General features: G+C 46.5%; 5 protein-coding genes across 8 annotated transcripts in view; all 5 read right to left on the reverse strand.

Annotated features, from left to right (window-relative positions):
• Positions 1–2,681, reverse strand: part of LOC120395324 (putative olfactory receptor 52P1) — a 3,421-nt gene extending 740 nt beyond the window's left edge. Inside the window, exons 1-2 of the mRNA XM_039519644.1 lie at positions 2,672–2,681; positions 1–473 (exon numbers count right to left, since the gene is read on the reverse strand). The exon at positions 1–473 is cut by the window's left edge and continues 289 nt beyond it. Of these exons, the coding sequence (XP_039375578.1) occupies positions 1–473; positions 2,672–2,681 (483 nt within the window). The remainder of the gene's footprint in view (positions 474–2,671) is intronic.
• Positions 2,682–17,877: 15,196 nt separating this feature from the next.
• Positions 17,878–18,825, reverse strand: LOC120395270 (olfactory receptor 52M1-like). The gene has a single exon (XM_039519511.1). The coding sequence runs from the start codon at positions 18,823–18,825 to the stop codon at positions 17,878–17,880; it is 948 nt and encodes a 315-aa protein (XP_039375445.1).
• Positions 18,826–35,653: 16,828 nt separating this feature from the next.
• Positions 35,654–36,607, reverse strand: LOC120395339 (olfactory receptor 52N4-like). The gene has a single exon (XM_039519660.1). The coding sequence runs from the start codon at positions 36,605–36,607 to the stop codon at positions 35,654–35,656; it is 954 nt and encodes a 317-aa protein (XP_039375594.1).
• Positions 36,608–45,391: 8,784 nt separating this feature from the next.
• On the reverse strand, positions 45,392–46,324 carry LOC120395351 (olfactory receptor 52D1-like). The gene has a single exon (XM_039519693.1). The coding sequence runs from the start codon at positions 46,322–46,324 to the stop codon at positions 45,392–45,394; it is 933 nt and encodes a 310-aa protein (XP_039375627.1).
• A 10,574-nt stretch (positions 46,325–56,898) lies between these two features.
• Positions 56,899–60,829, reverse strand: LOC120391159 (olfactory receptor 52N4-like). 4 transcript variants are annotated; one of them, XR_005591234.1, is made up of 3 exons: positions 60,175–60,829; positions 58,338–59,853; positions 56,899–57,169 (listed from the first exon to the last, which is right to left on the reverse strand). XR_005591234.1 is itself a non-coding variant. In XM_039514587.1 (2 exons), the coding sequence occupies exon 2, from the start codon at positions 59,807–59,809 to the stop codon at positions 58,871–58,873; it is 939 nt and encodes a 312-aa protein (XP_039370521.1). In that variant the 5' UTR covers positions 59,810–59,853; positions 60,666–60,829; the 3' UTR covers positions 56,899–58,870. The 4 variants fall into 4 exon arrangements, 2 of the variants coding, with proteins under 2 accessions (XP_039370521.1, XP_039370511.1); XR_005591233.1 differs by having other exon boundaries at positions 56,899–58,064; XM_039514587.1 differs by having other exon boundaries at positions 56,899–59,853; positions 60,666–60,829.
• Positions 60,830–71,415: the final 10,586 nt, after the last annotated feature.

Consider the following 71,415-nt stretch of genomic DNA (forward strand, 5'->3'; position numbering starts at 1 on the left):
CATGACTACAAATGCTATTATCAAGCCATACGTCCTGTTGGCCGTGATGTCACCACCTGACATCTTTGCCACAGCCACGTGCTCACAGTGCGTGTTGTGGATAATGCGGTTGGCACAGAATGGCTGCCTGATCAGGAGCAGCGTCTCGGGCAGAATGAAGAGAACAGCTCTTATCAAACCCACTAGCCCTAGCTTAGCTATTCGTGCGTTGGTGAGGATGGTGGTGTATCTGAGAGGGTTACATATGGCAACGTAGCGATCAAAAGCCATTGTCACAAGGACGGCTGAGTGCATAACAGAAGATGCATGAAGGAAGAACATCTGGGTGAGGCAACCACCCACAGTAATGTCTTTCAAATTGAACCAAAATATACACAGTGCCTTCGGCCCGACGAAGGTAGATGTGCTGATGTCTGTAAGCGCCAGCATGCAGATCAGCAGGTACATCGGCTTGTGCAGGGTCTGTTCTTTCCCTACAACATAGAGAACAGTGACATTTCCCAACAGGCCGATAATGTAGAACACAGAGAAAGGGATGGAAATCCAGACGTGGGCAGCTTCCAGGCCAGGGATGCCCATTAGGATGAATGTTGAAGGGTAGGAGGGGGTGAGGTTGAAAGATGCCATGAGGTAGTCGAAGAGTCGATCGGTGTCAGAAATGCTCAAGATGCCTGTGAGGGAGAGATGCACGGCAATGGCAATTACACACTTTATAACAAATAGTGCAGTAAATATTTGATGGCTATTAATAATCTAGCAAGGGGGGTGAGGAGTGAGGTGGCAACATTTACAGATTGCAGCAGATTATTTACATCATAGTCAAGTCCAGAGAAGACTCCAGAGGGAACTAACCAAGCCAGGTGAATGGGCAGCATGATGGTAGATGTGCTTTAAAGTCCATAACTGCAACGTGTTTGCCCATTGGAGGGAAAAACTTGAAGTCCTCAAACACCTTATAAAGTTCTAATTTTACTTTAGAAACTCAGAACAGGGACCTGGGTGTCATGGTTCAGAGCTCTGTGAAATCCTGCGCACAGTGCAAGCATTGACAGGAACTAAGCACAACATTGACATCCAGGAGGAGTGGGAGATGGAATAATATGGAAAATACAGTGCCAAGAAATCACTTAGTCAATGTTTCATTATCCTCTAGACTCAGCTATATGGAACTGGCACGGTTCTCATATAGGATATTGCAGAACTAGAGGGGTTCAAGGAAGGGCTATGAGCATGATCAAGGGCCTAGGGAAACTCTCTTACCAAGAAAGGTTAAAAACACTGGTATTGTTACCTTACAAAGGAGATGAATAAGAGAGAACATGAGTAAAATCTATAAAATACTGACTAGTAGAGAGTAGATGGAGAATGGGTTCTCCCTGTCTCATAATACAAGTTCAAGAGCATATTCAATTAAACTGAAATGTGGCAAAATAAAAACAGTTAAAAAAGAATGCTTTCTTCCTTAAATGCCTAATTAGACTGAAGAACTTGCTGCCACGAGAGTTAGTTGAGGCCATGCACTAAGCTTGGACATTTCCATGGATAGTGAAACTCTCCAGTTACAATAATTACAGCTAAATAAATATTTTGGAAATGCTATTCACCTCTGTGTTTCAGGGCAGAAGCCAGACTCTAGCTGTTAGGCATAAAGGTGATGCCCTCAAGATGGTAAGGTCACTCCCCTTCCCCCATCCACCTACTGCTGGGTTTCTTACACCTTCTACTGCAGGACCTGTGGCTGCCACTTTCAAAGAGAGGACACTGGACTTAATGGACCATAGATCTGATCCACAATGCAATTCCTATGTTAGAAAGGAGCCAAGTTCCCCCCCTGGAACTGTGGATACAGACATAATCATGCTGGGTGATGACTTTGTGCTCAACAGAATGGGCACTAGGGGCACAAGAGCTTGGTATTTAGGGCTACAGGCCTGCACCTCTCTTACTTCCCTTGTTTCTTTTGGTGAGACACTTTCTTGAAGTCACTGAGCTTTGCATGAGACATAAGTTACAGGTTTTATCTGACAAGTGTAAGTAGGGACACACGTCAGCAACTTCAGCTGCTAGCCCTTCTCATATCTGAATATTGATGAAGTTGCAGCTGACATAAAAAAATTGGGATGATAAATAATGACGAGGACAGGTCAGTGATTCAGAGCAATCTGGATTGGTTGGTAAACTGGGTCAAAGGAAACAATATGTGTTCTAACGTCGCTATGTAGATATCTACATCTAGGAACAAAGAATGGTTGCAGTGCTTACACGATGCGAGACTCTCATGGGATGCGCAATGACTCTGAACAAGATATGGGGGGCACTCGTGTGGCTGCCGCTGGAATCCTATGTCCAGTTCTGGTGTCCATGATTAAATATGGGTGTGGACACTCTGAAGAGTTCAGATAAGAATCACAAGAACTAGTAAAATATTATAAAACCTGCCTTATCCCGATAGGCTCAAAGATCACAATCTATTTAGTTTTTAAAAGATGGATAAGGGGTGACTTTAAGTACCTATACATGGAGCCAATATTTAATAGTCTGCTTTTCAGCCTAGCATACAGAAGTGTAACACGATCCAATGACTGGAAGTTGATGTTAAAGAAATTCTGACTGGAAATAAAGCATACATTTTTTTAAGGAAAAAGAGTACTTAACCATTGGAACAACTTACCAAGGGTCATGGTGGGTTATTCATTAGTGAGAATTTTGAAATCAAGGTTGGATGTTTCCCTAAAAGCTCTGCTCTAGGAATAATTTTGGGGAAAATCTCAGGCCTGTGTTATACAGATGAGATGATCACAATGGTCCCTTTTGGCCTTGGAATCTGCGAACATGTACCCAGGAGTTAGTTGGAGGCATTTTGCCTGTAAGCTCATGCAGGAGCTTACTGAAGGCTCCGCATGGGTGAATGTTTTAAGTGAGAGAAATAATGACTTGAGCCCATAAAATGCCTGTACTGAGGATAGAATGTACAACCCATCACCATTAATGACAAACAGATGGTCCCAGAGCATCCTGGGTTTAACATCTCGGTCCCAGTGGACCATTGCTTTAGTCACCTACCAGTGGTTCCTGCACATGGCGAGTGTATTTATCTAGGCTCTCACGTGTCGCAGAGTTGCTCACTTTAATTTTATAATGTGCATATTCTCAGCCTGTGAGTTGTTCCTGTGTAGCAGTCTCTGAAGCACCACGTGGTGTTTATGTGTGTAACAAGGGAATTCGCGCAGGTGCCAGCCTTGGCATTTACCACTCATGAGATTTCTCACTGCTGAGTCACAGTCACTGAGTAGTTGTGATGGGAGGCACCTCACCCCCTGCAGAGGAAGAGTTGTGGGGATCATGGGGCAGGTCAGAGGCTGTGGGAGCCAGGGATGACTGGGGAGCATGGAGAAGATACTGGCGACCAGAGTGCTGTTGTAATCAGGGCAGCCTGGGAGGGGAAGGAGAGTATGGGCAGGGGGTCAGAGTATGATGGGTGATTGAAGCAGATGAGGAGCAAAGTGTGGTGGGTTTCCTCTGAGGTACCACCTGTAACTGGCTTACCAATGAGCTCTCTGACTCACCAGCCTGGGCCTCCCAGGGACACACCCAGTTGCAGTTATATGCAGGTTTTCTGATCAGCCGCTACCTGAAACAAAAATAGAGAAGCTACAGCCAAAATAATCACCAGCTACATAACCTAGGACCTCAGAGTTGTACCGTCCTGCCCTGGATCAATCTCTGACCAGTATGAATTTGTTAACCAGTTAGTTCTCCTAGTTGTGGAGAGGAGAATGCACAGTTGTGGTATCCAAGCTGAGATTTTTCTCTAAGACACTTCACTTAAAGGCATACTGGGTTTAGATTAAAAGATAAAAGATGTTTATTAATTACAACAGAGAGATTTTAAGTGATTATAGGGGATAGCAAACCGTTCAAAGCAGATGACCTAGCAAATAATCAAACATGCAAACTAAGCTTAACACACTAGTTTGATTGACTACGAATTAGCACTTTCTTAACATGCTTGAGGATACAAGCTGTCTGGCAGAGTCTCAAGGCACAAGCTACATTTACTTTCCAGCCTGGGTTTCTCAGGTGTCCCTGCACAGCCTAACAATCCCTTTAGCCTGGTTCCAGCACCTCCCCCAGTTCTTTCTTTGTTTCCGGGAGTCCCCTTGTGTGGGGAATTAGGAATCACCACCACCCACCCCACATAGAACAAGTACCTACCTTGTTCCTGGTCCTAATCCACCCCCACCCCCTACTGAAGAGCAGCTGAACTAGCTGAGCGTCAGGCAGGGACTCTGTCCCCTCCGCTCCACTCCATTGTGGGTGACCGGTTGACAGTCCATGGCTTCGGGCTTCCTGACCCCAGGGAAGCCCGACGTGGCAGACTGTCTGTCACCGGCAGCCTGGAGGAGTGGCAAAGCAGTGGCTGAGGGCTCCTTTCTGCCCACTCCCCCCGCCCCACAGGCTGCTTGCCAGTGACGGAGAGTAGAGTGGTGGAGAAGAAGGGAGCCCTCAGCCACCCAGCTGAGAGCAGGAGCAAGTGGGGGGTGGGGGAAGAAGAGAAACCCAGGATCCGAGTCGTAGGAGAATGGGCTGCAGAGCCATTATAAATCTGGTACTGCCCAGGACAAAACAAGCTCACAGAAATACCTCCTCAGTCTAGGATAAACTCAGTGTCTGCCTGCACTGGGGCAAAAGGGGAGATCAGCCTGAACTGCCTTTCTGGGGGTGAAGGGAACCCCAGCAGCAGCTCAACCTGTGTAGGGAAGGAGAGATGGACAGACCTGGCAGGAGGGAGCAGGGACTTGGAGACTAAAAGGAGCCAGTATGAATAACTCTTCCTCAAAATGACACAAATATTTAATGTATTGCAGCCCATTAGAAACACACGCGTTCCTGAGGCTACTGCTGACATTGCAACGAGGCTGTAGTGGGGTTGCTTATGGGAGGAGGGACTGTCTGGAAGGAGGAAGGTGTCAGAGACAACCTGCTACAATGTAGTCCATGTTACATTACAGTCTGAGATACCCTGCGACCCAGGAGACCTCATTACACCTCTTTGGTCTGTGCATTAGCAGGATGTCCATTCCCTGTTTCATCCAGTTTCAGGACTCCGTGCCACTGTGCTCTGAGTACTGAATGTCCCAGCCTCCCCCGTCCACATATTCTGTGCATTCCTGGACCTCCCCCAGTGAGATTTCCAACACCACCTGATTTCCTCTAAGTGAGAAACATGTTTTTATTTTTACTGCCTTCCTGTGTTTCTCTTCCTCTTCATAGAATCATAGAATCATAGAATCTCAGGGTTGGAAGGGACCTCAGGAGGTATCTAGTCCAACCCCCTGCTCAAAGCAGGACCAAACCCAACTAAATCATCCCAGCCAGGGCTTTGTCAAGCCTGACCTTAAGGCTCTTCCTCTTCCTCTTCCTCTTCCTCTTCCTCTTCCTCTTCCTTGCCAACCAGAAATGCAAGGGCACACAGAGAGAAGACCCCTCTCCCTTCATGAAAAAAATGTTATCCTATTTGTTTTAAACCTCTAAGCCTGAGTGTGAGATTTCAGCAACTCTCCTGTCAGTTCTTCATTGGTCCAAACGAGCTCACCCATCTTTAGAGGCCACTGGATGACTCCAGTTGAAGTCAGTGGAGGCTCATAGCGGGTGTAAGTCAGGCCATTTATTTAACTCCCTACATGTGGATTCAGGATGAAATCCTGGCTGAGTTTGGAGATTTTCCTTTGATCTTAATGGGACCATGATTTCACCCTTAGTGTTTAAATTTCAGTTCCAAGCTGTGAAAATCACGGTTTCGGGTCCTGCGACAGAGAGCGCTATTCTGTTAGGGTGCTGAAAGAGTTTGTAAGAAACACCCAGTTTATGATGCACTATCAGACTGGATATGAAGAACAGTTCAAACTACTGTGCTGGTGAATTCCTGCCCAGGTGGTTCTTGACTTGAACCCTGGAACCCTTCATGAGCCCTCAGCACTAACTTTAATGCAGAAACAGGCAACTCACCATAATTCTGCTGAGGAAATCTCCTTACTGGAACAGGAAAGCATAACCTTGATAATCAGTGTACTGATCTCACATATCTGACACTCACTGTGCTGGAAAGCAACCTTTATGATTCCTCTGTACCATCCCTGCAGACTCTCAGGTTGGCAGGACTCCCAGACAATTCCCTCAGTTCTTTGAGCAGCAGGAAGAGCAGAAAATAGACCCTGGAGAACTTCAGCTTGAGAGACTCCCTGAGGAGTGAAGAAATGATTCTCTGATACCAGGGGCTAGATTGTCAGGGCAAACTGAGTATTGCAGTATGATCAGCCTAGCAATTGACAATGGCTTTCTTTTCTTACCCACCTGCTGAAGTGAAGAAACAGATTTACAGAGCCAGAAGAATTTCCAGAAGTCACCTACTGCAGGATAGGCCCAACAAAGAAAGAAACAGAACGCCACTAGCCATCACCTACAGCCCCCAACTAAAACCTCTCCAGTGCATCATCAAGGATCTACAACCTATCCTGTAGGACGATCTCTCACTCTCACAGATCTTGGGATACAGGCCAGTCCTCGCTTACAGGCAGCCCCCCAACCTGAAGCAAATACTCACCAGCAACTACCCAATAAAAACATTAACAGAGGAACCTATCCTGGCAACAAAGCCCATTGCCAACTCTGTCCACATATCTATTCAAGGGACACTACCATAGGATCTAATCACATCAGCCACATCATCAGAGGCTCGTTCATCTGCACATCTTCCAATGTGTTATATGCCATCATGTGCCAGCAATGCCTCTCTGCCATGTACATTGGCCAAACTGGACAGTCTCTACGCAAAAGAATAAATGGACACAAATCAGACGTCAAGCATTATAACATTCAAAAACCAGTCAGAGAACACTTCAACCTCCCTGGTCACTCAGTTATAGACTTCAAAGTCACAATATTCCAACAAAAGAACTTCAAAAACAGACTCCAATGAGAAACTGCAGAATTGGAATTAATTTGTAAACAGGACACCATTAAATTAGGCTTGTATAAAGACTGGGAGTGGATGGGTCATTACGCAAAGTAAAAACTATTTCCCCATGCTAATTTTTCCCCTACTGTTACTCACACCTTCTTGTCAGCTGTTGGAAAAGGGCCATCCTGATTATCACTACAAAAGTTTTTTTTCTCCTGCTGATAATAGCTCACCTTAATTGATTACTGTCATTATAGTTGGTATGGCAACACTCATTTTTTCATGTTCTCTGTGTATATATATCTTCCTACTGTATTTTCCACTGCATGCATCCGTGAAGGGAGTTTTAGCCAATGAAAGCTTATACCCACATAAATGTGTTGGTCTCGAAGGTGCCACAAGTACTCCCCATTCTTTTTTTCTTTTCTGTGTGTAATGTGCTGCCATCTGCACTATGTGTGGGAATGCTGCCATGAGATACGGGACCAAAAACCATTTTAAATTAATCGTAGTAGTGTATCACTTCATACTCGCATTTGTATTATCCAGTCCATTAGCCTCTGAAAAGTCACTGCCACCCTGTGGCGGTCAAATGATGTGATCCTTAATTAATGAAGGTCAAAGGGTGTGGAAATGTCTTTCTTCTCCCAGGATTCTGGCATCAAAGGTATTTGCCATTATCCCTTTGCAAGGTCTAAAGTGGATATATATCTGGCAGGTCTCAATTGTTCTAATAGTTCTTCAACTCTGCATTGGGTAAGCATCAAATTTCAATTCTGTGCTGATCTTTCAGAAATCAATGAAGAAACGGGTTGTGTCATCCTGCCTCAGAACTAGTACCAAGGGACTTCTCCACTCACTGTGCCATTCCCTCACCATTTCCAGGGACAAAATGACCTGGAGTTCATCTCAGATGGTATTCCACATTTTCTGAGGGAACAGCCATGGATTTTCCCTGATCTGTTGCCCTGTGGCCATTTCAGTATGGGGTTATTTCAGCCTACTGGGGTAAGAACACAATGGCAAAGAAAACAAACAACTGCTACATCTGGATCTTTTGTTTGGGCTGCAGTCCCTCAACCATGCTGGCGTCACAAGTATTTGGGGGCCTAATTTGGGTTCCAGGGGTGTGTGAGTGTGCTGGGTTGTCACCCCGGGGTGCAGTCTGGGAGCCATGAGACCAGCTGCCCCCATCTAGCCACCCAGCTGGGCTGGCCCTTTTTCACACTGCTTTGCTGTTTATTAGGCCTCTTCAGGCCCTGTTATAAACCAACATGACAGCAGATGGCACCACACACACCACAAACTGAGCTACCTGAGGGCTTACCTAAGCCAGCCAAGCACAAGCAGGAGACACCCGGCAATTTCCCAGCTCCCTTGCACTTCACCATGGTCTGTTCAATGTAAGTTCATTAATAGAGTTCACCAGGTAGAAAGTAGACTGAGAATGTGTTCTCCCTGTCTCATAACACAAGATCAAGAGGATATTCAATTCATAGTGCCTGAGTGCACATCATATGGTTGCAATTGGCTTGATCACATTCTGGGGTACACACCCCTCAAATCCAGGGTAACACAGTCCAGGTCTCAAAAATGCACAGTTATACAACTATCTAGTAGAATGGCCTCAATTCCAGCACCGGTGTCCTGTATTAGCACTTTCCAGAGGAAACATATGGTTTATACTCCAGGCTTCCTGAAGGATTGGAAGTAGAAAAATCAGGTAGATTTTGCTCATCAGATCACTGTGTATATGATAAAGAAGTTCAGCATTGTAGTTGCTTAATTTGTCTTTGTCAATCAAAAAGTGTAGCTTCAGTTCATCAAACTGATCAAGAACCCTGTTAACACTTCCAAAAACTGCAGTATCTCCTTGTGGTCTGGAAGGCATGGAAAAGCCAAGTGTCAGAGTGTGTGGAGGTGGAGGCTGATGGGTGATGTTGAAAGAGATCAGATGATGGACAGAAAGGGAACTAAGCAACTGAGAGAACAGTGCTTGGAGATGGAAACATAAGATGTCAGGTGTGAGGAGCGTCTCAGACTCTTAACTTCCTCAATGCTGAGCTCAGCCAAACTGGAACAGAGCACCCTTGAGTCACGAGGAGATATACTTTCCCCCTCTTGTCACACAGGTTTAAAGTCAGTGGTGCCAGGTGATCACCATCTGCAGGTGTATTGGCCCGCTTTGTCATGAAGGTCTTTGGTTTTGACCCCATAAATGATAGGGTTGAGCATGGGGAGGATGAGGAAATATAGGGTGGCCCAGATTATGTGAATGTGGGAAGCGATGCCCTGATGACGTACCAATTTCTGTGAGTACCAGCATGCTAAGCAGCAAGTAGATAGGTTTGTGCAGGGTCTGCTCTTTGCTTTCAACAAACAGAACTGTGAAATTTCACAACAGGTCCATGACATAGAAAGCAGAGAAAGAAATGGAAATCCAGATGTAAGCAGTTTCCAGGAAAGGGATGCCCGTGAGGAGGAAAGTTGAAGGGTCAGAGGACGTGAAGTTGAAAGATGCCATGAGGTAGTCGATGTGTCGATCAGACTCAGAAATGCTCAAGCTGCCTGTGAAGGGAGAGAAGCACAGTGAGGGGGGTGGATTAAACACATTATAACAAATAGTACAGTAAATATTTTATAGTTACTAACAATCTAGAAAGGAGGGTGAGCTGTGAGGTGGAACATTTACAAATGCCAACAGATTATTTAGGTCACAGTCAAGTCGACAGAAGTCCTCAGAGGGAACTAACCTAGCTAGGTGAATGGGCAGCATGATGGCAGATGATTTTTTATGTCAATCACTACAATATCTATGCCCATTGGAGGAAAAAGCTTGAACTCCTCAAACACCTAGCAAAGTTCTAACTTAACTGTATAAACTCAGGACAGGTACCTGGGAGTCATGGTACACAGCTCTTTGAAACACTGCTCACAGTGCAAGCATGGACAGAAACCAAGCAAAACATTGGGATTCAGGAGGATTGGGATGGGGAATCATACAGAAAATACCATGTCATGAGATCAGATAATGTTTCAGCTTCCTCTGGATACTTCTGTGTAGTACTGGGACCCCTTCTCACATAGGATAATGCAGAACTAGAGGGGTGCAGTCAAGGGCAACGAGAATGATCAAGGGTCATACAGAGAGAGGTTGAAAAGACTGGGATTGTTACCTTACAATGGAGATGAATTAGAGGGGACATGAGAAAAGTCAGTACAATGCTGACTGGTAGAGAGTAGATTGATTACTTCTCCCTGTCCCATAACACAACATCAAGAGGATATTCAATTAAACTGAAGTGTGGTAAATTCAAAACAGACCAAAAAAAATGAATGCTATCTTCACTCATGCCTAATTAGACTGAGGAACTTGTTTCTACATGAGGTAGTTGAGCCCATAAGCTAAGTCAGAATCAGGAAGTGTTTGGACATTTAAATGGATAGTGAGACTATCCAGTTATAATAGTTACAGTGAAATAAATATGTGGAAAGCCTAAACTCCCATGTGTTTCAGGGCACAAGCTAATCTCTAGCTATTATGTGTAGGGAGTGATACCCTCAGGATGGTTAGGTCATTTCCCCCCGTCCACCTATTGCTGGGTTTCTTACACCTTCTACTGCAGAACCTGGGGCTGTTGTGATAGATTTTTGCTACCAATTTACCTGAGGCATCAGGTGATAAGGCTGAAGCCACAGGATTTTTTTAGGGGAGGAGATGACGAAATACACCAAGTGTTTATGTTGTAAAGCTTTATTATCAAAATAACAGTGGAGAGTGATGGGCACTCCCCACGTTACTTAGAGGAAGGAAGAAAGCGTTAGTGCCCCAAGCCCTAACTCACTTTCAGACTCACACACGCTCTACCCACAGCAGGCCAAGCCTGGGTGTAATGTAAGAAGAAGAGGCAGTAGGGTGGACAGGAGTTCTGTCCTGGGCTCAGGCCAGTCAAGGTCTGCTGTTGATCTCTGACTTGCTTTGGCTTTTTGGAAGGTTTTTAAGTCCTGGGTTCTTTTGGGGGTGTTTTCATTCAGGGCTCTCTGTGCCTGGTGCTTTTTGTACCAGTCCAAACTGCTTTTTGTGGCCTTCTTATCTTTCCCCAAAACACATCAGCTCCAGGGACGCACAGCTCTGCTTCCCACCTCCTCCCCCCCTCCCCCGGTCATTTCACTTGTGTTTTCCATCTTTGCATCCCTGGTTTAATGTACTTTTTTTCTTTTCTTATGGCTGTCCATGGCTGAGTGAGAGATAAACACCGCTGCTGATTTCCATGACCTTGGACTGGGGCCAGCGTAGCATCTTATCATAGGACTGAGCTAGTTAGCTACAGTGTTGAGTTAACCCGTTTTTTGCTCTCTTCCTTCTTTCCCTTCTTGGCCTCTTGCTACCTGTAAAGGAATCTTCCATTCCACATTCACACCTTTGACCTTCCCTTCCCAACCCCCATAATGCCTTGCAATGCTTATAACCATAATAGCAACATACAATGCTGATCTGCCTTCCCATGGGACCCCCTGAGGGAGGGAGTCCTTGGGCCTGTGACACTGTCACTTTCATAGAAAGGACACTGGACTAGATGGGCTATAGGTTTGATCCATGTTTCTATTCCTGTTTTGGAAAGGAGGCAAGTTTCCCCCATGGAAACAGAGATTATCATGCTGGGGGATGGCTTTGTCCTCAACAGAATGGGCATGAAGGGCCCAAAAGCCTTGGTATTTAGGGCTACAGGCCTGCACCTCTGTAATTTCCCTTGTTTCTTTTGATGGGGCACTTTCTTGAAGCCACCCAGCTTTTTTTGAGACATAAGTTACAGGTGTTAACAGACAAGTGTAAGCAGAGACATGTGTCCGCAACTCAGCTGCTAATCATTTTCATACATGAATTTCAATGAATTTTGCAGATGACACAGAAATTGGGGCATGGTAAATAATGAAGAGGACAGGTCACTGTTTCAGAGCAGTCTGGATTGGTTGGTAAACTGGGTCAAAGCCACCAATATGTGTTCTAATATAGCTATGTTGATATCTAAGGATATGTCCAGACTACCTGCCGTATCGGTGGGTAGCGTCTCATCTAGACGCGATATATTGATCCCCGAACGCGCTCCCATTGACTCCGGAACTCCACCGGAGCGAGCGGCGGTAACGGAGTTGACATGGGGAGCCGTGGACGTCAATACTGTGCCATGAGGACACTAGGTAAATCGATCTAAGACACTTCGACTTCAGCTACGCTATACACGTAGCTGAAGTTGAGTATCTTAGATCGATAGTCCTCTCCCAGTGTAGACCAGCCCTAAATCTAGGAACAAAGAATGAAGGTGATGCTTACATGATGGGGGACTATCATGGGAAGCACAATGACTCTGAATAAGATTTGGAGGCATGAAGGATAATTAGCTAAATATGAGCTCCCAATGTGACTATGTGGCCGAAAAGAGAAATATTGATCCTTGGATGAAAACCAGGGGAATCTCAAGTAGAGGTGGAGACGTTATTTTACTCCTGTGTTTGACACTAGTGAAACTGTTGCTGGAGTCCTGTGTCCAGTTCTGGTGTCCACGATTAAAGATGGATGTTGATACACTGAAATGGGTTCAGAGTAGAATCACAGGAATAAAAAAAAACACTGCCTTATAATGATAGACTCAAAGATCTCAATCTTTTCATTTAACAAATGTTGTTAAGGAGTAACTTGATCACAGTCTGTAAGTACCTACATGGGAAACAAATATTTATTAATAGACCTTTCAGCCTGTCGTACAGAGGTGAAACATGGCCCAATGGCTGCAAGTTCAAGTTAAGGAAATTCTGACTGGAAATGAGGCATAATTTTTTTAAACGGTGGGAGTAATTAATCTTTGGAACAATTTAGCAAGGGTCTTTGCACATTCTTCATCACTGAGAATGTTTAAATCAAGGTTGGATGTTTCTCTAAAAGATCTGCTCTAGGAATAATGGTGGGGAAATTCTCAGGCCGGTGCTATACAGACTACCTTATCACAATGGACTCTTCTGATGGTGGAATCTACGAACATGTCCCCAGGAGTGAGCTGGAGGCATTTTGCCTGCAAGCTCATGCCTGAGCCTAATGAAGGCTTTTTTTCTATTCATGACCATGGTAAAATTTGCCCTATGTGGAGAAATTCTCATGTGATTGAGGCGCCTTGGAAACACTACACTAGGGTGTATATTTCACAAGGCTTAGGGATCCCGTGAGGCACTGCCTGGATGAACATTTTAGATGAGAAACATAAAGACTTGAGTCCATAAAGTATCCGCACTGAGGAATGAATGTACAACCCTCGCCACGAGTGGCTAATTGAGCTGGCAAGGAAATGGTCACAGAGCATCCTGGTTTTAATGTCTGTGTCACAGTGGCCCACTGTTTCATTCAGCTATCAGTGGTTTCTGCACATCTAGGCTCTCACATGTCCCAGAGTTGCCAGCTCTCATTACATAATGTGCATACTTCTCCACCTGTGAATTGTTCTGTGGAGAAGTCCTTGAAGCACCAGGCAGTGTCTATAGGTTTAACAAGAGAAGCCTCGGAAGTGTCTGTCTTGGCATTTGCCACTCGTGAGATTTCTCACTGGTGCGACACAGTCACTGATTATCCCCCAGCTGATGGAGCAGTTGTGATGGGAGTCACCTAACCCCGTGCAGAGGAAGAGTTTGGGGGTCTAGGGGCAGCTCGGAAATTGAGGGAGCCAGGCATGACTGTGGAACATGGAGAGGACATTGATGACCAGCATGCTGTTGTAATCGGGGCAGCTTGGGAGGGGAAGGACAGTACAGAGAGGGTCAAAATACGATGGGAAATTGAAACCTCTGAGGAGCAAAGTGTGACGTGTTCCCCCACGATGTGCTACCTAGAACTCCATTACCACTGAGCCCTCTGACTCACCAGCCTGGGTTCTCTCTCTCAATGTGCTGCTGGGACAAGCTGCAGACCCGCTCCTGGTCCTCCGCCAGCATTATAAGCAGGCTCTCTGACCAGCCACTGCATGAACCAACAATAGAGAGACTACAGCCAAATCCCACCAGCTCCCCAGAGCTCGACCATCCTACTCTGGTCTAAACTCAAAGCAGTATGACTTTGTTACCCAGTTTGTCCCCCCAGCTTCCCCCTGAATGTGGGGAGGACAATACACACTGGTGTAACCAAGCTGAGATTTCTCCCTCAGACACATCACTTGAAAGCACCCTGATCTCAGATTTAAAAATAAAACAAGTTCTTAGCTACAACAGTGATCATAAGGGACAGCAAACAGATCAAAGTAGATTACCTAGGAAATAAACAAAAACACAAACTATGCTTGATACACTAGTTAGACTGACTATTAATCCATCGTTTCTCACCCTGATTGATGCTACAAACCAGCTGGGGGATTCTGAAGGCACAAGCTGCATTTGCTTTGCAGCCTGGATTTCTGAGGTTTCCAAACACAGGCTCGAAATTTCTTTAGCCTGGATCCAGCATTGCTCCCACTTCAGTCTGTGTTCCTCAGGTGTTTGCAGGATTCCTCTTGTGCGGGGAGTGAAGAACCACTGATGATGTCACTACCAGCCTTATATAGCATTAGCATATGGTGAGAACCTTTGTTTCAAGACTTGGTTCCCAGACCAGTTTGTGAGAAAATTACAGTCTCCCAAAGGTGGAGTCCAGAGTTATGCGGCCTGGTCACAGGCCCTTGTAGAGTCATAGTATCCATTACTTACCGGCTGACTGGAGCATTCTCAGGAAGGCTCACCAGGTGGGAGAAAAGTTTCTTCTACTCCTATTGTTTTCCCTAATGGCTCAGTGCTCTGAATAGGCCCTTCCCACCAGCTATCTAGCCTGAAAGCATCTTGCCTACTGGGTATTACTCCCAGTGTAACTACATTTGAAATACAGATATGTAATCAATATTCATAAGTTCAGATACAAAAATGTTGCCAGTATATATATAGGATAATCCTTTTCAGGAAATCAAAACTTTTCCAATGACACCTGAAAAGACATATATTGTACAAAATGTATTATACTTATGTCATAATTATATCGTAACCATGCAACTATTAAGAATATGTGGCACAGTGTCCCAGACACTGATTCCAAGTTCTGAAGAGCAGGACTTCAATTGGGCCCATTTGGCGTCCATCAGTGAGCTGGTCTGATTTTCTGGAAGTTGCATTTTGTGCGTCACAATCACAACTTTAATTTAAAAGGAGAAAAAAACCCTATAAACTCTTTAGCGCTTCTGTTTGCAAAAGGACTTTCCCCATCACGAGCCAGATAGAACAGGTGCAACATTGTATTGACCAGCACCTAACGCACATCCCACTATTTATATAATTTCTGCATTTGGCCTTCAGTCTTCTGCAGACATTCTGAGACAATTGCTGTGACTCTTTGCATCCTAACAGGGTGTTACCACGGAAGCCCAGCAATGATCATTGAAACAGTGACCTTGTGAGCTATTCCACTGCTAAATATGGCAGGGGTGGAGGAGTTTGTACAATGAAGATATCCACAAGCTACGGCAAGCAGCACCCAAGTCCTCCAGAGGGGCAGGAGAGTCCACAGAGCTCAGAGGCAGCATCTGATCCCTCTCAAGCATCTGGTGCTGTTCACTGTCAGAGACAGGCTACTGGGCTAGACAGACTCTGATCTGATCCACTAGGGCAGGGTTATGAAGGGAACATTTCTAAAACCCTTTGAAGGTGGGAAGTGCTCTCTGCAGGAAGTATGTTGTGTAATAAGCAGTTACAATCCCTGAACTCATCTGATTCCTTGCAGCACATTGTTGGGCTTTATGCACTCTATGTGGTCCATGGTAAACAAGCAAGACAAGGCTGAAGAGTGAGCTATGTGGAAACCTGGTTTTGTGGCTGTAGTTTTAGCTGTTTGTTTAATAAATTCCTCCTGTTTAAGTAAGGTTGCATTTCCACAGGTCATGACACACAAATAGCCTCACTGCAGCTAATACCACCGAGAGGATCAATATCAGCCTTGGGTAAATCACTTTATCACTGCGTGGCACAGTCCGTCCATGACATGGGGATCATACTGCCTAGCAACATAGCTAAAGATCTTCAAAATGTAGTGATCCAAATCACCATGCTGAGTGTACGTTAGACTCAGTTTTACTGGCTAGCTTCAGCCCCTGGACAATCCCAGATTCATCCCCTGGGCAATAGATGCCCTGTAGCTCCAGATAAGGTGCTGTGTACATGTATAAAAAGCTGCCCAATTGAAGGTGTGTTGCTTATCTTCCTCCCTGTGAAATAAAAATGCCACCCCTGCCTCTGCCCAACTAGTGCAGGGGCTTATCCTTCCAGGTTACTCAGCTGTTGTCCGAGCTTCAAAGCTGATCCCTTGCCCTGCCCCCAAGTCCTGGCTCAGGACAAAGGGTTCCCATTGCAGGGACCCTGCCTCCTTCCATCCCCCAGCCAAGAGAAAGAAAAGGGAACTGAAAGCTAAAGAAATAAGCTATACAATTATCTATTCCTTCAGGACTTTGTAGCCTCGCTTTATGGCCCACAAGTTGTATGATACACAATCTTGCCCACTTGCCACACAGCCCTGCTCCCAACCCTCAGCTGCTTTTATATGGTTTCCTGGCTTCCCTTTCTGTTCCTCATTGGCCTGCCCACCCCAGTGCTGCATCCTCACTACAATTATTGCAAGCTCTTTGTCAGGCTGCAGCAGCTCCTGACTCAGCTGGGGTGGAGGAGGTGGAGATGACCAGCAAGTGACAGGCGGAGGAGAAGAGAGGAGCTAGAAGCAAGGTCAAGGACTCCTTATAGGTTTTTACGGTCAGGCTTGACAAAGCGCTGGCTGGGATAATTTAGTTGGGGTTGGTCCTGCTTTGAGCAGGGGTTGGACTAGATACCTTCTGAGGTCTCTTCCAACCCTGATAGTCTATGATTCTATGATTCTATGACTTGGGGGAAGAGGCACAGAAGGGACCTGGGCATAGAGGTAAGAGGTGGAGCAGGGGCTGGCCCTTGGGGGAATAGGTGGGGCAGGGAGAGGTCCTTGGGGGAAGGGGTTGGGTATGGGGTGTGGCCTCAAGGGTCATTGTGGATAATTCTCTGAAAACATCCAGTCAATGAATAGTGACAGTCAAAAAAGCTAATAGAATATTGGAAATAATTAAGATATGGATGTATAGATAATAAGACAAAGTGTATCATATTCCCTCTATGTAAATCCGTAGTATGCCAATATCTGGTTGCCCCATCTCAATAAAGATATAATGGAATTGGAAAAGGTTCATAAAAGGGCAATAAAAATGATTAGGGGTATGGGACAGCTTCCATATGAGGAGAGATTAATAAGATTGGGAGTTTTCAGTTTGGAAAAGAGATGACTAAGGGGGGATATGATTGAGCTCTATAAAATCATGACTGGTGTAAATAAAGTAAATAAGGAAATGTTATTTAATCCTTCTTATCACATATCACATAAGAGCTAAGGGTCGCCAAACAAAATTAATAGGCAGCAGGGTTAAAGCAAACAAAAGGAACTATTTCTTCATACAGCACACCGTCAACCTGTGGAACTCTTCGCCAGTGGATGTTTTGAAGGTCAAGACTATAACAAGGTTAAAAAAAGAACTGGAGGATCAATGGCCAGGATGGGCAGGGATGGTGTCCCTATCCTCTATTTGATGGAAGCTGGGAATGGGTGTCAGGGGATGGATCACTTGATGATTCCAGTGACCAGCAATTAAAAAACTGGAACCCAATGAGTTCTACACAGACCGATTCCCCAGTTTGGCATGCTAACACAGCACAGTAAGGTCAGGAAAGGCTTTAATGTCTCTTTGACTGTACAGTAAGTGATTCAGGGAAGAGGACCCAGCATCATGTTACCAGCCAACTCTGCACGGAGCTTGGTCTGAGAGTCAGAGCACCAGGAGAAAACTTTAGGTCCCTTTATGAGTAACAAGATGGAGCAGCCTGTCCCGGATCTGCTTGGTTCTCACCCCATAGATGATGGGGTTGAGCATGGGGGGCACCAGGAGGTACACATTGGCCATGAGAACGTGGAAATGCAGGGCCACATTGTATCCATACCGGTGCGTGAGAGAGGAGAAAAGAGATGAGATGTAAAAGGTGAAGATGGCACAGAGGTGGGAGCCGCAGGTCCCAAAAGTCTTGAGCCGGGCGTCCTTTGTGGGGAGGCTGAAGATGCTCCTGAGGATCTGGATATAGGACACGACGATAAAAATTACATCCAGATCCTTCACACAGAATAGCACAAAGAGGCCGTAGTAATTACTGATGCGGGTGTCGGCACAGGCCAACTTCACCACGGCCATGTGCTCGCAGTGCGTGTGGGGAATGATGTTGGTTCTGCAATATGGCCATTGCCTTGCTAGGAAGAGATAGGGTAATATGAGCATGCCACCTCGCAACAACACGGCCAGGCCAATCTTGGCCACCACAGGGTTTGTGAGGGTGGTAGAATGTCTCAGGGGATTGCAGATGGCCACGTAGCGATCAAAAGCCATGGCCATGAAGATCCCAGACTCCACCACTAAGAAGCAGTGAATGAAGTACATCTGGGTGAGGCAGGCACTGAAATCGATCTCCCTGGAATTAAACCAGAAGATGCTCAGTGTTTTGGGCAGGATGGACGTAGACAGGACCAGGTCAGTGACGGACAGCATGCAGAGGAAATAGTACATGGGCCCATGGAGGCTTGGCTCCCTCTTCACGACGAACAGGATGGTGAAGTTCCCCAAGATGGCTATGATGTACATGGTGCAGAAGGGGATGGAGATCCACACATGGGCCCTCTTCAAGCCTGGAATGCCGAGCAGGATGAAGGTGGAGGGGTTGGTGAAGTTGGTTGTGTTGGAGTCTGACATGAAGTAGAGGAGAAGGTGTGTAACTCTGAGATAGAATGGTGTCTCCTACATGTACCATACATTCCCCTGACTTTCTGTATGTACCCAAGGTTCCAGGGTGATGGCAGCAGTCCAAATGCCTGGTTGGAGAGACAATGTTAATATGAGACACTACGTACACTCCTGGAGGCTGTTTTCATGGGTGAAGCAGATTGGTCCCTCTTGACACACTGAAAAATGACATTTTCATTGTTCAGAGAAATGAATTATGAACAATTGACACTACTAATGCCAATTCCATATTTGATGGTGATTCATGCATTTATAATTCCTACATGTTGGTGTGTGGAAAACCTTAACATGCACCAGCAGGAAACATGCTTGTGAATACTGGCTATCCATCATTAACATAAAATTTGCCATACTGGATCAGGCCAAAGTCCATCTAGCCCAGTATCCTGTCTTCCGACAGTGGCCAATCCCAGGTGCCCCAGAGGGAATGAACAGAACAGGCACTCATCAAGTGATCCATCCATCCCCTGTCACCCATTCACAGCTTCTGGCAAACAGAGGTTAGGGACATCATCGCTGCCCGCCCTGGTTAATATCCATTGATGGACTTATCCACAATGCACTTATCTAGTTCTTTTTTGAATCCTGTTATAGCCTTGGCTTTCACAACATACAACTTACTTTGCTTAAGAGCCTTTGGTGAGGGACCTTGTCATAAAATCATAGAAGATTAGTGTTGGAAGAGACCTCAGGAGGTCATCTAGTCCAACCCTCTGCTCAGAGCAGTATTGTACCTGACTAAATCATCCCAGCCAGGGCTTTCTCAAGCCAGCCATAAAAACCTCTAATGATGGAGATTCCACCACCTCCATAGGTAACCCATTCCAGTGCTTCACCACCCCCTGAGTGAAATAGTTTTTCCTAATATTCAACTTAAACTTCCCCCATTTGAAACATGAGAACATTACTCCTTGATCTATCATTGGCCACCACTGAGAACAGCCAAGCTCCATTGTCTTTAGAACCCCGCTTCAGGTAATTAAAGGTTGTTATCACTATGTTGCCATAAAAAGAATGGCTCAGGTTTGGGAATCTCCATCACATCTTCAGCTGTGAAGACTGGTGCAAATAACCCATTTAGTTTCACTGCAATGATCTAATGGTCCTTGAGTGCTCCTTTAGCGTCTTGATCATCCAGTGGCCTGACTGGATGTTTAGCAGGCTTCCTGCTTCTGATGTATTTTAAAAAATTGCTGTTACTTTTTGAGTCTTTGGCTAGTTCTTCAAATTCTTTTTTGGCCTTCCTAAATCTTTTCTTTTTTATACTTCATTTGCCAGATTTTATGCTCCTTTCTATTTTCCTCACTAGGATTTAACGTCCACTTTTTAAAGGATCCCTTTTAGCCTCTCACTGCTTCTCTTACTTCGTTGTTTAGCCACGATGGCCCTTATTTGATTCTCTTTTATGTTTATTAATTTGGGGTATATATTTAAGTTGAACCTCTATTATGGTGTCTTTAAACAATTTCCATGCAGCTTGCAGGGAATTTACTTTTGGTGCTGTACCTTTTAATTTCTGTTTAACCAAGCTCCTCATTTGTGTGTAGTTCCCCTTTCTGAAATTAAATGCTTTAGTGTTGGGGCACTGTGGTGTTTTCTCTGCCACAGGGATGTTACATTTAATTATATTATGATCACTATTACCAAGCTGTCCAGCTATATTAACCTCTTGGTCCTGATCCTGTGCTCCACTTAAGAGTGAATCAAGAATTGCCTCTCCTTTGTGGGATATATAAAATCCCCCATTATTACTGAGCTTTTTTATGATTTTATTTTAATAGCCTCTCTAATCACTTCACAGTTACTCTCACCCTCATGGAATATCAGGGTTGGAAGGGACCTCAGGAGGTCATCTAGTCCAACCCCCTGCTCAAAGCAGGACTAACTCCCAGACAGATTTTTGCCCCAGATCCCTAAATGGCCCCCTCAAGGATTGAACTCTCAATCTGGGGTTTAGGAGGCCAATGCTCAAACCACTGAGCTATCCCTCCCCCTACTGTAGTCAGCTGGTCAGTAATATATCCCTACTGCTATATTTTTATTATTTGTGCATGGAATTACTATCCATAGAGATTATATGGTACAGTTTGGTTCATTTAAGATTTTTACTTCATTTGATTCTTCATTTTCTTTCACATAAAGTGCCACTCCCCCACCAGCATGACCTGTTCTATCCTTCCGATATAGTTTGTACCCTGGTATTACTGTGGCCCACTGATTATCCTCATTCCACCAAGTTTCTGTGATGCCTATTATGGAAACATCTTCATTTAATATGAGGCACTCTAGTTCACTCATCTTATTATTTAGACTTCTAAAATTGGTACATAAGCACTTTAAAAACTTATCACTTTTTAGCTCTCTCCCATTACATAATGTAATTGAATGAGACTTTTTTTTTTCATTTGACTGTTTCTCATCAGCTCTTACCTGCAGTTTATTATCTTCCATCCTTTCCTCCCTACTTGGACATAGAGATTCTCCATTAGTAGATCCTCCCCTAAGGGATGTTTCTGTCCAAACCACGTTCTCCTCCTTACCTGTAGGTTTTCCACCAGCCCTTAGTTTAAAAAACTGCTCTGCAACCTTTTTAATTTTAAGTGCCAGCAATCTTGTTTCATTTTGTCTTAGTTAGAACCCATCTTTCCTGTATAGGCTCTCCCTTTCCCAAAAGCTTCCCCAGTTCCTAATGAATCTAAACCCCTCCTCCCTACACCATCATCTCATCCACACATTAAGACCCTGCAGTTCTGCCTGTCTAAGTGGCCCTGCACATGGAACTGGAAGCATTTCAGAGAATGTGACCATGGAGGTCCTGGACTTCTATCTCTTACCTGCAGCCTAAATTTGGCCTATCCCTCCCCATGTCATTGGTACCTCCATGTGCCATGACCACCAGCTTCTCGCCAGCATTACACATAAGTCTATCTAGATGTCTTGAGAGACCTGCAAGCTTCGCACCAGACAGGCAAGTCCTCATGCAAACCCAGCTATCTATGTTTCTCATGATTGAATCACCCATTACTAATACCTGTTTTTTCCTAATAATCAGAGTTCCCTCCCCTGGAGAGGTATCCTCAGTGTGAGAGGATACCACTACATCATCTGGGAGGAGGGCCCCAACTATGGGATTGTTTCCCTTTGCTCCAGTTGTATGTTCTCCTTCCCTGAGACGTTCATCCTCCTCAACAGCACAGAGGCTGTTACACCGGGGGTGGGACTGTTCTGCTGTGTCCTGCCAAGTCATATCTATGTACCTCTCTGTCTCCCTTAGATCTTCCAGTTCAGCCAATCTGGTTTCCAAAGCCCGCATGTAGTCTCTGAGGGCCAGGAGTTCCTTGCACCGAATGCACATATACACCACCTGACCATAGGGCAGGTAAGCATACATGCTGCTTTGGATGCAATAAACTGGATAGCCCCCTCTGTGTGGCTGGACTTATGCCTGCATTCTCTTTTTACTCCTGAAGTTAGGTCCTTTTTTGAATATTTTTTTTAATCAGGGGGTGTTTTAGGCTTAAGTTTAAAGAAGTCTAAGAAATGGTAAGTGTATCTAGCCCCCTTTCATATTCCCCCTGTAAACTCCCCCACAAAACTCCCCTGTTAGCAGCTTCTGTTTGCTACATTCTCTGAGTGCTTAGGAGAGGGCTTTTTCAAGCCTTGGTATTCCCGGGTAGCCCCACCCCCTGGTTAAGGGTTGATGGGTGTTAAAGGCCTTAGGGATCAAAGCCTCATTCAGAAGCTCTCCGCCTTGCCTAGCAGGCCACTAGGTTCAGCACCCACATGGTCAGCACATGGTCCCCCAAACAGACTACACAGTACATTTCAGTCCAACAGCAAACACACACACACCAGACAACAAACTTACCCCAAGAGTCACATAATCGTGCCGACTTCACCTGGAGAGTCAATACTATAAAGTGTTCCCCATTTACCCAGTTGCTCAAAATCTGATGGTGGAAAATTCCCAAACTGTTGCCAAGACAAGAGCCACGGAGAAACATCCCAATTAGAACAAACCTTAGGGAAGGCATCAGTGAGAGCAGCTCAACGGAAACACCTGCTCATCTGCCGCAGTGGCCAAAACAAAAACAAAGTCCAGATGCCTAAGGAATGGGCTGGAAAATAGGCTGTAGATAGAAAGGGGGTTTCAGAGGCAGGCTATGAGAAAGGGGGAGGCTTCCATATGCAGACAGAATGAAAAGTCAGGGATGGTTTAGTTTAGAGAAGAGACAAATAAGGGGGCATATGATTGAGGAGAGCAAAATAAAGAATGGAACTGATGACATTCAAATGGGCAGAGAACAGTTCCCAGCCAGTAATATCTATAGATACTTAGTGCATCAAAAGGGCTAATTCCCCAAAGCTGAGGAAAATTATCAGCAAAACTGATTTAGAGGAAAAATTTAGACAGAAAAATGGGAATGAAACTCGGGAGTTCTTTCAGAAGAGTTAATTAGAGAGCTAAAAAGCCACAATTCCACAGTCAAGAAAGTGGTGAACTTTGGCTAAAAACCCCATTCAGTGGCAAAGTGGAGGAAGGAATTAGGGAGGGGAAAATAGACAGCAAGGAATACAATCAGAAGTTATGAAAATTGATAGGTGATGTTAAAGACGTCAGGAAAAATCCATGCTTGGCAGGACTAAGGGTCACAAAAAAGGATGTTATTAAGTATATTAAGAACAAAAGAAATCCTAGAAAAGGTGTAGACTGATTCCTAGAGAGTGAAAGGAAACTTGTTAATGTACCTGAAATGGTAGACGTGTTCAAGCAATAGTTTAGTTCTGCATTTGGAAGAAAACAGCATGCTGTATGCATAGGGGATAGCTCAGTGGTTGTAGTATTGGCTTGCTAAACCTAGGGTTGTGAGTTTAATCCTTAAGAAGGCTATTTATGAGTCTGGGGATTGGTCCTGCTTTGAGCAGGGGGTTGAACTAGATGACCTTCTGAGGTCTCTTCTAGCCCTGATATTCTATGATATCATATGAAATGGTTAAATACTTTCCAGTCCATTAGCAATCAAGGAGGCTGTTAAACAGCATCCACAGTAGAACCTTAGAGTTACAAACTGACCAATCAACCATCCATCTCATTTAGAACCAGAAGTATGCAACCAGGCAGCAGCAGAGCCCCAAAATGATAATACAGGACAGTTCTGTTAAACATAAACTATTAAAAAATAAAACAAAAGCTATAAAAGGATATTTGAGAAGGTTCATAAAAATGGAAAAGCTGGTATGAGTTTAGTTAAAAAATAAGTCTAGGAATATAATTAATGCCAGTCAGCAACATGGTTTATGGAAACAGGCTTTGTCAACTAAACCTGATTTCATCCTTTAATGCGAGTACACGTTTGGATGATCAAGGGAACCATGCAGATTCAATAAACTTCTATTTCTCTGAAGCATTTGATTTAGTAGGGTAAAACATTAAGATAAAAAATAAACACTATACAATATCAGTATAGCACACATTAAATGGACTAAAAACTGACTAACTAGAGATCGCAGAAAGCAGTTTTCAGTGGGCCATTGTCAGGGAATGGGAGTGTTTCTAGTGGGGTTCTGCAGGGATCAATTCCAGACCTGATTCTATTAAATATTTTCATCAGTGATCTGGAAGCAAACAGAAAATCACTGCAGATAAAATTTGTGGATGACCCAAAGATTGGCAGAGTGTTTACAATGAGGTAGCCAGGGCAGACATAATAATTAATCTGGAGCATTTGGTGAGCTGGTCCTATGCAAACAATATGTTTTAGTACAGTCGAATGCAAAGTTATCCTTCCGAATAGACAGTGCAGGCTGGACACACAGACTAGGGCACTGTATTATGGAACGCAGGGACCCTGAAAAGGATTTAGGACTATAGTGGACACCCAGCTCATCATGAGCTCCCAGTGTGATGCTGTGGCCAAAAGGGCTGATGCGATCCTTGGATGCAAAAGGGGAGTGATAAATTGGAGCAGGGGAAGGATTTTATCTCTGCACATGGCATTGGTGAAACCGACTGTGTCCAGTCCCAGGGTCCACATTTCAAAAAAGATACTGAAAAATTGGAGAGGGTGCAGAAAAGAGCCACAAAAATGATTCAAGGCTGGAGAAAATGAATGACAGAGAGATACTTAAAGAGCTTTGCCTACTTATCTTATAAAAAAGATGATCAAGCGAGACGTTCATTGGTAATAACTGGCTGTTTAATCTGGCGGAGAAAGGCAGAGCAAGACCCAATGGCTGGAAGTTGAAGCCAGACAAATTCCAGCTGGAAATAAGGGCCAAATTCTTAACGTTGAGGGTGATTAACCATTGGGAAAGACTGCAAAGGGAAGTGGTAGAGTCTCAAACTCCTCATGTCTGTAGATACAGACTGGATGCTAGTCTTGGAGATCTGCTTGAGGGCTTGTCTACACTTAAAATGTTACAGTGTCATTGCCCTAGTGCTTCAGTGTAGACACTACTTACAATGATCACACTGGTTCTCCCATCAGCATAGGTAATCCACCTCTCCGAGAGGTGGTACCTAGGTCAATGGAAGAATATTTCTATCAACCTCATGCTGTTTACACTGGGTTTAGGTTGATATAGCTACATCTCTCAGGACCATGGATTATTTTGTTATTGAAAAAAAAAAGAAAATGCAGTTTTGGTTTGCATTAACAGAGGCAGAGCCTGCAAGTCACAGGAGGTGATTGTACTACTCTACTTGGCACTGGCTAGGCCACAGCTGGAGTATTGTGTCCAGTTTGGGTCACCAAAGCACAGGAAGGATGTAGAGAAACTGGAAAGGATCAGAAGCAAGAGACAAAGATGATCGAAGGGAAGGAATACAAGACACATGAGCAAAGGCTGAAGGAAGTGGGTATGTTGAGTTTGGAAAAGAGGAGATCGAGGGGGGATGTGACAGCAGTCTTCAGATACTTCAAAGGCTGCCATAAAAAGATGAAAAAAAGTTGTTCTCTCTGGCCACAGAAGGTAGGATAAGAGCCAATGGGTTCAAACCGCATCATAGCAGATTTAGATGAAATCTAAGGAAAATCTTCCTAACTGTAAGAACAGGAGGACAATGGAACAAATGCCTTGGGAGGTCTTGGAAGCTTCTTCGCTTGATGTTTTCCAAAGGAGGCAGGATAGTCATCTGTCTGGGATGATTTACATGCAACAAATCTTGCATCTTGGCAGAGGGTTAGACTAGATGGCCCTTGCGGTCCCTTCCCGCCCATGGCTCTATGATTCTATCATGTACAATCCTACTTTAGTATCAGAGGGGTAGCCGTGTTAGTCTGGATCTGTAAAAGCAGCAAAGAGTCCTGTGGCACCTTATAGACTAACAGACGTTTTGGAGCATGAGCTTTTGTGGGTGAATACCCACTTCGTCGGATGCATGTAGTGGAAATACACCTGCCCCTAGAAATTTCCACTACATGCATCCGACGAAGTGGGTATTCACCCATGAAAGCTCATGCTCCAAAACGTCTGTTAGTCTATAAGGTGCCACAGGACCCTTTGCTAATCCTACTTTAAATCAGGTCTTAGTCAAACACCAGTTATGGAGCTCAATACGGGAGTAGTTATGTGAAATTTAACGACCTGTGTTATACAGGATTTCAGACTGGTCTTAAACCCTATGAATCTATCAATAAAAGAAATAGAACAGGCATTTATATTTACTCTGTCTCATAACACATAAACAAGGGAACATTCAATTACATTTAAAATCTGAACATATAATACTGATACAAGAAAATTATTTACATAATACATAATTGGCCCGTGGAACTCCTTGCTACAGATATTACTGGAGCAAAGAGTTTAGCTGAATGGGATTCACAAATAGATTGGCCATTCTAGGTGGTGCTAGTGGCACCACCATTAGTTAAGGGTGCCTGATGCCTTGAGTTAGAAAATATCAGGAGAGGCTGGATAGCTCAGTGGGTTTGAGGATTAGCCTGTTAACCCCAGGGTTGTGAGTTCAATCCCTGAGGAGCCCACTTAGGTATCTGGGGCAAAATCAATACTCAGTACAGGTCTAGGAGATAGGTGTAAGTATTTTCAGTTGCTTATAAGTTTGCCAAACTTTAAGCCTTTGGACTGAAATTACCCAGGCTGGATATCTGCTGCCAGCTGAATTCTTTTTTGAAAGTTTAATGCATAACAGTTCAGTTGACTTCTCAAATGAAGCTAGGAGAAAATATGCCTTGCCCAGTGTGAAAAATTCTTATAATTGTTCCAGTGTGGAATCCTAGCACCTCCATGCTTTCCAGCAGGCACAATTTCAGTAACAACCCCCAATTAAGACACAGCTGGTTTCTGAGGTCCTTACTCAGTTCTCACACCAACGGGAGTTTTGCCTCAGTGAGGCCTGACCAAAGTACAGGCTAACAGCCCCAGAATTTGCCCTTGTATTGTACATCTGCTAACACCTTTCATCTTGAAGGATTCACTGTGCCACTGATATGCAACCACCTTGGGGCTGAGGCCATCAGCTGCGGGCACAGCAAAGAGGGACATTTTGGCCCATGATATTGGAACAAACTCATCCCCTGTGGCAAGGGTCCTGAGATATTTAATGGCTGTGCAGAGCGGAAAGGACCACAGACTTATTGTCCTGTGGCACCTTATAGACTAACAGACATTTTGGAGCATGAGCTTTCGTGGGTGAATACCCTCTTCATCAGATCTCTATTCCATCACGCCCACATTGCCCAGGGTTTGTGAAGCAGGTGAGCTCCTCAGCAAGAGATGTGTACCTGTGAATTCTGAGATGGAAGTGTCTTCCCTGGGAATCCCCCTCAGGTAGCCATGTCCCTCACCTCTCTCACCCCAGCATCTGCAGCAACATCCCACGTTGAGAGCTGACACAGGTGTGCACCATTTATAATAGAGCTCTGTGCAATCCCAGGGGGGGTCATGAGAGAAGCGGCATCGGAATGTAAACAGGCAGGAGACTGGAGACACTTTAGCCAATGTCTCTCTTTCTATATCTGCACTTCTGCGCTCTTTATGCAGCTTTAGGAGTAAACAGTAATTAAGGGACCTTCCCAAAGGGAGATGAGAACTCCTGGGCTCTGTGCTGAGTTAGAGAGGAATTAGCTGCTCTGTGTATTTGTGTATATTTAAAATTATAGTTGATTACCAAGAAAACTAGGGATAATGCCTAAGTTTATATATTTCAGAGTAGCAGCCGTGTTAGTCTGTATCCACAAAAAGAACAGGAGTCCTTGTGGCACCTTAGAGACTAACAAATGTATTTGAGCATAAGCTTTTGTGGGCTACAGCCTACTTCTTCAGATGCATAGAATGGAACATATAATAAGGATATATATACGTACAGAACATTATGCTCAAATAAATTTGTCAGTCTCTAAGGTGCCAAAAGTACTCCTGTTTTATTTAGGTTTACAGAGGGTCTGATACCCTGTTAATGCCCAGGAGGGATGGGTAGGTAGTGGACAGACATACCTGGAGAAAGATGAGTGATGGAAGACACGAGCTGTTTGTGTAGACACTTTCTCTCAGGGTTTCCCCTCTCCAGGAAACCCCCACCCACTATCCCCACCTCACCTCAGGATAAGGCTACTGCCAGCCTCACACCCTGGGGCAGACTGCAGTATCAGCCACTCATCACTGGCAAGGAGGGTTTGGACCTGCTGCCTTGGCCTACCCCTGGGCTGCCCTCTGCAACCCCCAGTACCTGTTGGCCTTGTGCTAGGCCGCAGCCTGGGGCTTTCCTGGATAGAGCTCCCCAGCTCCTCTGCCTTTCCCCAGCCCTGCTCCACTCAGGTACCCTGTGTCTAGCCCCCTGCAGCCAGGCCCTTCTCCCTCTACAGGCAGAGGGGGAGTGAGCACCTGGCGCCCAGCCTCTTTATACAGGCCAGCTGTGGCCTGATTGGGGCACGGCCCAGCTGCAACCACTTCCCAATCAGCCCAGCTTAGCAGCTCCCAGCCACAACCTTCCCCCAGGGCTGTTTCCAGCCCTTCAGGGCAGGAGCAGGGTAACCACCCTGCTACAGGTGGCTAGCCCCCAGCACCACCCCGTCATTCTGCACCCTCCACACAGCCGGAGCCCCGGGACTCTCTCCCCCCCGCAACCGGAGCAACAACCCCCCCCCACACACACACACAGAGTGCTGCCTACCCCGGCCACAGGAGCCCCAGGCTGGCCTCAGACCAGAGCACCCCCGCTCTCAGCTGGAGAAGTGTCAGGCTGCCTGAATACCTCCCCTGCCCCCAAGGAGCCTGGGGCTGGCCAAAACCGCGCCGTGCCTCCCCTCCCCAGACTTAACTCACCCAGGGAAAAAGCTTCTGTTACTTAGAAGACAATTTTGATATGTCCCATGCAGGTTCCGTGGCAGCCGAGGAGGCGGTATGTGCCTCCTCAGCCGGGTTGGAACCAACATGGGGTATAATAAAACAAAAACTTAACCACCATACCCCACAACTGGCAGTCCAACGACCACGGCAGAGCTGGGGGAGACAGAGCCTCCCCTGGCCTATTATACTCACCGCCCATGTTCTTATGAGTTCCCAAGACAACCCCTGATACCAGAGGTGAAACCAGAGGAGAGGGCAGAGAAAAGAGGGCTGTGGTGAAGGAAGGAAGGAAGGAAGGAGCCATCCTGGAGATGGAACAGCTGAAAGCCCCCAAGAAGTTGAAACTCTCAGATAATGCAGCCGACATTCAGAGAGAGTTTAGAGATATATCTGTGCAAGCAGCTGGAGAAGTGGACATCTTTACTGTCATGAAACTCAGGATTTGTCTATACTAGCACTTTTGTTGGTAAAAAAAATTCGGTCATGAGTATGAAAAAACACTTCCCTGACCAACCAAAGGGCTGTTGTGCACAGACCTGTGTCAGTGGGAGGGGCTCGTTGGGGGTGGTTTAATTGTGCCAGCAGGAGAGCTCTCTCCCATCAGCAAAGAGCAGCTACACAGGAGACCTTATAGCGGTGCAGCTGGAATGGTACAGCTGTGCCATTGTAAGGTGTGTAGTGTAGACATGGCCTCAGTCAGGCAGAGGGAGCCGGTTATTACACTTTTTTTAGAAATTTGAAGAGCCTTGGGTGGCGCAAAATTGCAAAATATTCAAAGGGGGAAAGTTTCACCTTAGAAAAGAAAAGTAAGGGGAGTCCTTTGAAGAATTCCTAACAGATGGAAGTGGGAGAACTCTCTTGTGGGAAACTTTTCTGGCTTATACACCACTCCGGTGGAATGGGCTAGTGAAAAGATCTGAGTCCTCGCTCCCACGTCCTTTACCCAGAGGCCTGCCTGACCTCTAGGACTTCCCTTCCACTCCCCTGTACAGCAGAATCCTCGTGACCCCAACAAGGGGGGGCTCAACCGCCGACATTCTCATGGTCACTTAGGACAGAAATTAGGGTGTCCCAGCCCTGGGGTGCTATCTCTGCTTTGGGAATTTCTCTGACCCACTGATCATTAGGTAAATTTCCAGCAAATACAATTTATTAAACAGCAATAAATTTAAAAAAAAAGGAGAAAATGGGAAATGTTAAAGGAAAACTCATCACCCCTTCTGTTGCAACAGGGGCACCACGAACAGCTGTCATTGGAAAGGAAGGGCAGCTCACAGTCTGTCCCTCACATGTCCCAGGCCCCTTCCCATGCCCTGTCTGTGCTGCAAGGATGCCGCGGGTCGGACCCTTGCTCTGGCAGTGGTCGCATGCCCTCAGGCTCTAGGTGGCAGGGGCCTTCTGCCCAGCATCGGCTCCCCCATCAGGGTTACAATTCCCCTTCCAGTGCAGCCTGAAAAGCCTCTTGGATGGGGGCATCTCCCTGGCTGGGCCCTGTGCCCAGGGTCCCCCCCTCGCTCTTCCCAGGTACTCACCACACCAGGCAATGGACTGCTCCAGCCCCCGTCCCAGCCCCAGCTCCAGCTTAGGGTCAGGGCTGGGGGGCAGGGATGAGGGGGTGGCAGGGGGTGTCCGGCTCAGAGGGGCTTGGCTTGGAGCTGGGGGTCAGGGCTGAGGGGGTGGCAGGGGGTGTCCAGCTCAGAGGGGCTGGGTTCGGAGCTGGGGGTCAGGGCTGAGGGGGTGGCAGGGGGTGTCTGGCTCAGAGGGGCTTGGCTTGGAGCTGGGGGTCAGGGCTGAGGGGGTGGCAGGGGGTGTCCAGCTCAGAGGGGCTTGGCTTGGAGCTGGGGGTCAGGGCTGAGGGGGTGGCAGGGGGCGTCCAGCTCAGAGGGGCTTACCATGCTGCTTACTCCTGCCTCCCCCCTGTCCCAGAGCCTCAGCACCCTGGACAGCGCTGCATCGGAGGATGGAGGAATGCGGAGGCGGGGTGGAGCCTCCGACATTCTCGTGGGGGCCCCTGTGGGGCCTGGGGCAAATTGCCCCACTTCCCCCCCACTGGGTGCCCCTGGACTCAAGGAGCTTTATCTGTTTTTTTTAAACAAAGATGGTTATGGGGTGCCTTGATAACAGTCTCTAAGTATCTACCTGGGGAACAACTAGTTAATTATAGGCTTTTCAGACTGGCATACAGAGGTGGAGCATGATACAATGGCTGAAAGTTGAAGTTAAACAAATTTTGACTGGCTATAAGGTGTAGATTTTTTAAACGGTGAGAGTAATTAACCACTGGAACAATTTACAAAGGGTCATGACAGATTCTCCATCACTGAGAATTTTTAAATCAAGGTTTGATGTTTCTCTACAAGCTCTGCTCCAGGAATTATTTTAGGGAAACGTTCGGGTGTGTGCTCTACAGCAGTGGTTTTCAAACTTTTTTTCTGGGGACCCAGTTGAAGAAAATAGTTGATGCCCACGACCCAACGGAGCTGGGGATGAGGGGCTTGGGGTGTGGGAGGGGCTCAGGACTGGGGCAGAGGGTTGGGGGAGAGGGTGTGAGGGTTGTGGGGTGGGGCTGGGAATGAGGGGTTCAGGGTATGGGAGGGGGCTCTGAGCTGGGGCAGGGTGTGGCGGTGCAGGAGAGGGTAAGGCTCTGGGCTGGGGGTGCAGGATGGGGTTCTGGGTTGGGGGATGCTCAGGGCTGGGGATTGGGGCGCAGACTTACCTCCGGTGTCTCCCAGTCAGTGGCGCAGCCGGGGTGCAGAGGCAGCCTTTCTGCCTTCCTGGCACCGCAAACCATCCTGTGCCTGAAGTGACCAGCATCAGATCCGGATCCTAGGCTGCCAGTGGGCGTGTGGAGCCGGTGCTCGGGATGGGAGCAGCATATGGAGCCCCATTGCCCCCTGCCTGGAAGCCAGACCCACTGAGAGGAGACAGAGCGGGGAGTCAAAGTATGTCAAAGTATTGAACCAACTGAGGAGCAAAGATCAATGGTTCTTTTCACTGGTGAAATGCCAATAATCATAAAGAAAAATTGAATGTCAGTAGCTCTTCCCACCTGTCCATTTCCACCCCATTCCCTGCCCCCATGACCTCCAGCGCTGTCCACGTCTCTGTGTACACACCCCTGCCTGCCCCACAACCCTCTGCACTGCCCACTTCTCTGTGTACACAACCCTGCCTGCCCCCCAATCCTCTGCACTGCCCACTTCTCTGTGTACACAACCCTGCCTGACCCCGACGCTCTGCACTGCCCACTTCTCTGTGTACACACCCCTGCCTGCCCCCCAACCCTCTGCACTGCCCACTTCTCTGTGTACACAACCCTGCCTGCCCCCCAACCCTCTGCACTGCCCACTTCTCTGTGTACACAACCCTGCCTGCCCCCCGACCCTCTGCACTGCCCACTTCTCTGTGTACACAACCCTGCCTGCCCCCCAACCCTCTGCACTGCCCACTTCTCTGTGTACACAACCCTGCCTGCCCCGCGACCCTCTGCACTGCCCACTTCTCTGTGTACACAACCCTGCCTGCCCCCCGACCCTCTGCACTGCCCACTTCTCTGTGTACACAACCCTGCCTGCCCCCCGACCCTCTGCACTGCCCACTTCTCTGCGTACCCACCCCTGCCTGACCCCGACCCTCTGCACTGCCCACTTCTCTGTGTACACACCCCTGCCTGCCCCCCAACCCTCTGCCAGGATTGGGGCAGAGGGTTTGGGGATGGGGCTGGGAATGAGGGGTTCAGGGTATGGGAGGGGGCTCTGGGCTGGGGCAGGGGGTGGCGGTGCAGGAGAGGGTAAGGCTCTGGGCTGGGGGTGCAGGATGGGGTTCTGGGTGGGGGGATGCTCAGGGCTGGGGATTGGGGTGCAGACTTACTTCTGGTGTCTCCCAGTCAGTGGTGCAGCCGGGGTGCAGAGGCAGCCTTTCCGCCTTTCCTGGCACCACAAACCATCCTGTGCCTGAAGTGACCAGCATCAGATCCGGCTCCTAGGCTGCCAGTGGGCGTGTGGAGCCGGTGCTCGGGATGGGAGCAGCATATGGAGCCCCATTGCCCCCTGCCTGGAAGCCAGACCCACTGAGAGGAGACAGAGCGGGGAGTCAAAGTATGTCAAAGTATTGAACCAACTGAGGAGCAAAGATCAATGGTTCTTTTCACTGGTGAAATGCCAATGATCATAAAGAAAAATTGAATGTCAGTAGCTCTTCCCACCTGTCCATTTCCACCCCATTCCTGCCCCCATGACCTCCAGCGCTGCCCACTTCTCTGTGTACACAACCCTGCCTGCCCCCCAACCCTCTGCACTGCCCACTTCTCTGTGTACACAACCCTGCCTGCTCCCCAACCCTCTGCACTGCCCACTTCTCTGTGTACACAACCCTGCCTGCCCCCCAACCCTCTGCACTGCCCACTTCTCTGTGTACACACCCCTGCCTGCCCCCCAACCCTCTGCACTGCCCACTTCTCTGTGTACACACCCCTGCCTGTCCCCCAACCCTCTGCACTGCCCACTTCTCTGTGTAAACCCCTCTGCCTGCCCCCATTACTGCCTGCTTCTTTGTGTACACCACGTGTCTGCCTGCACAACCTCCACTGCTCCCTGACTGTCCAAGTACACACCCTGAATGCTCCCTCAACCTCCAGAGCTGCTCACCTGTCCATGTATGTTCCCTGATCGCACAGCCCCAACCCCAGCCACACAGTGATACCTCTCACCCAGGATCAAAACCAGGTGCCAGACCCTACAGCAAGAGCTCACAGAAATATCTCCTCAGACTAGGTTAAACTCAGTGTCTGCCTGCACCGGGGAAAAGGAGGAGATCCACCTGAACTGCCTTTCTGGGGGCAAAGGGAACCCAGCAGCAGCTCTGCCTCTACAGGAAGAAAGAGACAGACCCAGCAGGAGGGAGAGAGGACGTAGAGACAATAAGGAGCCAGTGTGAGTAACTTTGTCTCAAAATGACACAAAGCTTTAACGTATTGCAGCCCTCTAGAAACCCAGACACCCCTTCCCGAGGCTTCTTTTTTGTGTTGGCAATTGCTGACTGTGCCACAAGGCTGTAGTGGGGCTGCTCACAGGAGGATGGAGGATGGTGTCAAAGATGTTACATTAGAGTCTGAGACACCCCCCTCCGGACCCAGGAGGGCTCGTTACGCCTCTTTGGTCTGTGCATTAGGCAGGATGTCCAGTCCCTATTTCGCCCCCATCATTTTAGAAGTATAGTTGGGATTATGTTTTCCAATGTGCATTACTTTGCACTTATCAACACTGAATTTCATCTGCCATTTTGTTGCACAGTCAGCCACTTTTGTGAGCTCCTGTCGAAGATCTTCACAGTCTGCTTGGGACTTAAGAATCTTAAATAGTTTTGTATCACAAGGGAGTGAAGTTGCTGAATTGGAAAACTTGAGCTAACTATAGAAAAAACACACCTCCCAAAAAAAGGGAAAAGGAAGCTACTGAGACAGATAGAAGGACACAGTAAGAGACTAGGAACAGGTCTTAAAAACAAATATTTCTCTAAACTATTCCCTATACATTTGTAGTTCCAATTTAGTCAGGTAGACCCCTTATTTTTATTTTGTTCAGCACCCCAGGCCTCCTTCCCATGCCCTGGCTGCGCTGTGCTGATACCTGGAGTCAGAAACCTGGTAGGGTGGTGGCCACCTGCTCCCCCAAGATCTAGGTGACAAGACACTTCTCCCTAGCATCTGTCCTTCCATCGGTTCACTTCCTCCTTTCAATGCCCTCCCCTATGGTGTCTCCCTGCACTGCCCATGGCCCCACACTGCTCTTCACAGCTGCTCATCATTCTTGGCTGCCATTGCAAATGAGGATGTTAAAAATAGCCCCAAGTAGCCCAAACCATATATAGTGTAAAAGCAACAATAACTTTATTATATTACTAATTTCTAAGTGCATTCAATGATGGTATTCAATGTCCACATTTTGTGTTGAATTGTTTTGTCAGTGTTAGTCTTTATTTGGTTATCCTCCAGGTTTCCTGAAGGATTGGACGTAAAAAATAAGGTAAATTTTGCTCACCAGATCACTGTGCATATGATAAAAAAGTTCAGCATTGTAGATTCTTACTTTCCCCTCTGGCTGTCTGAAAGCTTAGCTTCCGTTCATCAAACTGAGCACGAACCCTGTTCACAAAGGGACTAATGCAAAGCCCCTTGCTTCAAAAAGCTGCATTACTTCTCGTAGGCTGGAACTCATGGAAAGGCCGAGTGACAGGGGGTCTTGGGCTGGGGACTGACTGGTGACAATGAAAGAAGTCAGGTGATGATCAAAGAGAGGGAGCTCCGCAATGGAGAGGGCAGTGTTTGGCGATGGAGTGATAAGACATTAGGTGTGAGGAAGTTCTCAGACTCTGAACTTCCACAATGCTGAGCTCAGCCAAACTGGGACAGAGCACACATGGTTAATGAGGAGAAATCCTTTCCCCCTCTTGTCACAGAGGATCAAAGTCAGTGGTCCGAAAAGCACATTCTGCTGGTGTATTTCACCACTTTGTCACGAAGCTCTTTGGTTTTGACCCCATAAATTATAGGATTGAGCATGGGGGGGATGAGGAGATAGAGGTTGGACAAGATAATGTGAACATGGGGCTCTATACCCTGACCAAACCGGTGTGTCAGGCTGGTGAAGAGGCCAGGACTATAAGTTGTCAGCATCACACAGATGTGGGCTGTGCAGGTGTTGAGGGCTTTCTGGTGGGATTTCTTTGAGGACATTTTTAGGATGGCCCTGATGATCAGACCATAGGAGATGGCAATGAGCATCAGGTCTATCCCGCTGACTACAAATGCTATAACCAAGCTGTACATCCTGCTGACTGTGATGTCCCCACAGGATATCTTTGCCACAGCCATGTGCTCGCAGTGCGTTTGGTGGATAATGCGGTTGGCACAGAATGGCAACCTACTCAAGATCAGGGGCAGAGGCAGGATGAAGAGAGCAGACCGTATCAAACCTACAAGCCCTAACGTAGCGACTCGTGCGTTGGTGAGGATGGTGGTGTATCTCAGAGGGTTACATATGGCAACGTAGCGATCGAAGGCCATTGTCACGAGGATGGCTGACTGCGTAAAAGAAACTGTGTGAAGGAAGAACATCTGGGTGAGACACCAAGCCACTGTAATATTTTTGAAATTGAACCAAAATATACACAGTGCCTTTGGCACAACCAAGGTACATGTGGCGATGTCTGTGAGCGCCAGCATGCAGATCAGCAGGTACATTGGCTTGTGCAGTGTCTGTTCCTTGCCTACGATAAACAGAAGCATGGCATTTCCCAACAGGCTGATAATGTAGGACATAGAGACAGGAATGGAAATCCAGATGTGGACAGCTTCCAAGCCAAGGATCCCCGATAGGCTGAATGTTGAAGGGTTAGAGGGGGTGAGGTTGAAAGTTGCCATGATAGGGTGCTAAATGTGTCAATCAGGCTCGGAAGTCCGCAAGGTTCCTGTGCAGAGAGAGAAGCACAGCAAGGGGGTTACACGCTTTATACAATAAATAGTACGGTAAATATTTTATCTTTATTAACAACCTAGAAAGGGGGGTCAGCAGTGAGGTGGCACCAGATTATTTACAGATGGCACCAGATTATTTAACTCATAGTCAAGTCCAGAGAAGTCCTCAAAGCCAGGTGAATGGGCAGTATGATAGCAGATGCACTTAGGTGTCAATATCGTCAATGTGTATTTCCACTGGAGGGAAAAGCTTGAACTCCTTAAACACCTTATAAGGTTCTAATTTAACTGTACGAACCCCAGACAGGGATCTGGGCATCATGGTACACATCTCTGTGAAACCCTGTTCAAAGTGAAAGCATGGACAGAAACTGAGCAAAGCACTGGGTTCCAGTAGGAGGGAGATGAAGAATCATAGAGAAAATACAATGCCATGAGATCTATTGGTCAATGTTTCACCCTCCTCTAGAGTCCTTTGTGTAGTATTGGACTCCCATCTCCCCCAGGATATTGCAGAAGTAGAGAGGCCAGGGCAGTGAGAATGAGCAAGGGCCTGCAGAACCTCTCATATGGGAGAGATTGAGAAGACTAGGATTGTTACCTTAGAAAGGAGATGAATAAGAGGCGACATGAGAAAAACCTATAAAATATTGACTAGCAGAGAGTAGATCGAGATGTGTTCTCCCTCACTCATAATACAAGATCAACAAGACAGTCACCAAGAGGTAGTTGACACCACAAGATAAGAAAGAACCAGGAAGGATTTGTAGATTAACATGGATAATGAGACAGTCCAGTTATAATAGTTATAGCTAAATAAATATTTTGGAAAGCCCATACAACCACCTGTTTCAGGTCACAAGCTAATCTCTAGCTTTTAGGCATTAAGGTGACACCCTCTTGATGGTCATCACCCCACCATCCCCCTAGTGCTGTGTTTCTTACACCTTCTTCTGCAGCACCTGACGCTGGATGGACATAGCTCTTATCCACGATGCAATTGCTATATTGGAAAGAAACCAAGTTTCCCAAATGGAAACAGGTGTTATCATGCTGGGCTCTGACTTTGTGCTCAATTGAATGGGCACAAAGGGCACAAAAGGCACAAAGATCTTGGCATTTAGAGCTACAGGCCAGCACCTCTGTTACTTCCCTTGTTTCTTTTGGTGAGACTTTCTTGCAGACACCCAGCTTTATCTGAGGCCTGGTCTACACTAGGCGTTTAAACCGGTTTTAGGAGCGTAAAACCGATTTAACGCCACACCCGTCCACACTGAGAGGCCCTTTATATCGGTATAAAGGGCTCTTTAAACTGGTTTCTGTACTCCTCCCTAATGAGAGGAGTAGCGCTAGTATCGGAATTACCATATCGGATTAGGGTTAGTGTGGCCGCAGATCGACGGTATTGGCCTCCGGCCGGTATCCCACAGTGCACCACTGACCGCTCTGGACAGCAATCTGAACTCGGATGCAGTGGCCAGGTAGACAGGAAAAGCCCCGCGAACTTTTGAATATTTCCTGTTTGCCTAGCGTGGAGCTCAGATCAGCACATGTGGCGATGCAGTTAAAAATCAAAATAAAGAAAGAGCTCCCGCATGGACCATGCGGATGTGATCGCTGTAAGGGCAGGCAAATCTGTTCTATCAGCGCTCCGTTACAGAAGACGAAATTCAAAATCATTTTTAAAAAATCTCCAGACAGACGCCATAGCAGGGGCTCAGCGCACTGCTGCGTGACAAACGTAACGGAAAGCCCAAGAATCAAATGGACGCTCATGGACTCGAGGACTCAAGCTATCCCACAGTTCCTGCAGTCTCCGAAAAGTATTTGCATTCTTGGCTGAGCTCCAAATGCTTCTAAGGTCAAACACAGTGTCCGCGGTGGGTCAGGGCATAGCTAGGCAATTTACGCACCCCCCCACCCACCCCCAGAAGTGAAAGGGAAAACAATCCTCTCTTGACTCTTTAACATGTCACCCTATCTTTACTGAATGCTGCAGATAGACCCGATGCTGCAGCACTCAACACCAACATCCTTGCTCCCCGCTGCCATGGGTGGCTGATGGTGCAATACGACTGGTATCCGTCCTCGTCATCAGCCTATTGGCACATGGGGCAGTGCAAAAGGACTGGTAACCATGCAGACTAGCATGGTCTATCAAGGGTGCCTGGCCCTAATTTTTCCTGGTAGATGGTACAGTATGGCTGATAACCATCGTCGTCATAGCAACAGGCGGCTGAGCTCTCTCAGCCCCCACCCTTCATGTGTAAAAAAAAGATTCAATTGCCCCTGGACTAGCAGAGGGATGCTGGGCTCCTCTGCTCCACACTCCTTACTGTCCTGTCTGGACTATCATAGCAGCTGGAGGCTGCCTTCCACTCATTTCTCACTAACAAGTCAGTGTGTCTTATTCCTGCATTCTTTATTACTTCATCACACAAGTGGGGGGACAATGCTACAGTAGCCCAGGAAGGCTGGGGGAAGAACAGAATCAACAGGTGGGGTTGTTGCAGGAGCACCCCCTGTGAATAGCATACAGCTCATAATTTCTGCAGGATCTGACACAGAGCAGCTGTGCTCTCTGATACAGTGGTTCTCTAGTACACTTGCCCATATTCTAGGCAGGACTGATTCTATTTTTAGATACCAAAAGGAGGGATTGACTCAGGAGTCATTCCCAATTTTAACTTTGCGCCCCTGGCTAAGAGCAGCCAGGGGCACTTATGACAGCAGCAAATGGTGCAAAACGACTGGTAGCCACGCTCATCTTTTTACCAATTTATGGATTGGTAGATGGTGCAGTATGGCTGGTAACCATCTCTGCTGTCATGCAAAAGCAAAAGCATGCTGCTGTGTAGCGCTGCTGAATCGCCTCTGTCAGCGGCATCTAGTACACATACGGTGACAGTCACAAAAGGCAAAACAGGCTCCATGATTGCCATGCTATGGCATCTGCCATGGCAATCCAGGGAAAAAAGGCGTGAAATGCTTGTCTGCCGTTGCTTTCCCAGAGGAAGGAGTGACTGACGACATTTACCCAGAACCACCCGCGACAATGATTTTTGCCCCATCAGGCACTGGGATCTCAACCCGGAAATTCCAAGGGGCGGGGGAGGCTGCGGGAACTATGGGATAGCTACGGAATAGCTACCCACAGTGCAACGCTCCAGAAGTCGATGCTAGCCTCGGACCATGGACGCACACCACCGATTTAATGTGTTTAGTGTGGCCGCGCGCACTCAATTTTATACAATCTATTTTACAAAACCGGTTTATGCAAATTCGGAATAGTCCCATAGTGTAGACTGAGGCATAAGTTACAGGTGTTAACTGACAAGTGTAAGCAGAGACGTGTGCCAGCAACTCAGATGCTAACCCTGCTCGTGACTGAATATCAATGAAGTTTGCAAATGACAAAAAAATTGGGGGATTGTAAATAATGAAGAGGACAGGTCACTGATTCAGAGCAATCTGGATTGGTTGGTTAACTGGGTCGAAGCAAACGATACGTGTTCTGATATAGCTATGTAGAGATCTACATCTAGGAACAAAGACTGTAGGAGACGCTTACACAATGGGGCACTATGGAAAGCACAATGACTCTAAATAAGATTTGGGTGTGTGAAGGGATAATTAGCCAAACATGAGCTCCCAGTATGACCATGTGGCCAACAGAGAGAATGTGATCCTGGGATGATAATGAGAGGAATCTCAAGGAGAGATAAAGAAGTTATTTTACCTCTTTATTTGGCAATGGTGCGACTGCTGCTGGAATCCTGTGTCCAGTTCTGATGTCCACGATTAAAGATGGATGTTGATTTATTAAAGAGGGTTCAGAGAAGACTCACAACAATTATTAAAAGATTAAAAAAACCTGCCTTATAGTTATAGACTCAAAGATTTCAGTCTATGTAGATTATCAAAGATGGTTAATGGATGACTTGTTGACAGTCTGTAAGTACCTACATGGGAGCAAATATTTAAGAATAGGTTTTTCAGTCTATCATACGGAGGTATAACACGATCCAATGACTGGAAGTTGAAGTTGAAGAAATTCTGACTGGAAATAATGCATACATTTTTAACTGGTGAGAGTAATTAACCATTTGAACAATTTACCAAGGGTCTTGGTGGATTCTTCATCACTGAGAAGAGAATTTTTAAATTAAAGTTGGATATTTCTCTAAAAGATCTGCTCTAGGACTAAGTTTTAGGAAATGCTTTGGCCTGCGCTCTAGATGAAGTTGGACCAGATGATCACAATAGTTTCCTATGGCCTTGCAATCTGCGAACACGTCCCTAGCAGTCAGTTGGAGGAATTTTGCCTCCACGCTCATGCATGAGCTTATTGAATGCATTTTTCCTATTCGTGACTGTGTTGAATTTAACTCTATGGGGAAAAATTCTCATGCGACTATAGAGCCTTGGAAATGTTACAGTAGGTGTGTGTTTCACGAGACTCACGGATCTCATGTGACATTGCCCGGAGAAACGTTTTACGTAGGAAAAATAATGATCTGAGCCCATGTAACCTCCACACTGAGGAATGAATGTACAACCCTCACCATTAATGACTATCAGAGACAGCTAGCCACTGCTCCAAGAACATCCTGGGTTTAAAATCTGTGTCCCAGTGGTCCCCGGTTTCAGTCAGGTGCCAGTGGTTCCTGAACATGGCAGCTGGGTTTATCTAGGCCAGGGGTTCTCAAACTGGGGGTTGTGATCCCACAGGGGGTTGCAAGGTTATTACACAGGAGGGGGAGGGGGTCAGGAGCTGTCTGCCTCTACCCCAAACCCCGCTTTGCCTCTAGAAATTATAATAGTGTTAAATATATAAAATGGTGTTTTTAATTTATATGCGGGTCACAGTCAGAGGCTACCTATATGAAAGGGATCTAGGCCCTCACCTCCCCCAGAGTTGCCCGCTCTCATTGTAGAGTGTGCATACTGCTCAGCTTGTGTGATGTTCATGTATAGCAGTTCCCGAAGCTGCACACAGTGTATATCTGTGCACCAAGATCAGGAGCACAGGTGCCTTGGTACTTGCAACGCCGAGTGAGACAATGTCACTGATTACCCACCAGTCAATGGAGGAGTTTAGACAGGGTATAACAAGAGCCCCATCAGAGGTGAACTGTCATTTGCCTCACTCTGTGTGAGATTTCTGACCGGTGAGACAGTCACTGATCTGCCCCTGGCCAAGGGAGCAGGGTGGGAGGCACCTCGCTCCCTGCAGAGGAAGATCTGTGGGGTGCATGGGGCAGCTTGGACGTTGAGGTAGCCAAGGATGAATGGGGAACATGGAGAAGACACTGGCAACCAGCGTGCTGTTGGAATCAGTGCAGCCTGAAATGGGGAAGGAGAATGCAGACAGGGTGTCAGAAAATGATGGGAGATTGAACCAACTGAGGAGCACAGTGATATCCTTCTCCCAGGAGCAAAACCAGTTACCAGAGCCCACAGCAACAGCTCACAGAAATATCTCCTCAAACTAGGTTAAATGCAGAGTCTGCCTGAACCTGGGAAAAGGGAGAAATCAGCCTGAACTGCTTTTCTGGGGGTGAAGAGAACCTCAGCATCAGCTCAGCCTGTGCTGCAAAGAAGAGAGGGACAGACCTGGCAGGAGGAAGATAGGATGTGGAAACTAAAAGGAGACAGTGTGAGTCACTCTTCCTCAAAACGACACAAAGCTTTAATGTATTGCAGCCCATTAGAAACCTGGACATACCTTTCAGACACTACTTTTCTGTATTGGCAATTGCTCGTGTTCCCACAAGGCTGTAGTGAGGTTGCTCACGGAAAGAGGGATAGTCCAGAGTGGGGAAGCTGCCAGAGACAATCTACTACTGTGCGGTCCATGTTAATTTACAGTCTGAAACACCAACCCCTGCATCCAGGAGGGTTCTGCCCAGAGGCCTCGTTACACCTCTTTGGTCTGTGCATTAGGCAGGGTGTCTATTCCCTATTTTGTCCAGTTTCAGGACTCCGTGCCACTGTGATCTGGATACTGCACGTCCCATTGTCCCACCTTCTCCTCCCTCCCACCACCGCCACAGACTTTGTGTTCTTGGACCTCTCCCTGTGAGATTTCCAGCACTGCCTGGATATGTCTAAGCCAGAAACATGCTTTTATTTTTACTTCGTTTTGGCCCTTCTCATTCTCTCCAGACCCAGAGATGCAGGGGCACAGAGAGAGCAGACCCCTCTCCCCCATGAAATAAAATTGTTATCCTAATTGTTTTGAACCTTTTTACCACTCATCTCAATGGGACCAGATTTCGGCTTAATGTTTAATGTTCGACTCCCAGCTGTTAAAATCGTGGCTTTGGGTCCTGCGCAGAGAGCAGTTTTTTGTCATGGTGCTGAAAGAGTCTGAAGGAAACCCCCAGTTTATGTGGCGTTCAGAGACCAGGCATGAAAGATGGGGATTTCAAAACATGTGGGTCCTGATTTTCCTCTCAGGGAAGCCAGTGTCAATCTGAAGTGACCCACTGAAGGCAGAATGTGAGAGCAGAATCTGGCCAGTGTGTGACTCATTCTTGTTGTGAACCCTGTGGTAACACAGATACCCACTGCAGAGCTTTGACTTTACTAACTAAGAACACAGTGAAGTTGATGAATTGGAAAAACCACACAGCCCAAAAAATAGGAAGCTACTGAGACAGATAGAAGGACATAAGAGACAACAAAGAACTGATCTTAAAAACAAATATCTGTCTAAACTATTTCCAATACATATGTAGTTCCAATTTTACCAGGTAAATCCACTGGTGCTTCTGACAATACTAAACAGTTCAACCCTGGAACCCTTCCTGAGCCCTCAGCACTAACTTTAATGCAGAAAGAGGCAACTCACTGTAATACTGCTCAGCGGCGAGAGGGAATCTCCTTGCTGGAACAGGAAGGCAGAGCTGTACTGGACAGCAACTTTTATGATTTCCTTGTACAGTCCCTGGGGACTTTGTTATTGGTCAGGACTCCCAGACAATTCCCAGGGCTCTGTGAGGAGCGGGACGAGCAGAAAATAGACCCTGGAGAACTCCAGCTTGAGAGCCTCCCATGGGAGTGAAGAAATGATTTGCCAATACCAGGGGTTGGATTGTCAGTTAAACTGAGTCTTGCAGACTGTTTAGCCTAGCAATTGATAATGGCTTTCTTTTGTGTGTGTAATGTGTTGCCATTTTCACTGTGTGTGGGAATACTGCCACAAAATACGGGACCAAAATCCATTTTCAATTGCTCATAGCAGCATAGCGCTGTGTACTCACCATGTAGTCGCAATATCCAGTCCATTAGCCTTTTAAAAGTCATCGGCACCCTGTGGAGGAAAAATTATGTGCTCCTGGATTGATGCAAGCAGAAGAGTATAGTAAAGGTATTCATCTCCATGAATTCTGGCATCAAAGGTATGTGCCAGTATGCCTTTGTGAGGTCTAAACTGGATAAATATCTTGCAGCTCAAACTGTTCTAATAGTTCATCCATTCTCTGCATCTAGTCAGCATAAAATTTCAATACTGTGTTGATCTTTCAGAAATCTATGCAGAAATGGGTTGTATTATCCTGCCTCAGAACACATACCATGGGTGTTCTCCACTCGCTATGTGATACCTTCACCCCTCCCATAGCAAACATGACCTGGAGTTTGTCTCACATGGTATACCACACTTTAATGGGGGAGAGCCACAGAGTTTCCCATGCCTGATGCCCGGGACCATTTCAGTATGGTGGTATTTTAGGTGGATGTGCCCTGCTGGGTTGATAACCCAGTGGGAAGGAATCAATCAACTGCTACATCCCAGTCTTTTCTTTGAGCTACATCCCTCCCCCATGCTTGTGTCGTAGGAGCCTGTGGGCCTAATTTGAGCTCCACAGGGTATGAGTGTGATGGGTTGTCACCACTGGGGTGCCGTCTGAGAACTGTGGGAAGTGCTGGGCCCCTTCTTACCACCCAGCTGGGCTGGTCCTTTTTCAAAATGCTTCTCTGTGACTCAGCCTCTCCAGGCCCTGTTATCACCAAACACAGCAGCCTATGGCACCACACACCCAAACAGAGCTACCCGAGGGATTACTTAATCAAGCAAGGACGCAAGGACAAACAGCAGACACCAGGTCAGTGGGCCTGCAATGACCACAGCCCTGGACAGCATCCAGAATGTGTTCACCTGGGGACTGGATATCCTGGCCTGAGACACAATATTATTCAGGAACGAGGGGCAGACCAACTGATCATTCATGCCTAAGGTTAAGATTTTGTCACAGTTATTTTTAGTAAAAGTCACACACAGGTTGTGGGCAATAAAAAAAATATTCACAGAATCCGATGATCTGTCTTTAATTTTTACCAACGGAAAGAAAAAAGGGAATGGGAATGGACAGGGTGATGATTTAAGCCTGATCAGGAGGATGAGAGCCCAAGCCCTTCTTCGGGAGGGTTGAGAACCTGCTGCTTCCGCGGCTGACAGTACTCAGTGTTCTGAAGCCCATGACACAGCCCCAGCATCACAGGCTACGGAGGCCCCTGCCGCCCATGGTAGCTCAGAGCTCTGGGTTCCCCATCTCCTACGCTGGCTGACAGTTTCTGGGTCCTTGGCCACCCATGGCACCTAATTGCTCAGACTTCTGATTCGGTCTCCCACAGTATTCTTGCCAGCAATTTAAAAAAGTATGGGCTGGATGAATGGACTGTAAGGTGGATAGAAAGCTGGCTAGATCATCAGGCTTAACGGGCTTAACGGGTGTATTTAACCACTTTGTCACGAAGCTCTTTGGTTTTGACCCCATAAATGATAGGGTTGAGCATGGGGGGGATAAGGAAAGTAAGGTTGGACAAGATAATGTGAACATGGGGCTCTATACCCTGACCAAACCGGTGTGTCAGGCTGGTGAAGAGGCCAGGACTATAAGTTGTCAGCATCACACAGATGTGGGCTGTGCAGGTGTTGAGGGCTTTCTGGTGGGATTTCTTTGAGGACATTTTTAGGATGGCCCTGATGATCAGACCATAGGAGATGGCAATGAGCATCAGGTCTATCCCGCTGACTACAAATGCTATAACCAAGCTGTACATCCTGCTGACTGTGATGTCCCCACAAGATATCTTCGCCACAGCCATGTGCTCGCAGTGCGTTTGGTGGATAATGCGGTTGGCACAGAATGGCAACCTACTCAAGATCAGAGGCAGAGGCAGGATGAAGAGAGCAGACCGTATCAAGCCTACAAGCCCTAACGTAGCGACTCGTGCGTTGGTGAGGATGGTGGTGTATCTCAGAGGGTTACATATGGCAACGTAGCGATCGAAGGCCATTGTCACGAGGATGGCTGACTGCGTAAAAGAAACTGTGTGAAGGAAGAACATCTGGGCGAGACACCAACCCACAGTAATGGTTTTGAAATTGAACCAAAATATACACAGTGCCTTTGGCACAACCAAGGTACATGTGGCGATGTCTGTGAGTGCCAGCATGCTGAGCAGCAGGTACATCGGCTTGTGCAGTGTCTGTTCCTTGCCTACAATAAACAGAAGCATGGCATTTCCCAACAGGCTGATAATGTAGGACATAGAGACAGGAATGGAAATCCAGATGTGGGCAGCTTCCAAGCCAAGGATCCCCGATAGGCTGAATGTTGAAGGGTTAGAGGGGGTGAGGTTGAAAGTTGCCATGATAGGGTGCTAAATGTGTCAATCAGGCTCGGAAGTCCGCAAGGTTCCTGTGCAGAGAGAGAAGCACAGCAAGGGGGTTACACGCTTTATACAATAAATAGTACGGTAAATATTTTATCTTTATTAACAACCTAGAAAGGGGGGTCAGCAGTGAGGTGGCGCCAGATTATTTACAGATGGCACCAGATTATTTAACTCATAGTCAAGTCCAGAGAAGTCCTCAAAGCCAGGTGAATGGGCAGTATGATAGCAGATGCACTTAGATGTCAATAACTTCAATGTGTATTTCCACTGGAGGGAAAAGCTTGAACTCCTTAAACACCTTATAATGTTCTAATTTAACTGTATGAACTCCAGACACGGACCTGGGCATCATGGTACACAGCTCTTTGAAACCCTGTTCAAAGTGAAAGCATGGACAGAAACTGAGCAAAGCACTAGGTTCCAGTAGGAGGGAGATGAGGAATCACAGAGAAAATACAATGCCATGAGATCTATTGGTCAATGTTTCACCCTCCTCTAGACTCCTTTGTGTAGTATTGGACTCCCATCTCCCCCAGGATATTGCAGAAGTAGAGAGGCCAGGGCAGTGAGGATGATCAAGGGCCTGCAGAAACTCTCATATGGGAGAGATTTGGAAGACGCTGTCACTGTCAGAGAGAGGACACCTGACTGGATGGACATAGCTCTTATCCATGATGCAATTGCTATATTGGAAAGAAACCAAGTTTCCCAAATGGAAACAGGTGTTATCATGCTGGGCTCTGACTTTGTGCTCAATTGAATGGGCACAAAGGGCACAAAAGGCTCAAAGCTCTTGGCATTTAGGGCTACAGGCCAGCACCTCTGTTACTTCCCTTGTTTCTTTTGGTGAGACTTTCTTGCAGACACCCAGCTTTGTCTGAGACAGAAGTTACAGGTGTTAACTGACAAGTGTAAGCAGAGATGTGTGCCAGCAACTCAGCTGCTTACCCTTCTCGTGACTGAATATCAATGAAGTTTGCAAATGACAAAAAAATTGGGGGAAGTAATGAAGAGGACAGGTCACTGATTCAGAGCAATCTGGATTGGTTGGTTAACTGGGTCGAAGCAAGCGATACGTGTTCTGATATAGCTATGTAGAGATCTACATCTAGGACTGTAGGTGACGCTTACACAATGGGGCACTATGGGAAGCACAATGACTCTAAATAGGATTTGGGTGTGTGAAGGGATAATTAGCCAAACATGAGCTCCCAGTATGACCATGTAGCCAACAGAGAGAATGTGATCCTGGGATGATAATGAGAGGAATCTCAAGGAGAGATAAAGAAGTTATTTTACCTCTTTATTTGGCACTGGTGCGACTGCTGCTGGAATCCTGTGTCCAGTTCTGATGTCCACGATTAAAGATGGATGTTGACTTATTAAAGAGGGTTCAGAGAAGTCTCAGAAGAATTATTAAAAGATTAAAAAACCTGCCTTATAGTGGTAGACTCAAAGATTTCAGTCTATGTAGATTATCAAAGATGGTTAATGGATGACTTGTTGGCAGTATGTAAGTACCTACATGGGAGCAAATATTTAAGAATAGGCTTTTCAGTCTATCATACGGAGGTATAACATGATCCAATGACTGGAAGTTGAAGTTGAAGAAATTCTGACTGGAAATAATGCATGCATTTTTTAAATGGTGAGAGTAATTAACCATTTGAACAATTTACCAAGGGTCTTGGTGGATTCTTCATCACTGAGAAGAGAATTTTTAAATGAAAGTTGGATACTTCTCTAAATGATCTGCTCTAGGACTAATTTTTAGGAAATGCTTTGGCCTGCGCTCTACACAACGTCAGACCAGATGATCACAATAGTTTCCTATGGCCTTCCAATCTGCGAACACGTCCCTAGGAGTCAGTTGAAGGAATTCTGCGTCTACGCTTGTGCATGAGCTTATTGAATGCATTTTTCCTATTCATGACTGTGTTGAATTTAACTCTATGGGGAAAAATTCTCATGTGACTATAGAGCCTTGAAAATGTTACTGTAGGTGTGTGTTTCACGAGACTCACAGATCTCATGTGACATTGCCTGGAGAAATGTTTTACGTGGGAAAAATAATGACGTGAGCCCATGTAACCTCCACACTGAGGAACAAATGTACAACCTTCACCATTAATGACTATCAGAGACCGCTAGCAACTGCTCCAAGAACATCCTGGGTTTAATGTCTGTGCCCCAGTGGTCCCCGGTTTCGGTCAGGTGCCAGTGGTTCCTGAACATGGCAGCTGGGTTCATCTAGGCCAGGGGTTCTCAAACTGGGGGTTGTGACCCCTCAGGGGGTTGAAGGTTATTACACAGGAGGGGGAGGGGGTCAGGAGCTGCCTGCCTCTACTCCAAACCCTGCTTTGCCTCTAGCAATTATAATAGTGTTAAATATATAAAATGGTGTTTTTAATTTATATGAGGGTCACTCTCAGAGGCTAGCTATATGAAAGGGTCACCAGTACAAAAGTTTGAGAACTACTGATCTAGGCCCTCACCTCCCCGAGAGTTGCCCGCTCTCATTGTAGAGTGTGCATACTGCTCAGCTTGTGTGATGCTCATGTATAGCAGTTCCCGAAGCTGCACACGGTGTATATCTATGCACGAAGATCAGAAGCACAGGTGCCTTGGTACTTTCAACTCTGTGTGAGATTTCTCACAAGTGAGACACAGTCACTGATTACCCACCAGTCAATGGAGGAGTTTAGACAGGGTATAACAAGAGCAGCATCAGAGGTGACCTGGCATTTGCCTCTCTCTGTGTGAGTTTTCTCACCGGTGAGACAGTCACTGATCTGCCCCTGGCCAACGGAGCAGGGAGGGAGGCACCTCATCCCCTGCAGAGGAAGATCTGTGGGGTGCATGGGGCAGCTTGGACGTTGAGGGAGCCTTGTTCCTGAATAATTGAACAAGAAAAATTGCCTCACAATGATACCCCTCACCCAGGGGCAAGGCCTGTTACCAGACCCCACAGCGACAGCTCACAGAAATATCTCCTCAGACTAGGTTAAACTCAGTGTCTGCCTGCACCTGGGAAAAGGGAGAAATCAGCCTGAACTCCCTTTCTGGGGGTGAAGAGAACCTCATTAGCAGCTCAGCCCGTGCTGGAAAGGAGAGAGAGACAGACCCGGCAGGAGGAATTGAGGATGTGGAAACTAAAAGGAGACAGTGTGAGTCACTCTTCCTCAAAATGACACAAAGCTTTAATGTATTGCAGCCCATTAGAAACCCGGACATACCTTCCAGACGCTACCTTTCTGTGTTGGCAATTGCTCAGGTTCCCACAAGGCTGTAGTGAGGTTGCTCACGGAAAGAGGGATAGTCCAGAGTGGGGAAGCTGCCAGAGAGAATCTACTACTGTGCGGTCCGTGTTAATTTACAGTCTGAGACACCAATCCCTGCACCCAGGAGGGTTCCGCCCAGAGGCCTCGTTAAGCCTCTTTGGTCTGTGCATTAGGCAGGGTGTCCATTCCCTATTTTGTCCAGTTTCAGGACTCCATGCCACTGTTATCTGGATACTGCACGTCCCATCGTCCCACCTTCCCCTTTCCCCCTCCCCACCGCGTTCTTGGACCTCTCCCGGTGAGATTTCCAGCACTGCCTGGATATGTCTAAGCCAGAAACATGCTTTTATTTTTACTTCATTTTGTCACTTCTCATTCTCTCCAGATCCAGAGATGCAGGGGCACAGAGAGAGCAGACCCCTCTCCCCCATGAAATAAAATTGTTATCCTAATTGTTCTGAACCTTTTTGCCACTCATCTCAATGGGACCAGATTTAGGCTTAGTGTTTAATATTCTGTGGCACATTATAGACTAATAGACTTATAGATGCATCCGACTAAGTGGGTATTCACCCACGAAAGCTCATGCTCCAGAACGTCTGTTAGTCTATAAGATGCCACAGGACTCTTTGCTGCTTTTACAGATCCAGACTAACACAGCTACCCCTCTAATGTTTAATGTTCGACTCCCAGCTATTAAAATTCTGGCTTTGGGTCCTGCGACAGAGAGCACTATTCTGTCATGGTGTTGAAAGTGTCTGAAGGAAACCCCCAGTTTATGTGGCGTTCAGAGACCAGGCATGAAAGATGGGGATTTCAAAACATGTGGGTCTTGATTTTCCTCTCAGGGAAGCCAGTGTCAATCTGAAGTGACCCACTGAAGGCAGAATGTGAGAGCAGAATCTGGCTAGTGTGTGGCCCATTCTTGTTGTGAACCCTCTGGTAACACAGATACCCACTGCAGAGCTTTGACTTTACTAACTAAGAACACAGTGAAGTTGATTAATTGGAAAAACCACACAACCCAAAAAATAGAAAGCTACTGAGACAGATAGAAGGACATAAGAGACAACAAAGAACTGATCTTAAAAACAAATATCTGTCTAAACTATTTCCAATACATTTGTAGTTCCAATTTTACCAGGTAAATCCACTGGTGCGTCTGACAATACTAAACAGTTCAACCCTGGAACCCTTCCTGAGCCCTCAGCACTAACTTTAATGCAGAAAGAGGCAACTCACCGTAATACTGCTCAGCGGCGAGAGGGAATCGCCTTACTGCAACAGGAAGGCAGAGCCCTGAGAATCACTGTATGAATCTCACATGTCTGGCACTCGCTGTGCTGGACAGCAACTTTTATGATTCCCTTGTACAGTCGCTGGGGACTACCTTATTGTCCAGGACTTCCAGACAATTCCCAGGCCTCTGTGAGCAGCGGGAAGAGCAGAAAATACACCCTGGAGAACTTCAGCTTGAGAGTCTCCCCCAGGAGTGAAGAAATGATTTCCCAATACCAGGGGCTCAGATTGTCAGGACAAACTGAGTCTTGCAGACAGTTCAGTCTAGCAATTGACGATGGCTGTCTTTTCTGTGTGTAATGTGCTGCCATCTGCACTATGTGTGGGAATGCTGCCACAAAATACGGGACCAAAATCCATTTTCAATTGCTCATAGCAGCATAGCACTGTGTACTCACCATGTAGTCGCAATATCCAGTCCATTAGCCTCTTAAAAGTCACCGGCACCCTGTGGAGGAAAAATTATGTGATCCTGGATTGATGCAAGCAGAAGGGTATGGAAAAGGCTTTCATCTCCCTGAATTCTGGCATCAAAGGTGTTTGCCAGTATCCCTTTGTGAGGTCTAAACTGGATAAATATCTTGCAGCTCAAACCGTTTTAATAGTTCATCCATTCTCTGCATTGGCTCAGCATAAAATGTCAATACTGTGTTGATCTTTCAGAAATCTATGCAGAAATGGGTTGTATTATCCTGCCTCAGAACACGTACCATGGGTGTTCTCCACTCACTATGTGATACCTTCACCCCTCCCATAGCAAACATGACCTGGAGTTCATCTCACATGGTATACCACACTTTATGAGGAGAGAGCCACAGAGTTTCCCATGCCTGATGCCCGGGACCATTTCAGTGTGGTGGTATTTTAGGTGGATGTGCCCTGCTGGGTTGAGAACACAGTGGAAAAGAATCAAACAACTGCTACATCAGGATCTTTTCTTTGAGCTACAGTCCCTCCCCCATGCTTGTGTCATAGGAGCCTGTGGGCCTAATTTGAGCTCCACAGGGTATGAGTGTGATGGGTTGTCACCACTGGGGTGCCGTCTGGGAACTGTGGGAAGTGCTGGGCCCCTTCTTACCACCCAGCTGGGCTGGTCCTTTTTCAAAATGCTTCTCTGTGACTCAGCCTCTCCAGGCCCTGTTATCACCAAACACAACAGCCTATGGCACCACACACCCAAACAGAGCTACCCGAGAGATTACTTAACCAACCAAGGACAAACGGCAGACACCAGGTCAGTGGACCTGCAATGACCACAGCCCTGGACAGCATCCAGAATGTGTTCACCTGGGGACTGGATATCCTGGCCTGAGACACAATATTATTCAGGAACGAGGGGCAGACCAACTGACCATTAATGCCTAAGGTTAAGATTTTGTCACAGTTATTTTTAGTAAAAGTCACACACAGGTTGTGGGAAATAAAAAAAAAATATTCACAGAATCTGATGACCTGTCTTTAATTTTTACCAAAAAAAAAGAAAAAAGAAAAAGAATGGGAATGGACAGGTTGATGATTAAAGCCTGATCAGGAGGATGAGAGCCCAAGCCCTTCTTCGGGAGGGTTGAGAACCTGCTGCTTGCACAGCTGACAGTGCTCAGTGTTCTGAAGCCCATGACACAGCCCCAGCATCATGAGCTACAGAGGCCCCTGCCACCCATGGTAGCTCAGAGCTCTGGGTACTCCCACAGTAGCTCAGAGCTCTGGGTTCCCCTTCTCCTACGCTGGCTGACAGCCGCTGGGTCCTTGGCCACCCAGGCACCTAAGAGCTCAGACTTCTGATACTGCCTCCCACAGTATTCTTGCCAGCAAGTTAAAAAAGTATAGCTTGGATGAATGAACTGTAAGGTGGATAGAAAGCTGGCTAAATCATCAGGCTCCATGGGTAGTGATCAATGGATCGATGTCTAGCTGGCAACCAGTATGAAGCATAGTGCCCCAGAGGTTGGTCCTGCAGGTTGGGGACCAACCAGATAAGCAGCAGTTCTGCAGAAAAGGACCTGGGGATTACAGTAGCAGGTCTGCTCTCCTCCCTGGTCTGCCACAAAATGAGCTGCTCCCCTTTTTGCCTTTCTCAAGCACTTCTCTTCAGACTTGATTTTTATGCCCCATTTTCATGATAATTTACTTGATGAATATTTGGCTTCTTTGAACTCAATTTGAAATGTAGCTACAAGTTCAGTGGCTTTGGGAAGTAATTCTGCTGCTTTGTATAGGTCTGTGTCTCTGGATTGTAGCAGATTTGAAACAGCATTTACCGTGTACAGAATCTTTCTTTGGAGCACAATGAGAAAAACAAAACTACATTTTCCATTGATTTCTTTAATGCTGAAGGATCATAAACTTCAAAGGCAATTTTGCTTAGGAGAATTATTTCTGTGGGTGCCTTCATTGTGTCTAAATAATGAATCTGAGAGGAAGGGATGATTTGTTGATCAATTGTGTAGTCAATTGCTTCACCAAGCCTTCGTTTGTTATGACTTATGTTCAAGAGGCCAAATGAACAAGGTCAGGTTTACTGCTCCAAACTCATAATAAAATAGTACATAAAAGAGTTTTTATACAATACCAGTCTCTGTGAAACCCTGTGGTGCAGTAATGTTACATTCTCTTTATGTAGAAAGTGGATCCCCAAAGTTACACACATTTCAACTTTTATCATTTATATGAGGATTTCACAAGTTACACATCCCTTTACACATCACTAAAATCCAACCCATCAGTTAGTATCAGTTCCCTAATGTACGTAGGGAGCGGTAGCCCATAAGGCCAGTTAGCTAGCTGGATATATTGCATTTTTTTGGTCATTGATTTGATTGATTATATTTATTTTCTTGAGTTTTGTTTATGCTGAATTCCAGTATATGTTATTCATAATATTTATTCATTATAGTTGGCTGTAATGCAAGGAACCTACAGGTCTGTATCCTGTATGACTAGCTAGAGTATGTTAGTATAAGTGTTTATAACCTTTGGTATAGATAAATGGCCTACTGGTTACCCCTTTTGACTTTGGGGAACTGAATAGAGACGTGAACAAAAAACTGAATATGTTTTCCATAGGTCTGTAACAGACTGGTAACTGCAGGGTACACCGCAGGATAATGGAAGTAATAAGTTAGGCCAAGGGTAACAGTTTCGGAGATGAGATAATCAAACATATTAACTTAGAGAATAAGTGTACCTGAAGATTTATCTGGGTAAGGAAATAAGATTTGGGCATGGTAGGTTGGGGCCTGATTAAGGAAGTACCAGGATCCCATAAGAAGGCAAACAACCTTGCAGGAAGTTGACTCTTTTCGATCTTCTATCAAGCTATCAGCTCAGCTTTGCAATACAGGGTATGCCTACACTACGAAATGAGGTCGATTTTATAGAAGTTGATTTTTAGAAAGAGATTGTATACAGTCAATCCTGTATGTTCCCACTAAGTGCAGTAGGTTGGCGGAGTGTGTCCTCAATACCATGGCTAGCATCGTATCACGGAGGGTGCACTCTGGGTAGCTATCCCACAGTCCCCACTGCCCACTGGAATTCTGGGTTAAGCTCCCAATGCCTGATGGGGCAAAAACATTGTTGCAGGATTTGGGCATATATATTAACATTTCTTCTGCTGGATCAGAGTTCTGCCTGCACAGATTCTTCTCCCCATACAGAAATCAGATCCAGTGTCTCCCGTTTGCTCCATGCTGGAGTTCGTTTGCGATTCTGGGACTGCATGGTTACCTGTGCTGCTGAGCTCGTCACGCTGACCAAACAGGAAATGAAATTCAAAAGTTCCCGGGGCTTTTCCTGTGTACCTGGCTAGTGCATCAGAGTTGAAAGTGCTGTCCAGAGCGGTTGCATTGGAGCACTCTGGGATAGCTCCCAGAGGCTAATACCGTCGAATTGCACAATGCTGTATCTGCACTACCCCAAATTCGACCCAAGAAGGTCAATTTTAGTGCTACTCCCCTTGTCGGGAAGGAGTACAGCAGTCGATTTTAAGAGTCCTTTAGGTCGACTGAATGGGATTGGTTGTGTAGCTGCATTGCTTATAAAATCTGGGGTTGGTTGTGTAGCTGCATTGCTTATAAAATCGACCTAATGTGTCTAAATTGAACCTAAGCTCATAGTGTAGACCAGCCCACAGCTTAGCTGCTCAACTCTCAAATCTAATCCCTACCAATTTGGGAAGCCTAGACCATCGAATCCATCAGGCATGCCAGAGACCAGGGTGGTCCTTTGTCTCCCACTACCAGGCCTTCAAGGTAAGATGTGATTATGCTAGCTTAAGTAGTCTTTTAGACTAGAGATGTTAACACCAAGGGTTATAGAATTTTACTATTTCTTTGTGACTCTGTGTTTTATAGTATTTATTATTCTTTCATTCATTTTAATAAAGATGTTAACAATTGGATATTGTCCTCAGGAAAAGTGTCCTTGCCACACAACCCGAGGGTCCTCTCACAATGTTGAACTTTCTGTGTTCTCTAACCCTGTAGCCTGAATTGGGACAAGAACCTAAATATCTTCTGGTCAGATCATTGACAAGTCATAATAAACTAGCCCATAAATTCAGGTCAATATAACTATTATGGGAAACTTTCCCAGCTTCTGCATTACCCACTGGGAATTGACTAACGAAAGGGTCTGAGTCCCCACTCCCACTCCCTTTACCCACAGGACAGCCTGGGCTCAAGGACTCCCCTTCCATTCTCCTGTGTGGCAGAGTCCTCATAATGGTGACAAGACTGGGCCCAGGATTCCTGGGAGACTGAACCCCCCCGTTCTCATCATAGTCACATCGGACTGGGGATAGGGTGTCCCCACTCCGGGGTGCTCTCTTCACACCAGATGCATCACTGACCCAGTCAGCAGTGCATTAAGTTCAAAACAAATATAATTTATTAAACAGCAACTGTAAGAAAAATAAGGAAAAAATGGGAAAGGTTCAAGGAAACAAAGGACCCCGCTCTGTGGGCACAGGGACACCACAAACAGCTGTCCCTGGGATGTAAGGAAAGTTCACCGTCTGTTCCTCACACGTCCCAGGCCTCCTGCCCAGGCACTGGCTGCTCTGTGGTGGTACTGCATGTAAGGCACCTGCTCTGGCAGTGGCCACACACCCTCAAACTCTAGGTGGCAGAACCTTTCTTTCCAGCATCTGCCCTCCCATCAGATTCATGTCCCCTCTTCTGAGTCCAGCCTACAAGGCCCTCTTGTCTGACGATGTCTCCCAGTGCTGATCCTTGTGCCCATGGGCCTCCTTGCTCTCCCCTGTAGCTCATTGTGCTCAGCTGCTATTTTACTTGTGGCACATCTGGCATCCACTGTTCTGGCTCTGACTCCCTCAGATCCCCAATGTAGCTCAGCTCTGGCTTTCTGCTGGAGCGGCTGGTCTGTGACGACCCAGGTCCCAGTTCTGGTCTGCTCCAGCTGCAGCTCCCAGCTCTGCCTCAGCACCGCTGCTCTGTCTCTGGCCCAGCTTTAGCTCTTCTGGCTCAGTGCTGCTTCTCTGGCTCCGGCACAGCTCTGCCTTCTGGGCTGCTTCTCTGGCCCTTGTGTTTCTGGCTGCTGCTGCCAGATTTCTACTGCGTTAATAGACCCAAATCACTTCAAAACAAACCTAAAAGGAGCCCAATCTATTTTTGAAACAAAGTCTTTGTTGTTGTTGTTGTTGTTGTTTTAATTAACACATTGGTCTATGCGTCAAGTAACACATGAAAGCTTTTGTTAGACACCTAGTACAGATTTGATTTTTTTGAAAAGCTACAAGCCCAGGTAGGAGTTTGTCCACATTAACAACAAAGCAATGAGATGACAATCAAATTCAAAGTCAACCCCCCAATACCGGTACTTGTATCCCAATTGAGGTTTGACAAGAGTTTCAACAAAAAACTGCAAATTATGGTGTTAAAAGGAGCCCAAAACATATGTAGTGTAAAAACCACAATAACATGACAATATTATTTATTTCTAATTGCATTCAATGATGGTAGACAATGTTCACATTTTGAGTTGTATAAGTTTGTTACTTTTAGTCTCTAAAAGGCAACATTTCATCCTCGCTGTCTTCCTTGGAAGTAGAATGCCTCTGCTACTGGTCATACATATCAGCACTGACCAGTGCAATCATTTCTCTCATTGATGCAAACTCTTCACAAAAGATTTGGTATCGTATATAGGCCCTAACATGAAGAATGTTTTCTCACAGTTCCTCTTGCATCTTATTGCACAGTTTTGTTTTTATCAAGTTTATCTGAAAAAAAAACAAACAGTCTTTCAAATGCAGTGTAGGTAGCAACAGCAGTGAAAGAGCAAACAAGCCGAGTTCACTAAAATCTTTGTCCCCAGTGGCATCCATGTGTTCAAGACATTCAATCCAAAACTGCTCTGCTGGGTTGTTCTGAGCACGAGGCCGGTGAACCAAAGACAAACCTCTCTACTGCTGCTCCAATTCTCCAAGGTCTTCACAAAACAATGGAAAAGATGAGATGTCAGCCAGTCTAGATTGTTGAGGGATTCGGACATTTGGTGGCAATCTCTGTTTCATCTGTTTCACAAAATCTAAGATTAAATCTCCACACCTACTTTTGACATCTTGGACAACTGGAACGGTTAATGTGTATTTTGAACGTTCCAGCTGAAGGCAACTCCAAAATCATCTGTGAAAAGTGGTAAGTTATTTGTTTCCAACTCAATGTCGTAGTTTAACACAGCAGTCTGTTACCCGGGTTTTTTCAGAACCCCTAGGAGGGGTAACCTAACTATTTCACTCCAGGCGGTATCAGGAAGAAATAAATGGGAACACAGAAATTCTGTCTGATCAAGGATTAGATGCAAGTCAGCATGCTTTTGTCTAACACTGCAGTTTATTCGATTGAAGCACACACAGACATAAGCAGGGTGTCAGGAAAAACTTTTCACAAGATGGCTTCAGAGAACTGCTCCAAAGTACACTGTCTTAGGTAATCTTTTATAACTTCTCCAAAACACATAGGTAATAATGAACCCCGCTGGATCATCACTTCTTCTAACTTTGAATACATTTCTACTATCACAGGCATCTAGACTCCAGGTTTTCATCCACTTATCTTCTTTCATTCTCCGTTATTTACTTGTCTGTCCGCTCCTCCCATTCTGGTTAGCAGAAACTGCCAGCAAGATTTTGACTTTGCATCTAAAAGCCTGCTTTCTAATTAACCCTAAACAATGTGATATTGGACTGGGGGGGTTGGACTATATGACCTCCTCTTCCAACCCTAACAGTCTATGATTCTATGATTCTGTTCTCTTTTATGAGTTCATAGTGGCTGAGTGCACTTCATATGTTTGCAATTAGCTTGATCACATTCTGGGGTACACAGCCCTCAATACCAGGGTAACACAGTCCAGTTCTCAAAAACACACAGTTATACAACTCTCACCAATAAGCTTTTGTAGAATGGCCTCAATTCCTGCAGCAGCTTTCCTGTATTAGCACTTTCCAATGGAAACATTTGGTTTATACTCCAGGCTTCCTGAAAGATTGGATGTAGAAAAATCAGGGAAATTTTATTCACCGGATCACTGTACATATGATAAATAAGTTCAGCATTGTAGTTGCTTTCTTTGTCTTTGGCTTTCAGAAAGCGTAGCTTTAGTTCGGCTAACACAGGGACTAATGGAAAGCCACCTTACATCAGAAAGCTGCAGTATATTCTAGTAGTCTAGGAGTTATGGAAAAGCTAAGTGACAGGGTTTGTGGGGTTGGTGGCTGATGGGTGACAATGAAAGGTGATGGTGACGGGGGGAACTCAGCAATGGAGAGAACAGTGCTTGGAGATGGAGTGATAAGAGTTTAGGTGTGAACTTCCACAATGCTGAGCTCAGCCAAACTGTGACAGAGCACCCTTGATAAATGAGTAGATCTCCTTTCCCCCTCTTGTCACACAGGTTTGAAATCAGTGGCACCAGGCAATCACATTCTGCAAATGTATTTACCCACTTTGTCACGCAGTTCTTTGGTATAAACCCCATACACGATTGGGTTGAGCATGGGGGGAGTGACGAAATAGAGGTTGGCCATGATGATGTGAATGTGGGGAGCGATGCCCTGACTGAACCGGTGTGTCAGAATGGAGAAGAGGCCGGGAGGATAAGACATCAGTATCACAAAGATGTGGGCTGTGCAGGTGCTGAAGGCTTTCTGGTGGGCTTTCTTGGAGGAGATTCTGAGGAGGGCCCTGATGATCAGACCATAGGACAGGGCAATGAACGTCAGGTCTGACCCAATGACTACAAATGCCAACACCAAGCCGTACATCCTGTTTACAGTGATGTCCCCACACGACATCTTTGCCACAGCCATGTGGTCACAGTATGTGTGCGGGATAATGCGGTTGGCACAGAATGGCTGCCTGCTCAGGAGCAGGGGCGGGGGAAGCATGAAAAGAACAGCTCTTATCAAACCCACAAGCCCTAGCTTAGCTATTCGTGCATTGGTGAGGATGGTGGCGTATCTCAGAGGGTTACATATGGCAACATAGCGATCGAAGGCCATTGTGACAAGGATACCTGAGTGCATAATAGAAATCGCTTGAAAAAAGAACATTTGGGTGAGGCAGCCAGCCACTATAATATCTTTCATATTGAACCAAAATATCAACAGTGTCTTCGGCATGACACAGGTAGACATGCTAATGTCTGTGAGTGCCAGCATACATAGCAGCAGGTACATTGGCTTGTGCAGGGTCTTCTCATTCCCTACAACAAACAGAATCATGGAATTTCCCAACAGGCCAATAATGTAGAATGTAGCAAAAGGGATGGAAATCCAGACATGGGCAGCTTCCAGGTCAGGAATACCCATTAGAATAAATGTTGAAGGGCCAGAGGGGGTGAGGTTCAAAGCTGCCATGAGGTGGTTGATGCGTCCATCAGACTCAGGAATTCTCAAGGTGCCTGTGAAGAGAGAAAAGCACAGCCTGAGTGGGTGAGGTTTACACACTTTATAACAAATAGCACCGTAATTATTTTATACTTATTAACAATCAAGAAAGGAGGTTGAGCAGTGAGGTGGCAACATTTACACATGGCACCAGATTATGTAGGTCATAGTCAAGTCCAGAAAAGCCCTCAGAGGGAGCTAACCAAGCCAGGTGAATGGGCAGCATGATGGCAAATGAACTTAGATGTCACTTGTGTGTGAGATTTCTCACTGGTGAGTCACAGTCACTGATTACCCCCCAGCCAAGGGAGCAGGTGTGATGGGAGGCACCTCACCCCCTGCAGAGGAAGAGTTGTCATCTCAGAGGATGCAGGAATCAGGGATGACTGGGGAGCTTGGAGAAGACACTGGTGCCCAGTGTTCTGTTGGAACCGGGACAGCCTGGGATGGGGAAGGAGAGTACGGACAGGGGGTCAGAGTGTTTTGGTCAATTTAAGCAGCTGAGGAGCAAACCGTGATGGGTTCCCCCCACAGTGATACCTGAAATTGAGGTTCCACTGAGTGCTATGACTCACCAGCCTGGGCTTCCTCTCTCAATGTGGTGCTGTGACATGCTGCAGACCAGCTCCGGGTCCTACACCTCCACCATCATTCACACAGGAATGGACACTCCCAGCCGCTGTTACATGAAGGCTCTCTGACCAGCCACTGCATGAACCAACAACAGAGAGTCTAGAGCCAAAATAACCACCATCTCCCTAGTGCAAGACCCCAGGTCTGTACCGTCCTGACCTGGTCCAAACTCCAACTAATATTTATTTGTTACCCGGTTCTCCCCTCCTTCAATGAGTGGAGGACAATGCACACTTGTGGTAGCCAACCTGAGATTTTTCCCGCAGACACTTCAGTTAAAGGCATACTGGACTTGGGTGAAAACATAAAACAAGTTTATTGGCTAAAAAAGATTTTAACTAGGGCTGTCAATTAATCACAGTTAACTCATGCGATTAGCTCAAAAATTAATCATGATTAAAAAATTAATCATGATTAATCACAATTTTAATCACACTACTAAACAGTAGAATACCAATTGAAATGTATAAAATATTTTGGATGTTTTTCTACATGTTCATATAAATTGTATTCGGTGTTATAATTGAAATCTAAGTGTATATTATTTTATTAAAAATATTTGCACTGTAAAAATGATAAACAAAAGTAATAGAATTTTGTTACATAACTGCATTTAGAAACAAAACAATGTAAAACTTCAGAGCCTGCAAGTCCACTCAGTCCTACCTCTTGTTCAGCAAATTGCTAAGACAAACAGGTTTGTTTACATTTACATGAGAGAATGCTGCCGTCTTCTTGTTTACAATTTCACCTGAAAGTGAGAACAGGTATTTGCATGGCACTTTTGTAACCAGCATTGCAAGGTATTTACATGCCAAATATGCTAAATATTTGTATGTCCCTTCATGCTTCAGCCACCATTTCAGAGGATATCTTCCATGCTGATGACGCTCATTAAAAAAAAAGTGTTAATTAAATTTGTGACTGAACTCTTTGGAGAAGAATTGTATGTCCCCTTCTCTGTTTTACCTGCATTCTGGAACATATTCCATGTTATAGCAGTCTCGGATGATGACCTAGCACATATTGTTCATTTTAAGAACGCTTTCACTGAAGATTTGAGAAAACACAAAGAAGGCACCAATGTGAGATTTCTTAAGATAGCTACAGCTCTCAACCCAAGGTTTAAGAATATGACGTGCCTTCCAAAATCTGAGAGGGACGAGGTGTGGAGCATACTTTCAAAACTTAAAAGATCAACACTCTGATGTGGAAGCATGAAAGGACATATGAATCTTTAGTGCATCTGGCAGTTAAATATCTTGCGATTCTGACTACAACAGTGCCTTGAGAATGCCTGTTCTCACTTTCAGGTAACATTGTAAACAAGAAGTGGGCAGCACTATGTCCTGCAAATGTAAACAAACTTCTTTGTCTGAACGATTGACTGAACAAGATGTAGGACTGAATGGACTTGTAGGTGCTAAAGTTTTACATTATTTTATTTTTGAATGCATTTTTTGTACATAATTCTACATTTGTAAATTCCAGTTTCATGATAAAGAGATTGCACTACAGTACCTGTACTAGGCGAATTGAAAAATACTATTTCTTTGGGGTTTTTTTACAGTGCAAATAAGTGTAATCAAAAATAAATACAAAGTATGAGGTGTACATTTCATATTCCGTGTTGTAATTGAAATCAATATATTTTAAAATCTAGAAAACATCCAAAAATATTTAAATAAATGGAATTCTATTATTCTTTAACAGTGCAATTAATCTCGATTTTTTTTAATCGCGCGATTAATAACTATTTTTTTAATCACTTGACAGCCCTGTTTTTAGGTAATTATAAGAGATAGCAAACAGGTCAAGTAGATTACCTAGCAAATAAAAAAAATGAAAACCAATCTTAACACACTAGTTAGATTGACTATGAATTAGCGAAAGCAACAAGGATTCTAGTGGCACCTTAAAGACTTACAGATTTATTTGGGCATAAGCTTTTGTGAGAAAAAAACCCCACTTCCTCAGATGCAGCTGGACTCCTCGCTGGTTTGTGGATACAGACTAACACGGCTACCCCTCTGATACTATGAATTAGCAGTTTCTCACCCTGATCGATGATATATGCAGTGTGGAAGATTGCCAAGGCACAAGCTCCATCTGCATTGCACCTTAGGTTTCTCAGGTTTCCATACACAGGCTAGCTTAGGGTATGGCAGGAACCCTTTGTTTCAAAACTTGGTTCCAAGACCACTTTGTTAGAAAAGTACAGACTCCCCAAGATGGAGTCCAGAGTTATGTGGCCTGGTCACATGGTCTTGTAGTGTCATAGCATCCATTACTTATAAGCAATGCTGTAAGTCTGTCACAGATTTCAGAGAATTCATAGATTCCATGATTTTCTGGGACATCCATGAATTCTGATGCCAGCCGGTGTGACTGACCCCAGGGCCACCAGAGGAGCTCAGGTAGCACCGGGGCAAAGTACATCATCCTGTTCCCCTGGCAACAATGGCCATCCTGGGCCAGCACCAGCCAACAGCAGTGAGGAGGTCCCAGGCTGCCCCCTGCCAGGAGTGGCTGCTGTGGTCCAGGCCACACCACCCTCCGAACACCAGCGGGTGCCCCAGAGGGCCCCCCCAGCACCAGCTTGCGCCTCAGAGGCCCCCCTCCAAAGCAGCAGCTGTGCCCCTGGAGCCCCCCAGAACACCAAAGATTTAGTCAGGGGTATCTAGTACAAGCCATGGACAGGTCACGGGGCTGTGAATTTTGGTTTATTGCCTGTCACCTGTCCCTGACTTTTACTAAAAAAGCCCATGACTAAATCTTAGCCTTACGTACAGGCTGTCTGGAGCGTTCTCAGGAAGCCTCACCAGGTGGGAGATCAGTTTCTCCCACAGGCTTTTCTTTTCCCCAATGGCTCATTGCCTTGAATAGGCCCTTCCCTAGCTATCTGGACTGAAAACATCTTGCCTATTGGGTTTTACCCAGGTGTAACTACAGATATGTAGTTGTAATGGTCCAGCGGTGGGGTTCCTCCTCCTCCGAGTCCGTGGAAGACCAGTCCACCTCACTGTCTGTGGGCATCACCTGTTGTGGGGAATTAGCAGTGCAGCGAGTCTCCAGCTCAGGCCTGTAGTCAAGGGGGCCAGCAACAAACACTATTAAATAGCCCAGGCCCTCAGGCAAGGCGAGGCCACAGGAGTCAAGGGGTCGGGCCTGAGGTCAGAGCTGAGCTGCAAAGGAAGTTAGGTAATCCTGGCCCTCAGGCAGGATGGGGCAATGGGTCTATAACTCGGGTCCATGTCCAGGGCCGAGCAGCAAACACAGGGAATGCCGGCCCTTAATCAGGGCAGGGCAACAAAGGCCTATGGCTCGGGCCTCTGGTCAGGACCGAGGATCAAGGAGTTCAGGCATCCTAGCACTGGCTCCTTGTCTTAGAGAGGGGAGACTGCCACCCCAGTGGCAGTGGTGGTGCAGGCCCACCCACTCCACTGTGCCCCGTCCCAGGGCCCTATGAGTGGCAATGGTGATTTGCCACTGGGTCAGCAGGTATCCTGACCACAACACACTGACGTAAACGTAGGTGGTGCCACAGCCAGACTAGGGTCAGCTGCCCCTGCACCACTTCATAACTCTCCCACCCCAGGGTGTGCCTGGTACTGTAGAGGTTTGTCCAGGTTACCAGGGTAGAAGGCCTGTGGTAGTCCTGGCAACTGTGGTAGCCCTGGCAACTCCTCTGTGGTCAGAGTACAAGTTCTCAGATCCTCAGTGTCCCAGCTCGCGAGCTTCCAGTCCCACCTTTTATACTTCCTGTCCCACCCACTGACTTTTGGTGAGAGGGGTGAGCATGGCTTGGCTCTGCCCACCTTGGCTCAGTGAGGGGGCTCCTCCCCTCCGGGTCCATGGGAGGCCAGGTACAGAAATGGGATAATCATGTTCAGAAAATCATAAAATTTCCAATGATATCTTACATGACCATCTTCCCTAAAAAGTATCAGAATTACACTATAATTATATCATAATAACATTATTGTGAAGAATATGGGTGCAGTGTCACACAAAGAGCAATGGTTCTTTCCACCGATGAAATGCCTGAAGTTACATAACAAAAACAATTGGAAACTAAACTGAGTAAAAGTTGTGACACCCAGGCTGCAGTATTGTGGCTTGCCAGGGCAAAAGGACCATGAGACCCACACAAACACACTCGGGGCCAGGAAAGATCCCAGCGTTATCCTTGGACCAATAATCACAAAGAAAAAAAATAATTTCAGCAGCACTTCCCACCTATCCGTGTCCATGGTGCTCCCTGCCCCACACCCTCCAGTGCTGGCCACTTGTCCATGTAGGTCCCACACCCCCAGAACGTCTAACCCTGCCACACAGTGATACCCCTCACCCAGGAGCAAAACCAGACCTCCCAGCAACAGCCACAGAAATATCTCCTCAGACTAGGCTAAACTCAGTGTCTGCTTGCACTGGGGAAAAGGGGGAGATCAGACTGAACAGCCTTTCTGGGAGGAAGGGAACTCCGGCAGCAACAACTCAGCCTGTGTGGGGAAGGAGTAACTCTTCCTCAAAATGAGCACAAAATCATAACCCAGCAGGATAATGTCTGTTTCCATGAGTAACTCTTCCTCAAAATGACACAAAGCTTTAACATATTGCAGCCCATTAGAAACCCAGACACCCCTTCCTGAGGCTGCTTTTCCATGTTGGCAATTGCTGACATTGCCATGAGGCTGTGGTGGGGTTGCCCACCGGAGAAGGGATGGTCCGGGTGGGGGAAGGTGTCAGAGACAGTCTGCTACAGTGTGATCCACCCCCCACCCCAGGAGGCCTCGTTACACCTCTGCGGTCTGTGCATTAGGCAGGATGTCCATTCCCCATTTTGCCCAGTTTCAGGACTCTGTGCCACTGTGATCTGGATACTGCATGTACCCCCCGCACACACACACACTGCAGTCCTGGTCATCCCCCAGTGAGATTTCCAACACTGCCTGGTTTCCTCTAAGCCAGAAACATGCTTTTATTTTTTCTGCCTTTTGATAGTTCTCGTGCTCTCCAGAATCAGAGATGCAGGGGCACAGAGAGAGCAGACCCTTCTCCCAACCAGAAAAAAAATGTTATCCTAATTGTTTTAAAGGTATAAGCCTGTGAGTTTCTGATTTCAGCAACTCTACAGTGTGACATTCCCCTGTGAACATCATGAACATGGGGGGGGGGGTAGGGTGTCCCCCCAAGGTACAGAGCGTCACATACAGTCAGTTCTTTTTGGTCCTAATTAGCTCACCTGTCCTCACTAGAGGTTCATGGCTGGTCTGAATCAGGCCATTTATTTAAGTCCCTACATGTGGATATAATGTGAACTCCTGGTCATATTCAGAGTTTTGCCATTGATCTCAAAGGGACGAAGATTGAATTCAGCTTTAGTGTTTAACTTTTGGCTCCGAGCTGTGAAAATCAGGGCTTCAGGACCTACTACAGAGAGCGCTATTCTGTTCGGGTGCTGAAAGAGTCTGAAGGAAACCCCCATTTATGTGTTGTTCTGAGACTGGTCATTAAAGACGGGGATTTCAAAACTCAGGGAAACCAGTGTCAATCTGGAGTGACCCAGTGAAGCAGAATGTGAGAGGAAAATCTTGCCAGTGTGTGACCCATTCTTGTTGTGAACCCTGTGGTAACACAGACACCAGCAGCAGAGGCTTTGGCTGAACTTTGTAAAAGGGCAGTAAAGTTACTCAATTGGAAAAATTGAGCGAACCAAAGGAAAAATCACACAGCCCCCCAGAAAGGAAGCTACTGAGACATATAGAAGGACACAGTAAGAGACAAAGAACTGATCTTAAAAACAATTTTTTGTCTAAATTATTTCCAATACATTTGTAGTTCCAATTTTATCAGGTAAATCCCTTTGTGTTACTGACAATATTAAACAGTTCAAGTCTCTGTCCTGGTGAATTCCTGCCCAGATGATTCTTGACTTGAATCCTGGAACCCTTCCTGAGCCCTTACCACTAACTTTAATGCAGAAAGAGGCAACTCACCGAAATCTCACTCAGCCCAGAGAGGAAATCTCCTTGCGGCAACAGGAAGGAGGAGCCCAGAGAATCTGCATTTGAACCTCAGATATCTGACACTCAGCATGCTGGACAGCGGCCTTTATGATTCCCCTGAATAGTCCCTGCGGACTTTCAGGTTGGCCAGGACTCCCAGACAATTCCCTTGGCTTTGTGAGCAGCAGAAAGAGCAGAAAATAGATCCTACTGAATTACAGCTTGAGAGCCTCCCATGGGAATGAAATGATTTGCCAGTTCCCAGGGCTCAGATTCTCAGGGGAAACTTAGTCTTCCAGACTGTTCAGCCTAACACCAGGGGATCAGATTGTCAGGGCAAACTGAGTCTTGCAATCTGTTCAGACTAGCAATTCATGATGACTTTTTTTTCCTGTGTGTAATGTACTGCCCTCTGCACTGTGTGGGGGAATGCTGCCATAAGATACGGGGCCAAAAACTATTTTCAATTGATCATAGCAGGTAGTTGTAATACAGTCCATTGGCCTCTGAAAAGTCACTGTCACTGTCCAGTTTGCAAATTAATTCCAATTCTGCCGTTTCTCGTTGGAGTCTGTTTTTGAAGTTTTTTGTTGGCGTATTCATGTGTCTGATGAAGTGGGTATTCATCCACGAGAGCTCATGCTCCAACACGTCTGTTAGTCTATAAGGTGCCACAGAACACTTTGTCGCTTTTTACAGATCCAGACTAACATGGCTACCCCTCTGATACTTGTTGGAGTATTGCGACTTTGAGGTCTGTAATTGAGTGACCAGGGAGGTTGAAGGGTTCTCCAACTGGTTTTTGAACATTATAATTCTTGACGTCTGATTTGTGTCCATTTATTTATTTATTATTAAAATGAACACACTCCCCACTTCCCCCATGGCCCCTCCGCTGCGGCTCACCAAGTCCCATTGGGAGTTGGACATCTGAGTGTTGGATACAGGAACACATCTTAAGCTGTTTTCAGTAAGCCTGCAGTTTGGGGGACGTTGTTCAGACCTGGGTCTGGGTTTGTAGCAGGCTAGCGTGTCTGGCTCGAGCAGACAGGGTTCTGGAGTCCCACGCTGGCAGGAAAAATGGCTTAGAGGTAGTCCCAGCATATCTGTTGGCAGTTCTCAAGGGGCTTTCTGTGATCCAACCCGTCACACAGTGTATATACATAGCAGTGGGGTGATCTCACAACATTTTTTGCTGTACTCCACTTACATGACCCTGCCATGACAGTGGCCCCATCATAACATTGTGCTACAACTGGCAAGTTTGCAGTCCCTGATGCTTGGTAAGAACTGCTTACTGTTGTGATAGATGGTGCCAGCATCCCCTCACTCGGAAAAATCAATAAATCCTAGTAACCGTTCCTATATTTCCAGATTTTCTGTGTATCTCACACAGACTGTGATTTCTTCTTGTTTAAAATTGCTTGGTTTGTCAACAAGAACAGAACGAGTTCTTCTGAACTTGCTGAATGATTGTGCTTTTCACAATATCAGCAGCAATTCGTAAAAGCTCATTTTGAGTCGAGTGGCTTGTGAGATTGAAATGCTTCATCCTACTTTCGAAACCAACTGCATAATTCCAGAAAGTTTTGACAGTTTGCTGGTGCTTCTTTCTCATCCTGCCTCTGCAATGCAACTGCTTGGTTTGCCAGTTAAAATGCAGTACACTGGTGATCCTTGCAGCATAGTCTCTGTTTTCACGTAACGCCATCTTGTGAGAATGTGACAACTGTGCCACTACAGAGCCCTTTTCTTTTGAGTGTTTGAAAAAATGCCACCTTTGAGATCACTGCTGGGGTATGGCAGATGGTATCTGTTTCTGAAGCATTTTCCCTGTATTTTCTCTGTCCCTTACTCCGTTTTTTGGTGAATGCAGGGTCTCTCAACCCACTGGAAAACTGTCTGCCAGGAAAGCAGAATACTGCATCTGCCTGCTTCCTGTACTCTAAAAGTGAAAATGTCTTGTCATATTCCCACGTAAATAAGAAAGGCTGGGACACAACTTTGTTTATTCTTGTGTCCCTAGTTCACTTTCTCTCCATTGCACCAGTTAATCACATATGGCATTTGCATACCTCTGCTCTTTGGCTCATGTCTGGCTCCTCTGCCTGGCCCAGCCTTGGGATTTCATCTGCTGCTGTCCCTGCTGATGCTGGAGCAACTCAGCTAAGGGGACTGGGACTCAGGGGGCCAGGGCCACTTTTAAATGTGGTGCTGTTTTTCACTGGCAAGCAAACAGTGGTGGGGGCCTCGTTGGCAGGGGTAGAGGGCAGAGCGAGTGGTGGAGAGAGGGGTCACATGGGAAAGGGGTGGAGGAGGGGAGAGACTCAGTGTGCTCAGGCTGTGGGGGCCTCTCTAGGGAGGACAGGAGTGACTCAGAGGGAAGCGGTGGGTGACACGGGCCTGAGCGGAGGGCACAGCAGGGAGGGGAAGAGGCAGCGTGTGGGTGGGGCTACATGATCGGTGAGAATCTTCCAATGATGAACAGAGGCAGAGAACAGAACGTAGATACTTTGACGCATGCCGAAGGGGGAGATGGTCTCTGTTAAAGATGTTGGCTGCCCCCCCTTTTTTCATGCCCCCTGCCCCTGCCCCCCAACTCCACCCCTTCTGAACCCCTTCCCCAAATACCCAGCCCCGCCTTCTCCCCCAAGCAAGCCGCATTTCCCCCCCCATTGCTTCCTGAGGGCCCCCCCACCTCCTGCCCTAGCTCACCTCCGCTCCACCTGCTCCCCCAGGTGCGCTGCCGCTCCGCTTCTCCTCCCTCCCTCTCAGGTGAGAAGCAGAGAGGCGGCACGTTCAGGGGAGCAGGTGGAGCAGAGGTGAGCTAGGGTGGTGGGGCGCAGGAAGTAACGGGGGTTAGAGGAACTGCTCCCCACTCCAGCTCACCTCTGCTCCACCAAAGCCTCCCCCGAGCGCCCCACCGCTCGGCTTCTCCTCCCTCCCAGACTTGCTGCGCGAAGCAGCTGTTTCACGCACAGCAAGCCCGGGAGGGAGGGGGGAGAAGTGGAGTGGCGGTAGAGCGCTCAGGGAAGCAGGCGGTGGCAGAGCGGAGGTGAACTGGGGTGGAGAGCTGGGGCAGCAGGGGCACTTTTCCCCATGCCACAGAGTCGGCACCTATGATGGCCGGTGCCAGACTGCCGCCTCTAGAAATGTGCCACCCCAAGCACCTGCTTGTTTTGCTGGTGCCTGGAGCCAGCCCTGGCCAAGGCCTTGCCCCAGGAAGGCCTCTGGATTGGTTGGTAAACTGGGTCGAAGCTGACAATGTGTGTTCTAATATAGCTATGTAGATACTTTAATGTAGAAACAAAGAATGCAGGCGATGCTAACACGATGGGGAACTATCGTGGGAAGTGCAATGAATCTGAACAAGAATTGGGGGTATGAAGGGGAAACTATCTAAACATGAGCTCCCATGTGTCTGACCCTGTGTCCAAAAGAGCGATTGTAATCCTGGGATGATACCCAGGAGAATCTCAAGGAGAAGTAGGGAAGTCATTTTACCTTGGTATTTGGCAGTGGTGTGACTGCTGCTGGAATCCTGTGTGCAGTTCTGGTGTCCCCAGTTAAAGATGGATGTTGATACTCTGGAGAGGTTTCAGAGAAGAGTCACAAGAATTAGTAAAAGATTGGAAAACCTGCCTTATTTTGATAGACTTGAGGAGCTCAATCTATTTAGTTTAACAAAGATGGTTAATGGGTGACTTGATAACAGCCTGTAAGTACATATGCAGGGAACAAATATTTAATAATATGCTTTTTAGGGTACCATATAGAGGGTAACAGAATTCAATATGTAAATAACATTGAACAACAGCAATTGGAAAAACCCAGGCTGCAGTTTTGTTGCAGGGAAAAGATTCCCTGAGCCCAAATGCACTCAGGGCTAGGAAAAGTTCCAGCGCTGGACCAATAATCACAAGGTAACATTTAATTCCAGCATCCAGAACCCCCAGCGCTACTCACCTGTCCCTGTATACCCTGGGATTGCACCCCTGCCTGCCCCCCACAGACCAGAGCACTGCCTCCCTGCCTGTGTACATTCCACAACCCCCATCGCTGCTCATCTGTCCATGTACACCCCCCGATCTACCCCACAACCAACAGTGCTGCCCACATGTTCACGGATTGCTGCCCCTTAGCAACCCATACATAGTTTCCTGAGGCTGCTTTTTCATACTGGCAGTTGTTGATTTTACCAGAAGGCTTTAGTGGGGTTTCTCACAGGAGGAGGGATGGTCTGGATGGGGGATGGTGTCAGAAACAATCTGCTAGAGTGGTCCACATAACATTACAATCTGACACACACCCCTGTCCAAGACCATCCCTCCTCCCATGAGCAACCCCACTACAGCTTTCGGATAACATCTGCAATTGACAGCACGGAGAAGCAGCCTCAGGAAAGTATCTCCGGGTTTCTAACAGGCTGCAATATGTTAAAGCTGTGTGTCATTTTCAGGAAGATTTACTCACACTGGCTCCACGCCGTTGTGATCTGGATACTGCACATCAGGCAATCAAGCCTCCTCCCACCCCCCACACACACTGTGTGTTCCTGGACCTCCAGGTGAGTTTACCAACATTGCCTGGTTTCCCCTAAGCTAGAAACATGCTTTTATTTTTACTGCCTTTTGGTGCTTCACAAACTCTCCAACCCAGAGATGCAGGGACGTGCCGAGATCAGACCTCCCTCCCTCCTGAAAAAAAATGGCTATCCTAATTGTTTTGAACCTTTAAGTCTGTGAGTTTGAGATTTCAGCAACTCTCCTCTCAGTTCTTCTTTGCTCCAAATAAGCTCACCCGTCCTTAGAGGCCACAGGACAACTCCAGTTAAAGTCACTGGAGGCTCATGGTTGGTGTAAATGCCGTCAGTTATGTAAGTCCCTACATGTGGACTTAGAGTGATCTCAATGGAGCCAAGGTTTCACCCTTACT

The sequence above is a fragment of the Mauremys reevesii genome, linkage group 1 (genome assembly GCF_016161935.1).
Source record: "Mauremys reevesii isolate NIE-2019 linkage group 1, ASM1616193v1, whole genome shotgun sequence".
Classification (NCBI taxonomy): domain Eukaryota; kingdom Metazoa; phylum Chordata; order Testudines; family Geoemydidae; genus Mauremys; species Mauremys reevesii.

What these genes read in the sequence shown, in the direction of transcription:
- LOC120395351 (XM_039519693.1), bottom strand. Translation starts at nt 46,324, where the DNA reads ATGGCAACTTTCAACCTCACCCCCTCTAACCCTTCAACATTCAGCCTA.
- LOC120391159 (XM_039514587.1), bottom strand. Translation starts at nt 59,809, where the DNA reads ATGGCAGCTTTGAACCTCACCCCCTCTGGCCCTTCAACATTTATTCTA.
- LOC120395270 (XM_039519511.1), bottom strand. Translation starts at nt 18,825, where the DNA reads ATGTCAGACTCCAACACAACCAACTTCACCAACCCCTCCACCTTCATC.
- LOC120395339 (XM_039519660.1), bottom strand. Translation starts at nt 36,607, where the DNA reads ATGGCAACTTTCAACCTCACCCCCTCTAACCCTTCAACATTCAGCCTA.